The following is a 72,089-nucleotide window of genomic DNA, read 5'->3' on the forward strand; positions in this document are numbered from 1 at the left end:
TCACATTTTGAGAACTTCACATAAAGTCTCTCAGCTCGTAATATCTCTAAGACTTGTCTCAGATGTTGGCTATGCTCTTCTTTACTCTTTGAATAAATGAGTATGTCGTCTATGAATACTATCACATATTTATCCGAGAATGGACGACAAACCCGATTCATTAGATCCATGAATACGGCCGGGGCATTGGTTAGTCTGAACGGCATCACTACGAACTCGTAATGCCCGTATCTTGTTCGGAAGGTCGTCTTGGGAACATCACTCTCCAGGACTCACAGCTGGTGATATCCCGATCTCAGATCGATCTTGGAGAAGTAGTTGGCTCCTTGGAGTTGGTCGAATAAGTCGTCGATTCGGGGTAGCGGATATCGATTCTTGATGGTAAGTTTGTTTAGTTCTCGGTGGTCGATGCACATCCTGAATGATCCATCCTTCTTTTTCACGAATAACACGGGTGCTCCCCAAGGCGAGAAGCTCGGCCTGATGAATCCTTTGCCCAGTAGCTCATTCAGTTGGCTGGATAGCTCCTGCATCTCTGCTGGGGCTAATCGATAGGGCGCTTTGGCTACTAGAGTAGCTCCGGGAATCAGATCGATTCTGAACTCGACTTGTCTCGCGGGTGGTATTCCTGGAAGCTCCTCGGGAAAAACATCAGGAAAATCGCATACGTCAGGCACATTCTTAACGTCCTGGACTTCGAGTTTCACATCCACGACATGTGCCAAACACGCACGACATTCCTTGCGTAGGCACTTTTGAGCTTGGATACTTGAGATGAAACGAAGAGTGGTACTGGGTTTGTCGCCCAAGATAATGAAAGTTTCTTCGGTTAGCAGATTAAGGCGAACGGCCTTATCGTAACATAAAATGTCTGCATGATGAGAACTCAACCAATCGATGCCTATGATGACATCGAAACTCTTAATCGAGACTGGCATGAGGTTGATTGGAAAGGGATTATCGTTTAGAGTTAGGGTACAGCTTAAGTATATCTCCTTAGTGCCTTCTGTTTTACCGTTGGCCATTTCTACTATAAACGGTTCACTTAATGATTGTGATTGTTGGTTTTAGTAGGCCTTTAAAATCATGACTCACAAAACTTCTCTCCGCTCCACTATCAAACAAAATGCATGCATATGATTTATCGAGAAGAAACGTACCTGTAACAATAGTGGGGTCCGCAACGGCTTTGTCTTGTCCCATTGCGAACACTCGGCCCTTTCCGCCGGTATTCCTGTTGTTTACCTTTGGGCAGTCCCTGCGGTAGTGTCCCATGGCTCCACACTCAAAGCAGGCTCGGCTTACTCCGGTATTAGCAGTGGGGGCGGCTTGTTGGGTTGGCTCCTTGCAGAATCGGGCCGTACGCCCCTTCTTATTGCACCTAGTGCATTGGAGGTCATGGCAGAGACCGTGGTGGTGGAAGTTGCATTGGTTACATTTCGGAAGTTTCCCATTGTATGAACTTGTGGGAGCAGTGATGGTAGGTACAGTAATAGCGTGGGTCGCTACAACTTGTTGTTTCTTGGGGTTCTCCTGTATGGTTTGCCCCCTTCTCTTGTTCCAAGGTCTTCCCTGGCCCTATACCTCCTTAGATGGATTGGCGGTAGCTGCAATGGTACCCTGTTTTACCCCGTGGTCGATGAGTTGCTGAGCCAAGCGTTTGGCGCTGTTGAAAGTGATAGGGTTGGAAGCTAGGACATGGCCTTGAATCTGTAGTGACAGCCCCCAAATGGACCTTTCAACCTTTTTCGATTCTGGGTTGACCATGGTAGGGCACAATGCAGCGAGGTCGCTAAACCTAGCTGTGTAGGCGACTAGATCAGACCCTGTCATCTTCAGATTCCAAAGCTCTTGCTCAAGTTTTTGTATCTCGCCCCTTGGGCAGTATTCTTCCAGTAGTAGAGCCTTCAGGTCCTCCCAACTCATGGCGTTGGCGATAGTGAGAGTGACAGAATTGACATGGCTTTTCCACCAGGTAAGGGCTCGGTCAATGAAGGTGCAAGCAGCGAACTTGACTTTGCTTGCTTCTTGGCATGAGCAGATCTCAAAGACCGTTTCGGTCTTTTCGAACCATTGCATTAGTGCAATGACTCCCCCAATGCCATTAAAAGTTTTTGGCTTTGCGTTGGAGAACTCCTTGTAAGTACATTCTCTTACTTGACCACGACCAGTGCCATGATTGGAATGATTCGTGCTGCTTCCGACCCCTCCATTTCCGTTGGAGTTTATTTGCGAGAGGGCTGCAGTTAATTCTGATCTGATAGCAGCCTGGACCATGGCTGGATCATAAGTTGGTGGTGGAGGTGGTGGTGGTGCCGTGCCCGGTCTGGGTCTTAGGTTTGGACGAGGAGGCATCGCGCTACCAAAAGAAAATGAAAGATTTATAAGTTTTGGTAGTTCAGAGTTGAATGATAATGATTTAACTCTCGTTAATAGTTCAAGAATTTGGTTTGACCGACACATGGTTTTGAGTTCGATTTACAAATGGAGTTTGAATAGATAAACTCATGGATTGAATGAACTGCACATAATTAACACACGAAAGAGATATGCCCTATATATATTAAACATATGGTTGTGTTACATCCGAGTTTAGACAAAAAAATTTTGACCTTTCTAAAGGTCTCCGATTACAGAAAGTTTAAAGAAAATAATACTTTTAGCCGAAGTCCTAACTTATAACAAAATTTGAAAGTCGGGCAAGTACTACTTGCGGCGCAGGTTGCGTTTGGAGCTTGACTCCGTGTCTGACTGTTTTGACTCCATGAGGCTCCTATCAAACGCGGCTTGTTGTTCCCTCATTTCCGTTATTTCTGCGATCGTGGCATTCAGTTGTTCTTGGAGGGCATTAGTGCGGTCTAGGCCATACCCTTGCAACTTGTCCAAACGGCGGATGTCGGAAGTGTGCACTTGCGCTTCCACATTGACCTCGTGGATCCGGTTGGCTTGAACTCCGGATTAATAGCACTGGTTGGCTAATTTTCCAATCATGACTGGGAGTGCTCGGTCCACTGAACCCCCGCCTCTGACATCGTAGAAGTCTCGGAACATGCCGTAGGGAGGGCGTAAGCTTTCTTGTTGGCTCCAATGGTGAAGGTGACTCCCCCACACGGGAGTTGGTCCTTGGAAGTTCCTCACATAGACGGGAGGTTATGGGGCCGGTGGATTGATTACCTCTGGCTCCAAATCTATACCAGAGTCCTTTCCTTCGTCCAACTCTATAGGTTCCTCGTCTTCTTCGGGATCTTCTTCGAATCCTCCATTACCTTGGTTGGGGTAATAGGGGTCACCGGGGTGATGGAATCCAGCCATTGAGTCTATACGAGAATAGGGTTAAGAATTGACTATAAGCTAAAGCATATGAAATTTACCCTTAAGTTTAATGGTTGTAGATACTCAAATACTCCCTTAGTATTCTTTAACAATATGTTTTTGGTAAGTTTTAAATTTGTTGTCCACTGCAGACACTCCTTGGCATACGATAGTCGGCTCTCGAATAAATATAGTTGATTAGGCTAATTCTTCCCAGTTCCGATTACATGTCCCAAGGCGTACCTGTACTGCACAACTTATTTATAATACTTCTATAATGATCTATTTATGAAACTATTGTTAGTATGAAATGAATGTACGCCTACTTTATAGGAACAAAATAAATTTAATTTCAAAAGTATGACTCTTACTCAGAGTGTTTTTGCCCAGTTGTGTTTATAGTTGTATACCAAAAATGGTTTTGATATACTTAATTCCCTATAAACAATGCTCTGATACCAATTTGTCACACCCCCAAATCAGAACGGCGGAAACGTTCGGGGGCGGAGGACGTCAGATTCAGTATCATAACAGTTCATAGACAGGAAAGTACACACCACCATATATAAAGGTTTTACAAATGTCTACATAATTGTATTCGTTACATGTTCAAAAGATAAATACATAGACATCTTTCAAAAGAAGTAATTAACGTCAGCGCGTTAATCCCCAAAAGTTGATTTCCAAACCTGCTTAGTGGTTCCCTAAGAATATAAGTTATTTCAAAGAAAAAGTGTCAACAATTAAGTTGGTGAGTTCATAAACGGTTTTGAGAAATTGTATGCCATTCCAAAGTTCGTGCGTTTTCCAAGAAAATCCCTTATTTTCTTATAAAAGTATGAAATGCATGAGAATATTTGTGTTGTAAAATGTAGATAGTTAAATCAAGAAAATCCCTTATTTTCCTATTAGTTGATTGTTTTGTATACAGGAAAATCCCTTATTTTCCTAAAGTAACAAGCAGTCTAATGTCCAACACCGAAAACCGGAAGCAACTGACATGCTTTAAAAGATTGGGGCATAGTTTCATATAGTAAAACTATAAGAAGATCGTAGTTGTTAGATGAAGAATAGTTTTAATAGCTACTCATTCATAAATCAGAAGTACTATAATAATTGTATATCCGATGAGTTTTCTAACCATACTAAACATAATATGCCTGTAGCGACGTTCTTCAGGCGTCGTAGCGTTATGACAAACTGTCACCCCAAAGGACGGACTGTAGCTAACAATCAGGGCGTGGGATCATGAAATCCCGTATAGATCTATACTCATTTGACACGTTCTCCCTATGGGAGACTCTGGTTATAGACAGGACTTGAAGTGGTACCTTTTAGCAAAAAGGTAGTATTTGAATATGTAAACGTCTCATGGATTCTCAACTAAGTCTGTATTAAAGTAGTAGTTTTGTATGCAAAGTTTATTCTTTTTCACAATGTTTGACAAAGCATAAGTCATAAGTTCTTTGAATGCATAAAATGGTTTAACAATAATGGCTACTTCGGATACTATGTACTTTGTATAAATCTAGTGCGTGCAAAGTATAACAAGAGTTTTCATATAGTAGTTATGAATCACATATGATTCATTTGATAAAAATGAGTAAAGTGAAACATTATGTAACACACGATAATAGCCGTGTGTTTACTTGTATTCTCCCCCGAACTGTATTAAAAGTACATTATAAAGTATTTGAAAGTGTATGAAAGGGGGTATGAACTCACTTCGACAAGAAGAGTTGAAAACGGGGGAAAATCTCGGGATTCTCGGGAATCTCGGGAATCTCGGGAACACAAAACCTTCCTTCGGGACTTGAAGGTGAAAACCGGGGCTTCGAGAGGGCTTCGGGAGCTTAACCGCAGAGCTTCAGCACGAGAGATGGAAGAATGGAGCACATAAACCCGGCACTCAAGAGTTCTATTTATAGGGGCATTTCTGGTGTGCCACGTCATGGCTAAGGTTGGCCACGTTGTGGGGAGCAAGTCTTATCCTCTTCTGTTGATTGGACGCCCTCAGTCACTTGTCGGGTGGCGGCCAAGCTGTGCCACGTCGTGGGGGGCCTGACAGCCTCGGATTTTGGACTCTGAACTTGTAAAATCCGTAACTTTCGCATACGAGCTCAATTTTTGACGTTCTTTATATGCACGCGTAGCTGAAAATATTATCTACAACTCTCGTTTAGACTTCATCCGCAAATTTTGACTTTATTTTTAATTATTTATTTTTAACGGGCCGCGACAAGAAAAGTCCGTTAAAAATCCATAACTTCTTCATCCGATGTCCGTTTTCGTCAGACTTTTCGCCGTTGCGCTACTAATGTTGAGACCTTCGATTCTCATTTAGGTTGGTCTGGTCAAAAGTATCTCGAGCTCTATTTCGAGTTTTTAGCTGTCTACTACTATACCCGAATCTTGGAAAAATCATAACTTCCTCATACTAAGTCAGATTTGGACGTTCTTTTTATGTACGCACACGGTTTGATGTTATCAGTAACTTTCATATAGATCCTTAAGGCTAAAAAATATTGAATTGAAACTTCGCATTTTTCGTTTAATCGGTGTTGCCGGTTTTGTCGGAAATCTTAGAATGGTCATAACTTCTTCGTTATAACTCGGTTTTTAATGTTCTTGGTATTTCTATAAACCTTGACACATTATCTAGCATAACATACATCCCTATAGAGACTTTTAAACATTTCATTTTTGAAGTTAATTTCATTATTTCAAAAGTAGCTACAATACTTGACTTTTTAGGTCATTACATAGAGTTGAAATATCGGGTTGTCACAAAAAACATCGAAAAACTGCATTATGGAGCACCAACTCGTCGAGTGCGGGAGCTGACTTGGCGAGTTGGATGAGTTTGTGCTTGGACTCGGCGAGTCCCCCAGTGGACTCGGCGAGTTCACTGTCCAGAATAGCGTAAAATCGATTTTTCAAGCTTAAAAAACAGGTAGCATCAAGTATAATTGAAATCAAACCTTGGCTCTGATACCACTGATGGATTTTGAGCGTTCTAACACTCCTAAGGTATGCATGTGTAGAAGTGATTTAATCAAGTATAAAAGAAATCAGAGTAATCAAAGTATATGAACACAAGGAGTAAATAAGATCTTGTTTATAGCTCACTTATACTTCTGAATACACAGAGCATGTTTAGACAGAAAACCTGGAAAAGTTCTATCTATCCCTGAGTACAACTCCTATTTATAGGAGAATCAGAAAGTATACAAAAAATACTAAGGACTAAACATCAAAGTTCGAAACACAAAATGTCTTAGTAAATAGATAAATTACTATCGCAACTGCTAATACAGACTTCGACACATTACAATATATTTGACACTAACATTCTCCCCCCATTGTAATAAGTGTCGAAGTCAATTAATCAAAACTTGAGCACCTTTATGTAATGTTTTTCGAACTTTAGCATACCAATTCATAATCTTTCGCATCTCAGCTTTATCTCCTTTTGTGTTCTTCTTGCAGTTATTCATACTCACAATTAAGTTCGTATATTGGACTTTTGTGTATCTTTCGACATCATTTGCTTGAAACAAAAACTTTGACTGTTCTCCATTCTTACCCTTCCCAACAAAAACTATCCCATAGCGTTTTAAGCATATCTCAGCATCATCATATTCTATCAGATCAACTTTTCTTTTCACCATTGATTGAGGAATTACAATTTCTTTTCCCAATGACATAGCTAATTCTATATCATTTAATGCTAGAAAATCGTAATAATTGTCTATGAAAAGCTTAAGATGTCCTAACCGTAACCTCAACACTTCTTTGTTGCTTCCTTGAACCTTTGAAGCATCCGAATCCTTGAGAATGTATGCAACTTGAATAAGATCATTCAAGTTCATTAATGAAAAGTCAGCAATGGAGAAATTACATGCAACCTTGTTATCCCTTACAACATGATATATGAAATTTTGAAGCATATTCTCAAAACATTTCATCCTTCGTCACACTTATTACTTGGACAATCTTCACAAGTGACCAAACTTCCTCCTGCTCTTTCCATAAAACTACATGAAATCTCAACTTCACGTGTGTAAAATCATCTGGTTTCTTGAATATATCAACAATTTTTTATTGAGCAATAATGAACATCATCTCATTCATTGGGAAATCTAGTTGATCCGTTTCAGAATTTTTGATAGAATAACTCTTTCTGGGCTTCTTCTCGAAATCATGCATTTCATTATATGCCACCCTTGCTTCTATGTTTTCATAACTATGCAGCTTCCTTGGATCTCCTTTGTTTAGATTTGGACGATCATTCTGACGGAGTCTTAAAATACTTTGTATTTGTCTTTGCTTCTTCATATCTGCCTCAACCTCTTCCTTCCTTTCTTCTTTTGATTTTTCAATTATGATATTTTCCCCCTGTCTTGATTTGTTGGCATTTCTTTTGGTTTCGATGCACTTCCTTTGTCACTTGTTCCAATCACAATACCTTTGGTAATTAGCCTTGTAGTAGTAACTGTTGAAATCAAAGGATCAGCCTTCGACACTACTGGCTTTGTTGAAGGAATATTTGTTGAAACACAAAATGCCTTAGTAAATAGATAAAAGACTATCTAAGCTGCTAATATAGACTTCGACACATTACAATATATTCGACACTAATATCATGCAATCCTAAATACCTTGGATCTATGTTTTCTATATTATAAATGCAAACTTGAACTTTCCAAGGTGTTACCCTAGCTAGCATACAAAACTTTGATACTTGGGTACTAAAACAAGTTAGATTACATACATTTTGTTGTAGTTGCAAGCCTTGGACCTTTAAGAACATAATGCCCTAAATGTTGCATCTCAAATGGAATCAGACAACACCACCAACAATGGAGGAACTTACGAGGAGGTCACTTGTACTCATAAAATTGGCTAGCCCTCTTAAGTTTCCACTAGCCACTCCTTAGTGCCACTTAAGTGCCAATTTAATTAGCTAGAGGGTTTCTTACATAGTGTGGAAAACTAGGTTTACACCATGTAAACCCTAATGACTTTCCATATCCCTCATGTTCCAAGGGTTAAAACCTCCATGGAGTATCCATGGGTTACCACATGGGTTTAGCCCAACATGAAGAACTATGGATCATAAGCCCACTTTATAAGAATGAATGATTTACCAAATCAACCCCTTATATTTAATTAGTCTCTTTTGATCACAAAATTAATTCCAAATTAATTCTCAATCAATACTAATTAAATAATATGATTTCATATTAATATATTAGAACTTATAATATATTAATAAAACATAAATAACCTCTTCTCAATTATCTATCCTTTAGTTTGTTCCGGTGCCATGCAACCGAAATGGACCATGCTACTCTCGGGTCAAGTACATAGTAATAATAGTTATAGGCTTAGACACCTAATCCAACAGTATTATGATCTTCCAACTCAGGATGCGGATCAACTTGATCTACCAATCTCTCATCATGGTCAATTGTACATCAAGTATGCTCCTCTTCATCTAAATGATGATCCTCAAATAATCGTCAAGACAAAGCATGAGAGGTTTAGAACCTTCTACTCCGTTAACGTATGTCCTAAAAGAGAAGTGTTGTCTTGGAAGAAGATTACCAAGATCATTGGATATGGTAACACGGGTCCGATCAAGTTCGATCTCAATTGTATGTTGTATAGATATTATGTCTCTCGGAACAAAGTAGCAACTATCACCCTCACGGATGCTGACTTTCCCTCAATCAACCCCAATGGCATTCTCACCATCGGTGCTCACTTCCGAGATCTCTAAACAAGTCACTCAAGTATTCGCGCTTACAATGCTAAAATCAATTTCCTGAAAGACTATGTTGTGGACTATGCTGACTTTCCCTCAATCAACCCTAATGGCTATTGTTATATGAAAATTCAATTAGCGGTAAATGGGTATCCCTTGCTTTACCAAAATGGATTACACAAGCTCTTAGCATATCTTCCAGGGTTTGTATGGTCCTCTCACTTTGACCGCTGGTTTGTGGATGGTAAGTTGTACTCATGTCGAGCCTCGTTCCTAGGGATTTTTGTAACGATTGCCAAAATCGCGAGGTGAACCTACTATCTCTGTCAGAGATAATGGATATTGGTACACCGTGCAGTCATACAATCTCTCGGATGTAAGTTCGAGTTAGCTTCTCCATCTTATCGGTTTCCTTAATGTGTAGGAAGTGTGCGGATTTTGTTAACCTATCGACAATTACCCAGATGGTGTCAAGTCCACCTGTTGTCTTGGGTAATTTGGTTATGAAATCCATGGTTATCCGTTCCCACTTCCACTCGAGTATTTCGGGTTGTTGTAGTAATCCTGATGGTTTCTGGTATTCTACCTTGACTTTGGCGCAAGTCAGACACTTGCCCACATAGGTAGCTATCTCTGCTTTCATGTTCGGCCACCAATACAGTTTCTTGAGGTCCAGATACATCTTTTCCGAACCTGGATGCACATAGTATCGAGTCTTATGCGCCTCGTTCATGACCACGTCTCTGAATCCACCAAGCTTCGGTGTCCAGATTCGATCCATGAAGTAACGAACTCCGTCACGCTTGACTTCAAGATTCTTGTCCATTCCTCTTAGGGCTTCACCTGCCACATTCTTTATTTTCAAGGCTTCACCCTGAGCTTCCTTGATTTGTGTGGACAGATGTGAATGGATCGTCATGGTTAAGGATTTCACTCGGCGACCTGAGTATTCTTTTCGACTAAGGGCATCAGCTATTACATTCGCTTTTCTCGGGTGATAGCAAATCTCGCATTCATAGTCGCTAAGTAGTTCAACCCATCGCCTCTGCCTCATGTTGAGTTCTTTTTGGTTGAGTATGTGTTGAAGGCTCTTGTGGTCTGCAAAGATGGTGCACTTGGTACTGTATAGGTAGTGCCTCCAGATTTTCAGAGCGAAGACCACCGCTCCAAGTTGTAAGTCATGAGTGGTGTAGTTGACTTCATGTGTTTTCAGTTGTCGTGAGGCATACGCAATAGCCTTTCCTCTCTGCATTAGTACACATCCCAACCCTTGTTTCGAAGCATCGCAATACACCACAAAATCTTCGATCCCCTCTTGAAGAGAAAGAATGGGCGCACTGCAAAGGGCCTGTTTCAGAGTCTGAAAGGCAACATCTTGTTTTTCTTCCCGGCTGTAGGTCACACCTTTCTGAGTTAGGGAGGTAAAAGGCTTTGCGATGCTGAAGAAGTTCTGAATGAACCTTCGATAATAACCAGCAAGGCCTACAAATTGGCGAATCTCTGTTGGTGTAGTTGGTGCAGACCAATTTTTGATAGCCTTGATTTTAGATGGGTCCACGTGGATTCCTTCCTTGCTGACCATGTGACCGAGGAAGTCCACCTTTCTAATAAAAAACTCGCATTTTGAGAACTTCACATAAAGTCTCTCAGCTCGTAATGTCTCTAAGACTTGTCTCAGATGTTGGCTATGCTCTTCTTTACTCTTTGAATAAATGAGTATGTCGTCTATGAATACTATCACATATTTATCCAAGAATGGACGACATACCCGATTCATTAGATCCATGAATACGGCCGGGGCATTGGTTAGTCTGAACGGCATCACTACGAACTCGTAATGCCCGTATCTTGTTCGGAAGGTCGTCTTGGGAACATCACTCTCCAGGACTCACAGCTGGTGATATCCCGATCTCAGATCGATCTTGGAGAAGTAGTTGGCTCCTTGGAGTTGGTCGAATAAGTCGTCGATTCGGGGTAGCGGATATCGATTCTTGATGGTAAGTTTGTTAATTCTCAGTGGTCGATGCACATCCTAAATGATCCATCCTTCTTTTTCACGAATAACACGGGTGCTCCCCAAGGCGAGAAGCTCGGCCTGATGACTCCTTTGCCGAGTAGCTCATTCAGTTGGCTGGATAGCTCCTGCATCTCTGCTGGGGCTAATCGATAGGGCGCTTTGGCTACTAGAGTAGCTCCGGGAATCAGATCGATTCTGAACTCGACTTGTCTCGCGGGTGGTATTCCTGGAAGCTCCTCGGGAAAAACATCAGGAAAATCGCATACGTCAGGCACATTCTTAACGTCCTGGACTTCGAGTTTCACATCCACGACATGTGCCAAACACGCACGACATTCCTTGCGTAGGCACTTTTGAGCTTGGATACTTGAGATGATACGAAGAGTGGTACTGGGTTTGTCGCCCAAGATAATGAAAGTTTCTTCGGTTAGCAGATTAAGGCGAACGGCCTTATCGTAACATAAAATGTCTGCATGATGAGAACTCAACCAATCGATGCCTATGATGACATCGAAACTCTTAATCGAGACTGGCATGAGGTTGATTGGAAAGGGATTATCGTTTAGAGTTAGAGTACAACTTAAGTATATCTCCTTAGTTCCTTCTGTTTTACCGTTGGCCATTTCTACTATAAACGGTTCACTTAATGATTGTGATTGTTGGTTTTAGCAGGCCTTTAAAATCATGACTCACAAAACTTCTCTCCGCTCCACTATCAAACAAAATGCATGCATATGAGTTATCAAGAAGAAACGTACCTGTAACAATAGTGGGGTCCGCAACGGCTTTGTCTTGTCCCATTGCGAACACTCGGCCCTTTCCGCCGGTATTCCTGTTGTTTACCTTCGGGCAGTCCCTGCGGTAGTGTCCCATGGCTCCACACTCAAAGCAGGCTCGGCTTACTCCGGTAATAGCAGTGGGGGCGGCTTGTTGGGTTGGCTCCTTGCAGAATCGGGCCGTATGCCCCTTCTTATTGCACCTAGTGCATTGGAGGTCACGGCAGAGAGCGTGGTGGTGGAAGTTGCATTGGTTACATTTCGGAAGTTTGCCATTGTATGAACTTGTGGGAGCAGTGATGGTAGGTACAGTAATAGTGTGGGTCGCTAAAACTTGTTGTTTCTTGGGGTTCTCCTGTATGGTTTGCCCCCTTCTCTTGTTCCAAGGTCTTCCCTGGCCCTATACCTCCTTAGATGGATTGGCGGTAGCTGCAATGGTACCCTGTTTTACCCCGTGGTCGATGAGTCGCTGAGCCAGGCGTTTGGCGCTGTTGAAAGTGATAGGGTTGGAAGCTAGGACATGGCCTTGAATCTGTAGTGACAGCCCCCAAATGGACCTTTCAACCTTTTTTGATTCTGGGTTGACCATGGTAGGGCACAATGCAGCGAGGTCGCTAAACCTAGCTGTGTAGGCGACTAGATCAGACCCTGTCATCTTCAGATTCCAAAGCTCTTGCTCAAGTTTCTGTATCTCGCCCCTTGGGCAGTATTCTTCCAGTAGTAGAGCCTTCAGGTCCTCCCAACTCATGGCGTTGGCGATAGTGAGAGTCACAGAATTGTCATGGCTTTTCCACCAGGTTAGGGCTCGGTCAATGAAGGTGCAAGCAGCGAACTTGACTTTGCTTGCTTCTTGGCATGAGCAGATCTCAAAGATCATTTCGGTCTTTTCGAACCATTGCATTAGTGCAATGACTTCCCCAACGCCATTAAAAGTTTTTGTCTTTGCGTTGGAGAACTCCTTGTAAGTACATTCTCTTACTTGACCACGACCAGTGCCATGATTGGAATGATTCGTGCTGCTTCCGACCCCTCCATTTCCGTTGGAGTTTATTTGCGAGAGGGCTGCAGTTAATTCTGATGTGATAGCAGCCTTGACCATGGCTGGATCATAAGTTGGTCGTGGAGGTGGTAGTGGTGCCGTGCCCGGTCTGGGTCTTAGGTTTGGACAAGGAGGCATCGCGCTACCAAAAGAAAATGAAAGATTTATAAGTTTCGGTAGTTCAGAGTTGAATGATAATGATTTAACTCTCGTTAATAGTTCAAGAATTTGGTTTGACCTACACAGGGTTTTGAGTTCGATTTACAAATGGAGTTTGAATAGATAAACTCATGGATTGAATGAACTGCACATAATTAACACACGAAAGAGATATGCCCTATATATATTAAACATATGGTTGTGTTACATCCGAGTTTAGACAAAAAAATTTGACCTTTCTAAAGGTCTCCGATTACAGAAAGTTTAAAGAAAATAATACTTTTAGCCGAAGTCCTAACTTATAACAAAATTTGAAAGTCGGGCAAGTACTACTTGCGGCGTAGGTTGCGTTTGGAGCTTGACTCCGTGTCTGACTGTTTTGACTCCATGAGGCTCCTATCAAACGCGGCCTGTTGTTCCCTCATTTCCGTTATTTCTGCGATCGTGGCATTCAGTTGTTCTTGGAGGGCATTAGTGCGGTCTAGGCCATACCCTTGCAACTTGTCCAAACGGCAGATGTCGGAAGTGTGCACTTGCTCTTCCACATTGACCTCGTGGATCCGGTTGGCTTGAACTCCGGATTAATAGCACTGGTTGGCTAATTTTCCAATCATGACTGGGAGTGCTCGGTCCACTGAACCCCCGCCTCTGACATCGTAGAAGTCTCGGCACATGCCGTAGGGAGGGCGTAAGCTTTCTTGTTGGCTCCAATGGTGAAGGTGACTCCCCCACATGGGAGTTGGTCCTTGGAAGTTCCTCACATAGACGGGAGGTTGTGGGGCCGGTGGATTGATTACCTCTGGCTCCAAATCTATACCAGAGTCCTTTCCTTCGTCCAACTCTATAGGTTCCTCGTCTTCTTCGGGATCTTCTTCGAATCCTCCATTACCTTGGTTGGGGTAATAGGGGTCACCAGGGTGATGGAATCCAGCCATTGAGTCTATACGAGAATAGGGTTAAGAATTGACTATAAGCTAAAGCATATGAAATTTACCCTTAAGTTTAATGGTTGTAGATACTCAAATACTCCCTTAGTATTCTTTAACAATATGCTTTTGGTAAGTTTTAAATTTGTTGTCCACTGCAGACACTCCTTGGCATACGTTAGTCGGCTCTCGAATAAATATAGTTGATCAGGCTAATTCTTCCCAGTTCCGATTACATGTCCCAAGGCGTACCTGCACTGCACAACTTATTTATAATACTTCTATAATGATCTATTTATGAAACTATTATTAGTATGAAATGAATGTACGCCTACTTTATAGGAACAAAATAAATTTAATTTCAAAAGTATGACTCTTACTCAGAGTGTTTTTGCCCAGTTGTGTTTATAGTTGTATACCAAAAATGGTTTTGATATACTTAATTCCCTATAAACAGTGCTCTGATACCAATCTGTCACACCCCCAAATCAGAACGGCGGAAACGTTCAGGGGCGGAGGACGTCATATTCAGTATCATAACAGTTCATAGACAGGAAAGTACACACCACCATATATATAATGGTTTTACAAATGTCTACATAATTGTATTCGTTACATGTTCAAAAGATAAATACATAGACATCTTTCAAAAGAAGTAATTAACGTCAGCGCGTTAATCCCCAAAAGTTGATTTCCAAACCTGCTTAGTGGTTCCCTAAGAATACAAGTTATTTCAAAGAAAAAGTGTCAACAATTAAGTTGGTGAGTTCATAAGCGGTTTTGAGAAATTGTATGCCATTCCAAAGTTTGTGCGTTTTCCAAGAAAATCCCTTATTTTCTTATAAAAGTATGAAATGCATGAGAATATTTGTGTTGTAAAATGTAGATAGTTAAATCAAGAAAATCCCTTATTTTCCTATTAGTTGATTGTTTTGTATACAGGAAAATCCCTTATTTTCCTAAAGTAACAAGCAGTCTAATGTCCAACACCGAAAACCGGAAGCAACTTAAATGCTTTAAAAGATTGGGGCATAGTTTCATATAGTAAAACTATAAGAAGATCGTAGTTGTTAGATGAAGAATAGTTTTAATAGCTACTCATTCATAAATCAGAAGTACTATAATAATTGTATATCCGATGAGTTTTATAACCATACTAAACATAATATGCCTGTAGCGACGTTCTTTAGGCGTCGTAGCGTTATGACAAACTGTCACCCCAAAGGACGGACTGTAGCTAACAATCAGGGCGTGGGATCATGAAATCCCGTATAGATCTATACTCATTTGACACGTTCTCCCTATGGGAGACTCTGGTTATAGACAGGACTTGAAGTGGTACCTTTTAGCAAAAAGGTAGTATTTGAATATGTAAACGTCTCATGGATTCTCAACTAAGTCTGTATTAAAGTAGTAGTTTTGTATGCAAAGTTTATTCTTTTTCACAATGTTTGACAAAGCATAAGTCATAAGTTCTTTGAATGCATAAAATGGTTTAACAATAATGGCTACTTCGGATACTATGTACTTTGTATAAATCTAGTGCGTGCAAAGTATAACAAGAGTTTTCATATAGTAGTTATGAATCACATATGATTCATTTGATAAAAATGAGTAAAGTGAAACATTATGTAACACACGATAATAGCCGTGTGTTTACTTGTATTCTCCCCCGAACTGTATTAAAAGTACATTATAAAGTATTTGAAAGTGTATGAAAGGGGGTATGAACTCACTTCGACAAGAAGAGTTGAAAACGGGGGAAAATCTCGGGATTCTCGGGAATCTCGGGAATCTCGGGAACACAAAACCTTCCTTCGGGACTTGAAGGTGAAAACCGGGGCTTCGAGAGGGGTTCGGGAGCTTAACCGCAGAGTTTCAGAACGAGAGATGGAAGAATGGAGCATATAAACCCGGCACCCAAGAGTTCTATTTATAGGGGCATTTCTGGTGTGCCACGTCATGGCTAAGGTTGGCCACGTTGTGGGGAGCAAGTCTTATCCTCTTCCGTTGATTGGACGCCCTCAGTCACTTGCCGGGTCGCGGCCAAGCTTTGCCACGTCGTGGGGGGCCTGACAGCCTCGGATTTTGGACTCCGAACTTGTAAAATCCGTAACTTTCGCATACGAGCTCAATTTTTGACGTTCTTTATATGCACGCGTAGCTGAAAATATTATCTACAACTCTCGTTTAGACTTCATCCGCAAATTTTGACTTTATTTTTAATTATTTATTTTTAACGGGCCGGGACAAGAAAAGTCCGTTAAAAATCCATAACTTCTTCATCCGATGTCCGTTTTCGTCAGACTTTTCGCCGTTGCGCTACTAATGTTGAGACCTTCGATTCTCATTTAGGTTGGTCTGGTCAAAAGTATCTCGAGCTCTATTTCGAGTTTTTAGCTGTCTACTACTATACCCGAATCTTGGAAAAATCATAACTTCCTCATACTAAGTCAGATTTGGACGTTCTTTTTATGTACGCACACGGTTTGATGTTATCAGTAACTTTCATATAGATCCTTAAGGCTAAAAACTATTGAATTGAAACTTCGCATTTTTCGTTTAATCGGTGTTGCCGGTTTTGTCGGAAATCTTAGAATGGTCATAACTTCTTCGTTATAACTCGGTTTTTAGTGTTCTTAGTATTTCTATAAACCTTGACACATTATCTAGCATAACATACATCCCTATAGAGACTTTTAAACATTTCATTTTTGAAGTTAATTTCATTATTTCAAAAGTAGCTACAATACTTGACTTTTTAGGTCATTACATAGAGTTGAAATATCGGGTTGTCACAAAAAACATCGAAAAACTGCATTATGGAGCACCAACTCGTCGAGTGCGGGAGCTGACTTGGCGAGTTGGATGAGTTTGTGCTTGGACTCGGCGAGTCCCCCAGTGGACTCGGCGAGTTCACTGTCCAGAATAGCGTAAAATCGATTTTTCAAGCTTAAAAAACAGGTAGCATCAAGTATAATTGAAATCAAACCTTGGCTCTGATACCACTGATGGATTTTGAGCGTTCTAACACTCCTAAGGTATGCATGTGTAGAAGTGATTTAATCAAGTATAAAAGAAATCAGAGTAATCAAAGTATATGAACACAAGGAGTAAATAAGATCTTGTTTATAGCTCACTTATACTTCTGAATACACAGAGCATGTTTAGACAGAAAACCTGGAAAAGTTCTATCTATCCCTGAGTACAACTCCTATTTATAGGAGAATCAGAAAGTATACAAAAAATACTAAGGACTAAACATCAAAGTTCGAAACACAAAATGTCTTAGTAAATAGATAAATTACTATCGCAACTGCTAATACAGACTTCGACACATTACAATATATTTGACACTAACATTCTCCCCCCATTGTAATAAGTGTCGAAGTCAATTAATCAAAACTTGAGCACCTTTATGTAATGTTTTTCGAACTTTAGCATACCAATTCATAATCTTTCGCATCTCAGCTTTATCTCCTTTTGTGTTCTTCTTACAGTTATTCATACTCACAATTAAGTTCGTATATTGGACTTTTGTGTATCTTTCGACATCATTTGCTTGAAACAAAAACTTTGACTGTTCTCCATTCTTACTCTTCCCAACAAAAACTATCCCATAGTGTTTTAAGCATATCTCAGCATCATCATATTCTATCAGATCAACTTTTCTTTTCACCATTGATTGAGGAATTACAACTTCTTTTCCCAATGACATAGCTAATTCTATATCATTTAATGCTAGAAAATCGTAATAATTGTCTATGAAAAGCTTAAGATGTCCTAACCCTAACCTCAACACTTCTTTGTTGCTTCCTTGAACCTTTGAAGCATCCGAATCCTTGAGAATGTATGCAACTTGAATAAGATCATTCAAGTTCATTAATGAAAAGTCAGCAATGGAGAAATTACATGAAACCTTGTTATCCCTTACAACATGATATATGAAATTTTGAAGCATATTCTCAAAAAATTTCATCCTTTGTCACACTTATTACTTGGACAATCTTCACAAGTGACCAAACTTCCTCCTGCTCTTTCCATAAAACTACATGAAATCTCAACTTCACGTGTGTAAAATCATCTGGTTTCTTGAATATATCAACAATTTTTTATTGAGCAATAATGAACATCATCTCATTCATTGGGAAATCTAGTTGATCCATTTCAGAATTTTTGATAGAATAACTCTTTCTGGGATTCTTCTCGAAATCATGCATTTCATTATATGCCACCCTTGCTTCTATGTTTTCATAACTATGCAGCTTCCTTGGATCTCCTTTGTTTAGATTTGGACGATCATTCTGACGGAGTCTTAAAATACTTTGTATTTGTCTTTGCTTCTCCATCTCTGCCTCAACCTCTTCCTTCCTTTCTTCTTTCGATTTTTCAATTATGATATTTTCCCCCTGTCTTGATTTGTTGGCATTTCTTTTGGTTTCGATGCACTTCCTTTGTCACTTGTTCCAATCACAATACCTTTGGTAATTAGCCTTGTAGTAGTAACTGTTGAAATCAAAGGATCATCCTTCGACACTATTGGCTTTGTTGAAGGAATATTTGTTGAAACACAAAATGCCTTAGTAAATAGATAAAAGACTATCTAAACTGTTAATATAGACTTCGACACATTACAATATATTCGACACAAATATCATGCAATCCTAAATACCTTGGATCTATGTTTTCTATATTATAAATGCAACCTTGAACTTTCCAAGGTGTTACCCTAGCTAGCATACAAAACTTTGATACTTGGGTACTAAAACAAGTTAGATGACATACATTTTGTTGTAGTTGCAAGCCTTGGACCTTTAAGAACATAATGCCCTAAATGTTGCATCTCAAATGGAATCAGACAACACCACCAACAATGGAGGAACTTACGAGGAGGTCACTTGCACTCATAAAATTGGCTAGCCCTCTTAAGTTTCCACTAGCCACTCCTTAGTGCCACTTAAGTGCCAATTTCATTAGCTAGAGGGTTTCTTACATAGTGTGGAAAACTAGGTTTACACCATGTAAACCCTAATGACTTTCCATATCCCTCATGTTCCAAGGGTTAAAACCTCCATGGAGTGTCCATGGGTTACCACATGGGTTTAGCCCAACATGAAGAACTATGGATCATAAGCCCACTTTGTAAGAATGAATGATTTACCAAATCAACCCCTTATATTTAATTAGTCTCTTTTGATCACAAAATTAATTACAAATTAATTCTCAATCAATACTAATTAAATAATATGATTTCATATTAATATATTAGAACTTATAATATATTAATAAAACATAAATAACCTCTTCTCAATTATCTATCCTTTAGTTTGTTCCGGTGCCATGCAACCAAAATGGACCATGCTACTCTCGGGTCAAGTACATACTAATAATAGTTATAGGCTTAGACACCTAATCCAACAGTATTATGATCTTCCAACTCAGGATGCGGATCAACTTGATCTACCAATCTCTCATCATGGTCAATTGTACATCAAGTATGCTCCTCTTCATCTAAATGATGATCCTCAAATAATCGTCAAGACAAAGCATGAGAGGTTTAGAACCTTCTACTCCGTTAACGTATGTCCTAAAAGAGAAGTGTTGTCTTGGAAGAAGATTACCAAGATCATTGGATATGGTAACACGGGTCCGATCAAGTTCGATCTCAATTGTATGTTGTATAGATATTATGTCTCTCAGAACAAAGTAGCAACTATCACCCTCACGGATGCTGACTTTCCCTCAATCAACCCCAATGGCATTCTCACCATCGGTGCTCACTTCCGAGATCTCTAAACAAGTCACTCAAGTATTCGCGATTACAATGCTGCAATCAATTTCCTGAAGGACTGTGTTGTGGAATTCTACAGGTCCAAGAACCTTTTGGCAAATATCACTTACGAACTGTCTGAAGCTCAGATCTTGCAGCAGGTCCCATTGAAGAACCGAGACTCGGCTGTGTCTATCCCAAAAAGAAGACTAACCAAAAAGAATTCTTTAGATTTTTGAAAAAAATCTAGTTCTGACAAAGATCCTTTACAAGTTCATCTCCAACACTACGAAAAGTGATTCTCCTAAGCATGTCAAGAAGAAGTTTATCAAACACCTCAAATGGTATTTGGAAGTCTGAACCTGGATACATAATGCCTATCTCTTTCTTTTTGATGAAGCCAAATGATTTTATTTATTGTTAAGTTCACTTAGGGGGAGATTGTTGATACATAAAAGTGAACCTCTAGCAATCCGAAGCCAAACCAGAATCGAAGACATGTGCAATCAGAGATGTATAGAGTTCCAAAGCCATTCTTCTTTCGAGATGAAGACTTATCTGATACATTCCTAGTTTTTGATTTAATAGAGTTCGTACAATAATTAAATGCTCCTTTTCGTTTTTATTGATTGAGCAGTCCATAGGACAAAATCGATTAAATCGCGTGTGTCAGCTTTTTTGATTTATCATATTTACATTCTCTATGTAAGTCTTGTATTTCATCTTATTGTCTCTCCTTTCCTATTTAAGAAGACGATTTTTCATACATTAAAACCTTGAAGTAGCAATATTCTCTTCATATCAAATACAAAATATCTTGCAAGTCAAATCTCTTTCTCTATCATTCTTCTTGTTCTTAAGTTATCTTTACTTTACTCATATATACTTCGTTGATCTTCATACTTCAAGACAAGACTGGTTTACCAGACTTGACTGGACCAAAATATTAGCAACTACATTGACCTAAAGTTAATTCAAGGTTTGATTTTTCAAAAATTGTTTGCACACTAATTCTTGTACTTTCACTCAGTACTCCCCATAACTCGGTGCCCGAACTCACTCCAGCAAATTAAGGTCCGACACTTCCTCATGTAAAGCATCTCGAAAAGAGATCGGTTGATACTAGCATCATAACTATTGTTGTAGGAGAACACGGCCAATGGAAGGTAAGTATCCTAGCTCTTGAGAAAATCTAACACACACGCCCTGAGCACATCCTTGAGTGTCTAGATAGTATGCTCATAGTATTTGTCCATCTGAGGGTTATATGTGGCACTGAAGAGTAGATGAGTATCCAACTCTTCATGAAACTTCTACAAGAATCTGGAAGTGAAATGAACATCGTAGTTAGAAATCACCAAAACCAGAACTCGTGTTGAATATATATAGCCTTCAAAGTTCTTTTCATTTCCATACTAACTCAACTATTCTCTCTTCAAATTCAATCAATATTATCCACATTTTCCCTTAGTTTTAGTCTTCAGCGAAGCCCTAAGGTCCCTAGGAGCTCGACAAGTTATAGGTATCAGGCTGGGGTATTGCCAGTACAATTTCTGGACTTCCATCAAGGAGGTATATGTAAGTTAAAGTACACTCAACTTTATTTTGTGTGATTTATATTTATATTCATACTCATTGTTATGAATTTATAAATAAGATTTTTCAGTGATTCCAAGTCATTATACTGATTGATCTACTTATAGGGGTGTTGTCTAGGCAAGATTTAGTGAGGTGTTTAAAATGAGATTTTTAAACAGTATACTATGTATACCAAACGGACCCCACATCCGATATAATCGTATATGGTTGCTCCTTACTTGATAGATCTTGATGTAGACATTGGGCTTATTGAGGAATCTAGACTATCATTAGTCATCAAAAATAATAAACCGGTACTCAGTGATAACTGAACCTAGGTCACATCAAAGGAAATGCTAAGTGCTTAAGCAAAGCGCTGCCCGACTTTCCAATCATCCACTTTAACAAGTGAGTGCATAATTACTTTCAGCTTACACATAGATATAAATTATCTGGATGATTAAATGTTATGTGTGCCTATTATATGAATTACTCAATATCTGTGTTAAATGAATTATATGATTCTTACTTTATTTAATTGAATACATATTTTCATATATAAAATATATTGGGTAGTGATGGGTGAAGAAAAAGATGAGATGATGAAGAGGACTTGCCTATTAATGAACCAGTCGTCTACCAGAGTATAGATGATGACCACAGACTATTCTAGACAGTCCAATGGCCCTGTTTGCCACATGCATAACATCCCGATCCTGCAATACGGCAAGCTCCATCATGTACCCGGCTACACTTGGCACATCGCCCTTGACCCTGCTGGCCCTTGCTAGAAACGTCTGACGTCTTAGCCTTCTTAGCCTGCCCTACTGCTTCCTGAGTCTACTCGGGCTTCCGCTTCGTGCGGGCTTCCAGCTCCATTTCCCGTTCCCGGGACTTCTACACCATTTCATTCAGGGTCTTACACCCCGTAAAGCTCACAAACTCCTGAATATCGTCCCTCAGCATGGAATGATATCGGGTCTGCCTCATTTCCTCGTTAGTAGCATATTGTAAGATCAACAATGCTCGCTCCCAAAACTTGGTGGTGATCTCCGCCATAGTCTCGGTGGTTTGCTAGAGTTCCTGGAACTCCCTCACCATCCTCTGCACCTCGATGGCTGGTGCAAACTCTAAATAAAAACGTTGAATGAATTCGGCCCATGACATCTCAGCCACACCGGCTGCTCCCACCTGGCTAGTAACTTCACCCCACCAATCTCGGGCTCTATCTATCAACAGATAGGAAGCAAATCCCACCTTTGACACCTCCAGAAAAGAACTTGTGCATTGGGCGTTCTCGATGTCCGCGATCCAGCGTCGGCTAACAATGGGGCCGCTGACCCCGAAAAACTCTGGTGCTCCGCACATCTTGAACTCTCCAACCTCTCCTCCATAATCTCCATCATGCCTTCCTTGATTGTCCCAAAGATGACCGGGGTAGCGTCAAGGATGCCTTTTGTAACCTCAGTTGCAATGAGCTCATGCATCCTCTCATCAATGACATTAGCAGTGTCGCCTGATCCTGCCCCGGATCCAGATGCCGATCCTAATCCCCCACTCCAAATCATGTAACCACCATGTTGAACTGAAAATTCATAAATCATAAAGATCAAGATTTCCACACAAGGGATCTTCCCATGTCACACCCCCGAACCAGACGGCGGAAACGTCCGAGGGCTATTGTGACTCAATTGAATACCATCACAATGAATATACATGAAACATAACATCATTCATCACCATGCATTGAAATACTACAACCGGTATTCTTTACATTTACTACATTGTTTCAAAACATTACATTTCCAAAACGTAAATTGTTCGATACTAATTAAACAAACAACAAGACATCACTGGGTACATTTTTCCTTCGATTTACCTGTTACCTGAGAATACAAGTATTTTGGAAAAACATCAACATATGAAATGTTGGTGAGTTCATAAGTAATGTTTGAAAAGTAATGATTTGTATTATTTTGAAAACCGCCAGAAAATCCGATATTTTCTGAAAAGATTATTGTAAGTAAGAAAAAGTGTGAAGATCCGTAAGTATGCTTGTTGATTTCTGTAAATGTGAATAATTGTTAGACTTTGTATGCATCACATAGGTGTAAGTGTTGAAATCCCTAGGAAAACCCGATGTTTTCCTAATACTTTAAATCACGTATTTTATATATTGTTATGCCGTTGCGACGTTTGTATTCGATAATTCCAGGTCACATTGGATTAATTATGGATTGTGAGTTGTTATAATCAGGGATTAATGAAAATGACTAGCTTACAACTGTACAAACGATCCCTTAGGCGTCGTCCGTACTACTCACTTAATCCAACCACCCTGACTTCTCATAGCCCCACAACCTAGGAGAAAAGAGGGTGCGAAGCCCCCGTTATTTCCATAAGTCGTTCAAGGCTATCGTGAATGCGAAAGGCCCTTGGCCCGACTCGCATTTGACTTCTCGACTTTACTAGCAGTACCAAAGGACCCTTGGGGCCCAACAGCACAAAAGCTATTGAAAGTCCTTTTACACAGAATTAGGTCGTATAAGACCCAACAACATGTAAGCGCGTTTCCTTCGGGCCTAAAGATCATGTCATTGGGCTAGCTAGGCCCAACAAGCACGATTTGAAACTTTCGGGCCCAAAGATGGTGTGTTGACTTCTTGTGAATTTCCGCGTGTGTATTGACTTCCCATAAATTTCTGCGTGTGTATTGAAGTGTCATTGTTTATTGATTTTTGATTCGTTAGTGATTCGAGACCGAATCAATTCGTTTGGTAACGATTTTGGTGTTGAGGGTGTATTACGTTTCGCCGGTAGTCGTGGTACTTGTATTTTATCTTAAAGGATTTATTATTTTAAACATTAGAAAATTTTTTTGATGCCCCTTCTTGGATAAAATTTATACTTTTAACCCTTTATATAAAAGAATTTCCATTTTAGTCCTTAAACCATTTTTATTGACACTTTCATATCAAAACTTGTTGAAAAGACATTTTTCAGCCCAAATTTGCTTGATTAAACAGTTTAAGTCCCTCAAAATGAAATTTTCTCAGTTGAAACCTCTATTTTCGCAATTTTTACAATTTTTACCCAAAATGGAAATTTTTTGCATCTTTGGTCCCTTTTAAATTTGAAAAGCACTTTTGACCCTTGAAATAGATTTGGTACACTAGTAATCCTCTATTTTGCATAAATGTGCAGTTTCAGCCCCTCCAAATCAAAATTTTCGCAATTTGGGGCTTTATTGGGCCGAAAAGTCCATTTTTGGCCCATTATGTTTAAAAATTCACATTTTAACCCTTCAAAAGTGTAAATTTTCAGAAAATACATATTAGAAACTGTTTTGACTCATCTCAACCTTCATAATTTATATTTTGTCGTTTTGGGCCCTTTAGTTTTGTATTTTTAGCATTTTGAGCCCAAAAATGGGTTTTAAGCCCAAAGATGTTCATATTAACCAACTTGGTTATTTTTCTAGACTTGATTTGGGTGAAATAATATAAGTTATACTTATTTCATTCAACATATTGTAGATCTCGGTTTCTAAGTTCTTTTTGACTAGTACCAACACCACAATCACATATAATCATATATATATAAGCATAGAAATCACACAAAGCATACATATACTCTTAGATCTACACATTTGCTTGTATTCTCCCCCACAAAAACTTATAAAAACAGAGAAATAGGGGGTATGAAGCTCACCTTGAGTTGTGGTTTTGATTTGAAGAAGAAAAAAGAAGAGTTTGTTGCTATTTTCGGCCCTAGCAACCCTTTTCTTGGAAGATCTCGAATTTAGGGGCTCTAATGTAACAGCCCGGAATTCCAGATATTGCTATAATTATGATTTTGGATGTTTTAAGAGGGGACTCGGCGAGTGGGAGCTCAGACTCGCCGAGTAGGATCGCAGATCTGGTCGCGGGTTCGCGACTGGACTCGACGAGTCCGGATATGGACTCGGCGAGTCCACGCTGTTTAGCGAAACCCTAACCGTCCAGGTTGGGGACATATATAAGGGGCCTTATGGCCATCAATGTTCACCCTAGTCCTGTGAGTGAAGCCCTAATTCGATTGTGAGCATCTGGAGCAAGGTAGAAGACCATTGTTGATTTTGGAAGTGTTGTTTTGCAAGGAAGAGGAGGCTTGGTTAAGGGAACAACAAGAGAAGCCACATTCTGAGGATTGGGGACAAAGAGAGCACGTTATTCAGGTAATATTTCGAGTTGCATTCTTCTATGTTGATGTGTTTATGGATTTAGGGTTTATTGAACCCTTTTGTGGCTAGATTGAGTGTTACCTTAGTCCCCCAAGCGGTTGGAACCCTGTATTGGGACCTTTGGAAGTCCAGAATGTCCCATGCCTGAGCATTTCAGGAATCAATGGAGGTTTTGGATTGGAATCCTTATGCCTTAGGTCAAAATGTAAATTATGAGTCATGGGGTGTATTATGAGCACCGAAATGAGGATCTTACGTGATGAATCAGTCTAGGAAGGCCAGACCTATGAATGGTCGGAGCAGTTCTGACCTTAGAAAGCAGTTTGAGCAGTTGCATGGCATGGACTCGCCGAGTCCGATGAACAGACTCGGCGAGTAGCTTGAAGATTAACTGGGACTCGTCGAGTTGTTCTTCAGACTCAGCGAGTTGAGTCGGGGTGGCCCCGCGATTCGTCCAGGAGGAACTCGTCGATTCAAGGGGGGATACTCGACGTGTAGAAAGGGAATCTTAGAGAATCGGTGAGTCAAGGGCGAGTGGACTCAGAGTTGTTGAACTCGGCGAGTCTTGGGGTGACTCGGCGAGTTAGATCGCGGATTGAGTGAAGTCCTGAGTATGGGGACTCGGCGAGTCATAGGGTTGACTCGGCGAGTAGGGTCAGTTAGGGGTTGACTTTGACCTTGTCTTTGACCAAGGATTGACTAGTGGTTCCAGGGGTATTTTGGTAATTGTTGTTTATTGTTTGAGTTCAGTGCATTGGTGGCTGTCCAGAGGTGGAGATCGTATCAGTGATCGGAGCAGCTTGAGCTATCTGTTCAGTCGGCAGTTTCGAGGTGAGTTATCCTCACTATATCGCTAGGGTTTATGGAACCAAGGCCGACCCTTTTATCGGATGGAAATTCGGGTAGTTGTCATTACATGTTGTGGGCCGGAAGGCATTGCTATGTGGACCGGAAGGTCATGGCCTGGAAAGGCGTATGTATGCATTTAGTATGTTGACTGATTCGTAGGGTAATGTTATGCTAGTGACCGGCTAGACCGGTATCTTGTTTAGAGTAATGCTATGATATGTGAGCTGTTGACCGATTGTTGTCTGTGAATTGCTATATGATTATGTGTTATGATTGCTAGATCTGGGGTGTGACCCGATATGTAGGGTCGTTCTATGATTTGTTATGTTATGTATGCATTTTATGCTATGGGCCGGTAGGCAATATGTTATGGGCCGGAAGGCAATATGTTATGGGCCGGAAGGCAATATGTTGTGTTGTGGACCGGAAGGTCGGTGTGGGTAGGACCGGAAGGTTTACCCAGTAGGGACGGAAGTCCCCTGAGACACATGGACCGGAAGGTCGTGGCCTGGAAGGGCGTATATGTGGTTGGTATTTTGGGGGTATCTCACTAAGCTTTCGGGCTTACAGTTGTGGTTTTATGTTTCAGGTTCTCAAGAGTCTGTGGCAAGGCAAAGGCGTGATCGTACCGTTCCTCGCATTGATGTTTATGATATGAACCTGGGAAAATACTCTGTTAAATAATGTATTGAAAACCTTTTGTAACAACGTTATTAAAATGAGTGGTTTTTGAAAAGTTTTAATTGTTTTGAAATTTTGGACGTTACAAGTTGGTATCAGAGCCTTGGTTTGAGTGAATTGGGGGAACATTCGTGTGACTCCAGTCTCAAATCGAGGAGGATTTTAAAAAGAGAAATTAAAATGGTTTTCAAAATTAGTAAGAGGAGGACGCGGAGGTACGATCAGCCGGAGCCAGCAAGTAACCCCAAGATACCATACATGATATTTGTTTTATTGAGCTTGATAGAACAGCATGCTAGAGTTAGGCTAGGGATCTTCAGGAATTCATGATAATGTTGCCTGATTTGTGATGCCTGTAGCCTAGGGTCCCTTATGGGATATTCTCAGTGTTCCTCTATTGGTGAGGGTTGATAGTTGTTATGCATGTTCTCTAGTGTATTGTGGTAGTACTTCATACAAATATGGGTAGGTGTGGAAGGTAGTATGGGCCCATACTACTGAAAGCACAGGACCCATACGCGTATCAGGGAAACCATGATCTCTAGGGTAGGGTTGCGAGAGTTGGATCCCAGGATTGTGGGAAGTGTCTGAGATTGGTATGGTGTCTTCGGTATGGAGATTTCGAGGCATGATGATAGTGGATCCGGATCAGGTTAGGAGCTGGAGAGCGAGTTCCAGGTGGATCGGTGCCGTTTGAGGTTATCGATCAGGCGAGCACGAGCGAGTTGGATGCGAGGATTCGCAAGATCCTGCGTGATGGGGTTGCTGCATTGTTCCGGGCTGAGTTGCCGGAATTGTTTGGGTCGATCAAGACCGCCATGATTGAGTATTTTGATGAGCGATATGCGGCTCTCGCAGAGACGGCGGCCGCGGTGGCTACAGCGGCTGTAGCAGCGGCAAGGGGAGGAGCTAGTCGGAGTTTTCAGTATCGGACTTCTATTATACAAAGCCTCCCACATTCGATGGAGTTCAGGACACGATTGTTGCCATGAGATGGTTATCAGACGTGGAAGGGTGTTTCTTCACGAGTTTATGCCCTGCTGATCAGAGGGTGAGGTGTGCTCTGGACCTATTGGGGCTCGGGGCGAAGGATTGGTGGAGATTGACCACGGAGTCATATTCCGATGCGCAGAGGGTTGCGGTTTCACAGGATCAGTTCAGAGAGATGTTCAGTACTCGTTATGTTCCGCGAGATGAGAGGGAGAGATTGGCTCGGGAGTTCCTTGAGCTGAAGCAGGATTCGGAGTCGGTGACTGAGATCACCAGGATGTTTATTGAGAGGGTGATGTTTTGCCCTGAGTTCGCTTCGGAGCAGGCTCAGATGTCCCGATATCTGAGTATGCTCGAGGGGGATATCAGACAGTTCGTGTCTGCGCAGAGGTGCGAGACCTTGTTGGTGTTGCAGGAGGCCGCCATGCGGCGTGAGTTAGAGGTTGAGTTGCAGTTGCGTGAGCTGAGGCAGGCTCCGATGCAGTCACAGCCAGCACCGAAATGGTCCAGTACCGTTGATGTTAGAGTGGGGGATCGGGGCGGCCACACTTGTGGGAAGTGTGGGAGGGATCACACCGGAGTTTGCTGGTCCGGTGGTGCATGCTGCAAGTGCGGAAAGGAGGGGCACTATGCGCGGGATTGTCGGCAGTCAGTGCCGATTCGGGATTTGAGGATTTGTTATCATTGTCGGCAGGTTGGACATTTGAGGGTCAACTGTCCACAGCTTTCTGCAGGACCGGTGCAGGCTCTAGCACCGGCCGCCTTGAGGCGTTCAGGAGGGGGACAGGATGGAGCGGAGCCCCAAGGGCTCAGGGTCGTGCTTATCAGCTTGCGGCAGAGGGAGTCGGAGCAGTGTCGGAGGCAGCTGCGGGTATGATGCTTTCTCGATGTCTTGATTATATTGCGTTGATTGTGGCGTATTGTTTGTGCTGGTATCTTGTGTGGATTTCGATGCGGTATTCGTTGTTTCGCGGGATTGGCATGGTTATGGATTGGTGCTTTAGGTTTTCGCGTTGGCATTCGTTGTTCCCTGATGGTTTGGTATGGTTATAGTTTGGTGTTTTGGTGCCGGTATCTTTGTGCGGTTTTCGATGCAGTATTCATCCTTTTGCAGGTTGTGGGTTTGGTTATGAGTTATTGTTTGGGAATTCCGTTGGTTATCATTCGTGAGGGTTGATAGTGGAGATGCGGCACTGGGTTGAATGTCGGGTAGCATCTGCAGTCGTGGAGTGGATAATTGAAAGACCGGATTCTTTTGAGCGGATTGATCAGGGAGGAGATGCGTTTTGCTGAGGGTTGCTTATGCTTGTGGGAAGCAGTCAGTGTGTAAGTGTTCTCTTTCTGCGGGGTTGTTCTGGAAGGTCGTTAATGGCGATCGGTGGCTGTTAGTCAGTGCTTTAAGTGGGGGAGAATTGGAGAATTCTCCGGGAGATCGATGAGTATGTGAGGGTGCTTAGCTGTTGGGATTCAGCGGTGTTCTGTCAGCTCAGAGTATAGACTGACAAGAGCAAGTGTCGGGTATGCGGGGCGGGATACAGACCTAGGGCAATTGATTGTGGAGGCCTGGGAGCAGGCCGGGATCAAGTTTGAGTAAGTAACCGGGGTTATGTGATCAGAGTATTTGTATGCTTGATGTACGTGATGGGTTGTACTGCATTAATCCCACGGGATTTATGTTGTGCATGTTTCTAGAGTTGGAACCGGAAGGTTCCCAGAGTTAGAACTTGAGGGTTCACAGAGTTTGGGTGTACGGACCCACCGAGATATAGCCTCGAGTGGCTGGTGTGTGTTATGAGTGTCGGTCCATTCATGCTGGGGACTCTGATAGTATTGTTGGATCAGTTTGAGATTTCGGATTTTGTATGTAGCAGTGTGATTACATTGGAAGGTCTGGCCCCGGGTTAGCGATTTTGTTTAGTTGAGGTAGTGATTTTGTGGAATGGAGAGAGTGCATGGGCTTGAGAGCCCCTGCAATGAGAACCAGAGTATGTGAATAGCGGTTACGCAAAAAGGGCAGTGTCGCTTGGGGCGAGCACCGTGGCGCTGGTTGGAGTGGCATTATGGTCAAGAGGGTTCCTTGGAAAAGGAAAAGAGAAAGGTGTGTAACTCCGAAGGGGAGTGCAAGTTCACGAAAGTGAAAGCTGCAGAGCAGAGTTATGGTTGGAGTACTTCGAGTATGGTGTTGAGCATCGTGTCCGCGGCAGTGAAGTAGGAACTCATCCGGTTTGGGATGTCTGTTGAGGCTCAGAAGGGATGCAGGGAGAGAGAGAATCTTGAATTCTCAGTGTAATTCTGATCAGGGTATAGGGTGGACATTAGTGGTCCATCCTGGGAGATGTTCGAGGATATCATCAGTGTATCGGGTCTTCCAACCTGTGGGTGTTGGGGGGGCTAGTTCAGCAGGTGAATGTGATTGCAAGAGGAGAACTCGTGAGAGTTGCTCTGAGAGTGAGAATGGGTCCCTCAGTCGGTCCGGAATGGACAAAATGGGCTTTGGATCGGGGATCCGGTGGTTCATGGTTTCCTAGCCCTTATGGGTCGAGTGATTGTTGAGATTTAGAGCAGAGTTGCATCTTGGGTAATTCTCGGTTACAGAGAGTGATGGGCAGTACAGAGATCGTGCTTCAGTCGACAGAGCAGATTCAGCAGATTAGACAGAGGTTATTGACCGCCCAGAGCCGACGGGAAAGTTATGCAGACAGACGCCGGTCCGAGCTTGAGTTTCAGGTCGGCGACTTCGTACTCCTGAAGGTCTCTCCTTGGAAAGGAGTGATTCGATTCAGGAAGAGGGGCAAGTTGGGGCCCCGGTATATTGGGCCTTTTCATGTAGCTGCGAGGGTAGGCTGGGTGGCCTACCGTTTGGAGTTGCCAACGGATTTGAGACAAATCCATGACATTTTTCATACGTCGCAATTGAGAAAGTATATAGACGATGAGTCGGCAGTGGTCCCATTAGAAGACATTCAGGTGGATGCGAGCCTGAATTATGCCGAGAGACTAGTGGTCATCAGAGATCGGAAGATCGAGGTTCTGAGGAATAAGGAGATACCTCTGGTGTTAGTTCAGTGGCAGCACCGGAAGGGATCGGAAATGACCTGGGAGCCGGAGCGTGAGATGTGGGAGCAGCATCCGGAGCTATTTTCAGAGTGAGACTTCGAGGGCGAAGTCTAGTCCTAGTGGGGGAGAGTTGTAACAGCCCGGAATTCCACATATTGCTATAATTATGATTTTGGGTGTTTTAAGAGGGGACTCAGCGAGTGGGAGCTCAGACTCGCCGAGTAGGATCGCAGATCTGGTCGCGGGTTCGCGACTGGACTCGACGAGTCCGGATATGGACTCGGCGAGTCCACGCTGTTTAGCGAAACCCTAACCGTCCAGGTTGGGGACATATATAAGGGGCCTTATGGCCATCAATGTTCACCCTAGTCCTGTGAGTGAAGCCCTAATTCGATTGTGAGCATCTGGAGCAAGGTAGAAGACCATTGTTGATTTTGGAAGTGTTGTTTTGCAAGGAAGAGGAGGCTTGGTTAAGGGAACAACAAGAGAAGCCACATTCTGAGGATTGGGGACAAAGAGAGCACGTTATTCAGGTAATATTTCGAGTTGCATTCTTCTATGTTGATGTGTTTATGGATTTAGGGTTTATTGAACCCTTTTGTGGCTAGATTGAGTGTTACCTTAGTCCCCCAAGCGGTTGGAACCCTGTATTGGGACCTTTGGAAGTCCAGAATGTCCCATGCCTGAGCATTTCAGGAATCAATGGAGGTTTTGGATTGGAATCCTTATGCCTTAGGTCAAAATGTAAATTATGAGTCATGGGGTGTATTATGAGCACCGAAATGAGGATCTTACGTGATGAATCAGTCTAGGAAGGCCAGACCTATGAATGGTCGGAGCAGTTCTGACCTTAGAAAGCAGTTTGAGCAGTTGCATGGCATGGACTCGCCGAGTCCGATGAACAGACTCGGCGAGTAGCTTGAAGATTAACTGGGACTCGTCGAGTTGTTCTTCAGACTCAGCGAGTTGAGTCGGGGTGGCCCCGCGATTCGTCCAGGAGGAACTCGTCGATTCAAGGGGGGATACTCGACGTGTAGAAAGGGAATCTTAGAGAATCGGTGAGTCAAGGGCGAGTGGACTCAGAGTTGTTGAACTCGGCGAGTCTTGGGGTGACTCGGCGAGTTAGATCGCGGATTGAGTGAAGTCCTGAGTATGGGGACTCGGCGAGTCATAGGGTTGACTCGGCGAGTAGGGTCAGTTAGGGGTTGACTTTGACCTTGTCTTTGACCAAGGATTGACTAGTGGTTCCAGGGGTATTTTGGTAATTGCTGTTTATTGTTTGAGTTCAGTGCATTGGTGGCTGTCCAGAGGTGGAGATCGTATCAGTGATCGGAGCAGCTTGAGCTATCTGTTCAGTCGGCAGTTTCGAGGTGAGTTATCCTCACTATATCGCTAGGGTTTATGGCACCAAGGCCGACCCTTTTATCGGATGGAAATCCGGGTAGTTGTCATTACATGTTGTGGGCCGGAAGGCATTGCTATGTGGACCGGAAGGTCATGGCCTGGAAAGGCGTATGTATGCATTTAGTATGTTGACTGATTCGTAGGGTAATGTTATGCTAGTGACCGGCTAGACCGGTATCTTGTTTAGAGTAATGCTATGATATGTGAGCTGTTGACCGATTGTTGTCTGTGAATTGTTATATGATTATGTGTTATGATTGCTAGATCTGGGGTGTGACCCGATATGTAGGGTCGTTCTATGATTTGTTATGTTATGTATGCATTTTATGCTATGGGCAGGAAGGCAATATGTTATGGGCCGGAAGGCAATATGTTATCGGCCGGAAGGCAATATGTTGTGTTGTGGACCGGAAGGTCGGCGTGGGTAGGACCGGAAGGTTTACCCAGCAGGGACGGAAGTCCCCTGAGACACATGGACCGGAAGGTCGTGGCCTGGAAGGGCGTATATGTGGTTGGTATTTTGGGGGTATCTCACTAAGCATTCGGGCTTACAGTTGTGGTTTTATGTTTCAGGTTCTCAAGAGTCTGTGGCAAGGCAAAGGCGTGATCGTACCGTTACTCGCATTGATGTTTATGATATGAACCTGGGAAAATACTCTGTTAAATAATATATTGAAAACCTTTTGTAACAACGTTATTAAAATGAGTGGTTTTTGAAAAGTTTTAATTGTTTTGAAATTTTGGATGTTACATCTAACATACAAGATCATGATTTCATATGAGTTTAGAAGAGATTTTGATAGAACAAGGAGTCTAGAGGGTGGATCCAAGCATCAACTTACCTAAGATGATGATTTTTGTGAAGAATCCTCCTTGCAAAGCCCTTGAATCTCGAAATTTTTGAAGGAAGAGTGAAGGGATTTGTGGTGTGTTCTTGAGAGTGTTTAAGTGAATGTTTATGTGTGGCTGTGTGATACTCTCGGCCGAGAGTAATAGAAGAATAAGAGAGAGAGAAAAGTGAGAGGACATGCATGGAAACATGTGAGATATGCTTGGATATCCCATAGGTATTAAGGAGGTGGCTAATCCTCCTTAATCCTCAATTTCTTCTTTTCTTTCCCTTTTTTTCTACTTAGGCCGAGAGATAGAGAGGAGAGATGGAGACTTGGGCCTTTGGTGCTTAAATCCAAATCATGGGCCCATATTGATTGTTTTTCGGCCCATTGGACTCCTAGGATGCCTCATGGCCCAATTTGGTTAGTTAGATTTGTTATGGCCCAATAAGGGTATTTTATTTAATTCTAGGCCCATTATGGCCCAAAATGATAAAACAAATGAAAGTGGGTCCAATTAGAGCCCATTTAAGAGTTCTAAGCCCAAGATAGTCAAATTGGAAGCTTATTGGTCCATTGGGCCCAATAAGAAAGTCCTAGTCCAAAATGGACCTAAACAAGAACTTCTAGGGTTTCCAATTGCTTGTTGACTATTTGTAGTGCTTGTATGGTGTATTTGATTGAAATTTTGTTGTCATAGAGTAAGCATCATACATGCCCTTATGTTTTTGGATTCATAATTTGACTTAAGTGTTGTAGTTACAAGGCACAAAAATTCCTGATTATGACATCATCCCCCCGTTAGAGGGAATTTCGTCCCGAAATTCTTTTGAAAGCTAGATTTGAAAATGCTAGAATAGGTGAGGGTACTTTTGTTTCATTTGATCTCCGCGTTCCCATGTGAATTCTGGCCCACGCTTCGCGTTCCACCGTACTTTCACGATCGGGATGCGACTTTGCTTAGTACGCTTCACCTCCCTGTCCATAATTTCGACCGGTTCTTCAACGAACAGGAGATTCTCGTTGATTTCTATCTCGTCAAGGGGAACGACGAGTGTTTCATCCGATAGACACTTCTTTAGATTAGAGACATGGAACACGGGATGTACACTGTTTAGCTCCACGGGTAGCTGCAGTTTGTACGCCACTGGACCTATTCGGGAAACGATCTCAAAAGGTCCAATGTAACGTGGGTTTAGTTTTCCCCGTTTTCCGAAACGAATGACTCCTTTCCAAGGTGAAACTTTTAACAGCACTCGATCCCCGACCTAAAACTCTAAGGGCTTTCTCCGTTTATCGGCGTAGCTCTTTTGTCGGTCGCGCAATTCTTGTAATCGAGCTCTGATTTGAACTATCTTTTCCGTGGTTTCACGAATGATCTCCGGTCCCGTTAGCGCATTGTCCGATGTGAGTGTTCTTGCTAGCTAAGTGTCACCCACCTCAGCCGAACATAACGGTGATCTACACTTACGCCCGTATAGTGCTTCGAAAGGAGCGACCTCGATGCTCGAATGGTAACTATTGTTATATGAGAATTCGACTAAGGGTAAGTGGGTATCCCAAGACTTCCCAAAGTCTATCACACATGCTCGAAGCACGTCTTCAAGCGTCTGGATGGTTCGTTCGCTTTGACCGTCTGTTTGTGGGTGATAAACGTTCAGGGGTGGAGGACGTCATGTACAGTATCACAGCAGTGTAATATAATAAACAAGCAACAACATCATCCATTGCATTATAAGTAGAGTTTTAATACATGTGTGTTATTTCATAATGTACAACAATAATATGAATAATCAAAATAAGGCGAGTCTTGTCTGTGCTCCATCTTCTCAAAAATCTGGCCATCGCACCTGTCTAACTAATGACCTGAGAATACAAGTTATTTTGAAAGAGTTTATCAGCTTTAAAGCTGGTGAATTCATAAGTAATTAGGTGTCGTTGTCTTGCTTATGAAAATCTAGTATGAAGGCCATGTAAACCTTTAATGAAAGTGTTGAGGTAAGTATGAAAAACCCTAGAAAATCCCTTATTTTCTATTAGTTTGAGATGTAGTCTTCTACCAAGACCCGAATGTTTTTTAACCAAAATGATAGTTTTTCCTTCAATTGATTAGTACTAAAGTACTTAGTCTAACTCATCGTTTATGTGAAAGTATCACAAAATAAAGTAAACAGGAAAAATGTACTACTGTAAGTGTTGTCACTGGGTACTAGAACTAACAAAACATCGCAATAAGCGAAAGATATAACCTAATGAACATCCGAAGATTGTCCACTTGTCCTATGTAGTAGCAGCAGGTGGGTGGAGGGGTTAGCCCCCGGTTATCAATCTACCTAGTATAAGTAGTAACCATAGACCTCCGTAGATGGTCATCGACCACTGGTGTTAATCAGATGGGATTCAGAATGGTTAGTCCCGCCTAGATATCGATCTACCTAATATAACTAGTAACCATAGACCTCCGTAGATGGTCATCGACCACTGGTGCTAATCAGCGGGGTTTGGAATGGTAAGTCCCGCCGAGCTATCCCATTGAACTGGGATAGGAAAGATAATTTACACAGAAAGTACTAATAAATCATCCTCGTAGTTCTAAGTACAAGTATCCAAATAAGTGAATACAGGATAATGCACCTATGTAGAAGTGTTCCTGTATCGTATTCATGTAATAGGTAACTATATGTAAACATATTCATGTATCATGTAATCCTAAGTATGTGTACTCATGTATCATGTAAGGTATTGGTATAGACTCATGAATGAACTGACTCTTGTGTGATTCCTTGTAGTAGTAATAATGTTTGATATCTTCTAACTATCCCTATGATAATTAACTGGAAAGTAAGTGGTTTTCCAAGTAGATTTATGCACCCTCGATACACCAGGGTGTGGGAAAACTGAACGAAGGATGAAAACTATAATCTCTAACATATAAATGAACATATGTGCATAAGTATAGTTTGATTCAAGAAGGTAAAAATAATGGTTTTGCAAGATATCTAGGAGTTTTGAACAATAATTAAGAATGACTTGATGTCATTTTATTAGACATTTCAAAACTAATACTTTTGTTATCAAGGTATTTTAAGATAGAAAACCATTTCATGTGACACCTTTTGAAATATGTGAAATCTACTGAGTGAAAACACAGTTATAAAATACATGAGATTTATTTAATAACATATTGTTTTCTACTTGTATTCCCCCCCCCCCCCATTAAAAAATTTAAAATCATTTAAAACATTGATTAAGGGGTATGAACTCACCTGTAGTTGGTGATTGGGATGAACTGAACGGTGTAGGATTGCTAGGTGTCAAGCGAGGACTTATACACGCACTACGATCCTAATGGACATATAATCACACATATATGCACTAAATTAGTCTCAAATCACCATTTGATAATGTTAAGACATCCTAGACATAATAAACACTTTATATAAGTGTTTTAAGCCCTAAGGATTGCATCTAAGCTAATGTCGCACAAGGCACTTGTGTTTAGGGTTCCAAAGGACCCCATATATGAGTTTACTCCTCCTATACTAACACATATGGAGTTTACGGTTGTAAACTCTTTAGTTTACGGCCGTAAACTCCCAACCATGGGGTATTTGTGTGTTTTGAAGTCCCAAATGAATTCTAGAATTATTCTAACTTGGTGGTTCCATCCTTGAAGGGGTTTAAGGCATAGAAACACTCCATTTAGGAGTTTACGGCCCCAAGGCCATTTCCCTTGGATTTTACGGCCGTAAACACCCTTGGGATGTTGTTTTTGTTGTTTTCAAGCCTCATGCATTTGAAGGATAGGTTCTAGACATTTGTTTAAAGCAATTGGGGACCCTAGGCACACTTTGGTGCCCTTGTTGGGTGTTTACAGCCTAGGAGCATTACCAAGGTCGTAAACTCAGTTCAAGAGGTGATTTTGATGCTTTCAAGTCTCTTGCACATGTGGTATATGTTCTAGGATTTTATTCCAAGCATATGAAGGCATTAGGCACACTTTGGTGCCATTCTTTCATGTTTACGGCCCAAGAACAAAGTCTTGGCTGTAAACTCACTTTGATAAGTGATTTTGATGTGCTTTGGTCCTTCAATTAAGTGGGAAACAATTTCATGTAAAGGTCTAGGGCTTTAGGTGTCTTAATAACACCCTATGGTCCATTTCTATGGAGTTTACGGCCTAAGATACACTTGGGCCGTAAACTCTCATTTGTTTTTTTTCTTTGAATGTTTTCTTGTCCTTAATACACCTACAATTGAGTCGAGGGCAGTAGCATAACACAAGGAACAAGCTAGGCTCGGTTTCCGGAGTTTACCGCCCAAGAACACCTTGGGGAGTAAACTCCTAGATCTAATGATTTAGCCATCTAAATCATGTTATAAGCACATAATAAGCTTTCTAACACAACTAGAAAGAGTTACTCACGTTTTGGTATAAAAACCCGAAGATCCGTGAGAGAGAAAATGGCTTTTCTCTAGTTGGAAATGTGAATAATGAATGAATTTGGTTCAGAATTCTATTTATAGTCCTGAGATATTATGGCCGAAAATATTTTTATTCCTGAAATGATCTCTAATATAATAGTGTTGGAATAACAGTGTTGCACAAAACCCTAGTGCAACCACTTTCCTGATATCTCCTTAAGTGTAAATCCTGAAAAACTGCCAAACTTATACCTGAAGTCTGGAATTTCACTGAAACTATTCTAAGCTCTATTGTCTTGATATGGTTTGTTCAGAATGGAAATTTCGGGTTGTCACATCATCCCCCTGTTAAAGGGAATTTCATCCCGAAATTAGAATTTAGATAAGGAAGTAGGTATAAATGATCGAGTCGTTAGGTGAAAACTTCCTAATCGATTGGTTCTCACACTCCTAATTGAAATCGGGTTCTCGGTTGGTATTCCAACGAACCTTCACTAATGGGCGACGGCGTTGCTTCGTCCGCTTGACCACTCCATCGAGGGTCACTACGGTTCTAATACGATGGCAAGGATCTTGTAAGTCTCGATCTCGTCGAGAGGGATTACGAAAGTCCTAATGGAAGGATACTGTTTCAGGTTCGAGACGCGAAGAGGAAAATGTACGTTACTGAGTTCGCAGAGTAGGTTTAGTTTGTGAAATGCAGGACCGATTCTAGTAAGAATCTCGGAGGTCCTAACTATATTGGATTTTAGCTTTCCACGCTTTACGAAGCATATTAAGTCGTTCCCAGAGTGAGGTTTCCTAAAGAATTTGGCCTCTCACTTGGAATTCTAAAGGTTCTTTCTCTCGCTTACTTCCCAGTCAAGGGCCATCCCTTGTTGGGTCAAAGTCGAAAGGGTTTCTGAAATTTGTGGGGAGTTCCGAATGGACTATGATAGTAGGTCTGTAAGACCTAGAATTTGGCGGATTTTCCGTCGGTGACTACGGTGCCGACAAATTCCCAAAGGTTTTGGATATTTTGACAGAGTACTCAAGAATTTCCACAACACTAATAGTGTGTCTCAAGAAATTTGGCTCTAAATTCCAAAACTCTAGATTCGACAACTTTGCGAAAAGTATCTCCAAGGGTAATGTTTCTATGGGTTCTTTCTTACTACGAGGGTAGATAAGTAAGTCATTACTTGGAGAAATGACGAACTGATCCCAGTAAGAAAGGTGTACTCCACTCATTTAGCTCCTGAATACTATGGACGTATTGATCCTATCCGAGGGGTATCACTACGGACTCGAAGTATCCGCATCGAGTTCGGAGGGTAGTCTTTAGGACATCCTTCCCTAACACTCGAACTGGTGATATTCGGATCTCAGGTCCATTTATGAAGTAATTCTTTCCCTGTGGTTGTTCAATCAGTTCGTTTATGCGAGGTAGAGACAACGATTTCTAAAGGAAATCTTAATGAAGTCTCCGGTCGTTGAGGTACATAAAATGCACTCCATCGACTTCTGGTAAGAATAAGACCGGAGCTCTCAAGGGTGAGAAGCCTGGTCTTCTAATTCTATTGTTGAGTAGTTCGCTGTGTTGTTTGGGCTGTTCTTGTATCTTCCGTAGGTGTTTAGACTGAGGGCGATCTGGTTATAAGAGTCGTACTGGTTCTAAGTTTGTTCACATGCCAAATGCAATTACTCGTAGTCTCGGGCAGTCTCCGTCCTGAAGTTCATACTAGAATTCATACCTGGTTCAATGATCACAATTTCGTGTATACGAGTCGTATATAATTAAGACTGAAAAGGTAGTCGAATAACTGATTCTTCCTTAACCTCACATCCCATCGAGGGAAAAGAAGTTAAAGTGGAATCATCAATTCTAAACCTGTAGAACATTGATTATATATCACTCCCATGTATATGTTCTTCAGTGATAGATCAACCGTATGAAGCCTGGAATTGAACTTGACGTACTGCACGAGCAATACTGTGGGGATTCCTTCGGAAAGGAAAAGAACTAATAGGTACTTCATGCACGAGTACTTCGGAGTTCTGATATGACGGCTTCGCTAAAAGACGTTTACTGAGAAAGAGATGCACGTATGGAGCTGGTATTGCGAGGATCAGATTTACTCACGTCGTATGTTAAAGTCGGAAACATATGAAAACTAAAGACATTAGATTTGAACATAAGGCGTTACAGACAAAACACAACAGTGCAACTATTAACAGAGTTACTAAACATAGGATTTACTACAAGACTATTGCTGCGAACAAGGTATACTATAAAAGACAAGTATACGCAGCACGAGCATCCTTAAACGGACGGGATCTCGCAAAAGATAAGACTCTGGTTGCACTAGTTTTGGGATGGTTCATAAGTCTGTTACAATGAAACGCCTAAATTACATTAACATGGGTCCGGAGTAGACTCTCCTGCGGCGGTGGTTGGTAGTAGACTTTCGTCTGTGCCAGCAATTTCTGCCCCTGGGTAGTTCCTTTTGTAGTGACCTATTTTGCCACAACCGTAGCAAACCTGGTTCACACTGGTGTTTGGCACTTGAGCGTCCTGAGCTGTTGGCGTCCTGCAGACACGGGCTGTATGTCCCTTCCTGTTGCAGTGTGAGCACTGCATCTCCCTACAAAGTCCATGGTGGTGAAAACTGCATTTAATGCATTTTGTGAGATTTCCAACATAAAGCTTGGCTGGTTTAGGGACAATTGGGATGTTCGAAGGGATGGTAGTTGGAGGTGCTGATGTCGTGGCTGTGAAGGTTCTTACTGGTGGTTGTTTCCTGTTCGCCCTTTGAAGCGACTTGTTCACAGGTTTATTCCAAGACTTCCGTTTGTTATTTGGATTGGAATGATTGTTAACAATCCCGCTAACACTTGCGTTGTTAGCATTCAGATGGTTCAGAAAGGCTAACACGGTAGCCGAGACTGCAGCTTGAAAGGTAGTTGCATCAATCTGAAGAGTTGGTGGTTGGTTGATAGGCTGATCGTTTTTCTTGGGATTCATGATTTTGTTACATCGAAAGAAAAATGCATTTGTGAGGGAAAATGGTTGAATCTAAACGTAGTTCGATCGCTCATGTAAAGTATAGAAGTATGTTCTCTAAGGTTCGACCTACATCCCTATGATGCAGTCCTAGTATGGAATGGAAGTATGTTCAAAAAGGTTTGACCTACATCCCTATGATGCAGTCCTAGTATGGAATGGAAGTAAGTTCATGCAATGGTCTCAAGATGTTTGTCGTTCTAGCCGAGGTATCGTTGGTTGGCGAATAACATGATCCAACCATTTCCAGAGACTTGGACATGTCTCCGGAGTTAAATGGCTATAGTCCAATGACTTGACTAGAGCATGTTTCAAATAGACTCTAATGAAAGTATGATAAGAGTATTCGAATAAAGAACGACACGGAAGTTAGCCGACTGTCAATATCTTTGATATTCATGACGTATGAGTTAGGGAAAATGACCTTGCAAAAAGGTCTTACATCAAAATCAGAGAAGATAGTTCCTGATAGTAAAAAGACCTAACTAAAGTACTTATAGTACAAGATAGTTTCATAGAAAATGCCACATCGGGCATAGACAGGAACACGATTCCTTTCTAACAAGGAAAAACAAAGTAAAGTATCTACTACTAGCGACGTTCATCCCCCTGGTGAACTCTCAGTTCAGCCAGTTGGCGTTCCACATCAAGTAGGTGTCTTTCGTACACTCTCTGGCGTACCCGAAGTTCCATGACTTCGGCTCTTGATTCAGCCAGTGCTTGCAGCAGGGTTTCATGGTCCCTCTCAGATCTCGAGCATGTTCAAGGCGACTGGTGTGAAGCATGTGCATTCCTCCATTTGTATCAACTTCTGCGATACGTTGTAGAGTTGTCCCGCCCTGAATTTCGTTTCGGGCAACTCTTCGGATCAGAATTGGCATGATCCTGTCTGCTGAGCCCCCATTGCTCAGGTCATAGAAGCTTCGGTCACAATTAAATGGCATGGGCTGGTCTTGTCCTTAAATCCATGTTTCCAAACATTCCACCCATTCAGGCGTCGGTCCATGAAAAGCCGGACGAGGGTTAGGAATCGGAAAGGGAGCTGCCTGGGGTAGGTTCTCAACCTTGGGTTCGGAGATGGCATTGTCTGGAAGGTCGTCAGCATGGTGATCATTCAGAGGGATTGGATGATCATCATCTGGTTCTTATCCAAACCATCCAGCAATCACTTCGTTCGGAAGGAACATGTTGTCGTGGGGATGGAATCCAACCATGTTATCTACGCGAGAAAAGGGATGTAAGAAATAGCTAAAATAGACGAACTAACTAAGATAATTTCAGTAAGACCAAATACCCCTATGGTATTTCTTTATGGTTGTGTTGGTAAGTTTTTAGACTTGTTGCCATATCACAACCATTCTTGGGCATATTCTAAACACTCCTCGAACCAGCATAGTTGATCAGGCTATGCCATTCCCAAGACTGACCATATATCCCCAAGCTTACTTGTGATATTCAACAATCGTAATACTTTTGTTCTTGTCCTTGTGACACTGATTTTAGTATGAATGCAGGCACGTATACTTTTTTAAATATTTTATTATTTAAAGGTATGAACTCTTAGACAGAGTGTTTTAATCCCAATGTATTTATAGTTAGTATATCTTTTATGGGTTGATATACTTAATTCACTATAAACAATGCTCTGATACCAATATGTCACACCCCAAAACTACGAACGGCGGAAACGTTCAGGGGTGGAGGACGTCATGTACAATATCACACCAGTGTAATATAATAAACAAGCAACAACATCATCCATTGCATTATAAATAGAGTTTTAATACATGTGTGTTATTTCATAATGTACAACAATAATATGAATAATCAAAATAAGGCGAGTCTTGTCTGTGCTCCATCTTCTCAAAAATCTGGCCGTCGCACCTGTCTAACTGATGACCTGAGAATACAAGTTATTTTGAAAGAGTTTATCAGCTTTAAAGCTGGTGAATTCATAAGTAATTAAGTGTCGTTGTCTTGCTTATGAAAATATAGTATGAAGGCCATGTAAACCTTTAATGAAAGTGTTGAGGTAAGTATGAAAAACCCTAGAAAATCCCTTATTTTCTATTAGTTTGAGATGTAGTCTTCTACCAAGACCCGAATGTTTTGGAACTAAAATGATAGTCTTTCCTTCAATTGATTAGTACTAAAGTACTTAGTCTAACTCATCGTTTATGTGAAAGTATCACAAAATAAAGTAAACAAGAAAAATGTACTACTGTAAGTGTTGTCACTGGGTACTAGAACTAACACAACATCGCAATAAGTGAAAGATATAACCTAATGAACATCCGAAGATTGTCCACTTGTCCTCTGTAGCAGCAGCAGGTCGGTGGAGGGGTTAGCCCTCGGTTATCGATCTACCTAGTATAAGTAGTAACCATAGACCTCCGTAGATGGTCATCGACCACTGGTGTTAATCAGATGGGATTCAGAATGGTTAGTCCCGCCTAGATATCGATCTACCTAATATAACTAGTAACCATAGACCTCCGTAGATGGTCATCAACCACTGGTGCTAATCAGCGAGGTTCGGAATGGTAAGTCCCGCCGAGCTATCCCATTGAACCAGGATAGGAAAGATAATTTACACAGAAAGTACTAATAAATCATCCTCATAGTTCTAAGTACAAGTATCCAGGTAAGTGAATACAGGATAATGCACCTATGTAGAAGTGTTCCTGTATGGTATTCATGTAAGTGTATTCATGTAACAGGTAAGTATATGTAAACATATTCATGTATCATGTAATCCTAAGTACGTGTACTCATATATCATGTAAGGTATTGGTATAGACTCATGAATGAACTGACTCTTGTGTGATTCCTTGTAGTAGTAATAATGTTTGATATCTTCTAACTATCCCTATGATAATTAACTGGAAAGTAAGTGGTTGTCCAAGTAGATTTATGCACCCTCGATACATCAGGGTGTGGGAAAACTGAACGAAGGATGAAAACTATAATCTCTAACATATAAATGAACATATGTGCATAAGTATAGTTTGATTCAAGAAGGTAAAAATAATGGTTTTGCAAGATATCTAGGAGTTTTGAACAATAATTAAGAATGACTTGATGTCATTTTATTAGACATTTCAAAACTAATACTTTTGTTATCAAGGTATTTTAAGATAGAAAACCATTTCATGTGACACCTTTTGAAATATGTGAAATCTACTGAGTGAAAACACAGTTATAAAATACATGAGATTTATTAAATAACATATTGTTTTAAACTTGTATTCCCCCCCCCCCCCATTAAAGCATTTAAAATCATTTAAAACATTGAGTAAGGGGTATGAACTCACCTGTAGTTGGTGATTGGGATGAACTGAACGGTATAGGATTGCTAGGTGTCAAGCGAGGACTTGTACACACACTACGATCCTAATGGACATATAATCACACATATATGCACTAAATTAGTCTCAAATCACCATTTGATAATGTTAAGACATCCTAGACATAATAAACACTTTATATAAGTGTTTTAAGCCCTAAGGATTGCATCTAAGCTAATGTGGGACAAGGCACTTGTGTTTAGGGTTCCAAAGGACCCCATATATGAGTTTACTCCTCCTATACTAACACATATGGAGTTTACGGTTGTAAACTCTTGAGTTTACGGCCGTAAACTCCCAACCATGGGGTATTTGTGTGTTTTGAAGTCCCAAATGAATTCTAGAATTATTCCAACTTGGTGGTTCCATCCTTGAAGGGGTTTAAGGCATAGAAACACTCCATTTAGGAGTTTATGGCCCCAAGGCCATTTCCCTTGGAGTTTACGGCCGTAAACTCCCTTGGGATGTTGTTTTTGTTGTTTTCAAGCCTCATGCATTTGAAGGATAGGTTCTAGACATTTGTTTAAAGCAATTGGGGATCCTAGGCACACTTTGGTGCCCTTGTTGGGTGTTTACAGCCTAGGAGCATTACCAAGGCCGTAAACTCAGTTCAAGAGGTGATTTTGATGCTTTCAAGTCTCTTGCACATGTGGTATATGTTCTAGGATTTTATTCCAAGCATATGAAGGCATTAGGCACACTTTGGTGCCATTCTTTCATGTTTACGGCCCAAGAACAAAGTCTTGGCCGTAAACTCACTTTGATAAGTGATTTTGATGTCCTTTGGTCCTTCAATTAAGTAGGAAACAATTTCATGTAAAGGTCTAGGGCTTTAGGTGTCTTAATAACACCCTATGGTCCATTTCTATGGAGTTTACGGCCTAAGATACACTTGGGCCGTAAACTCTCATTTGTTTGTGTTCTTTGAATGTTTTCTTGTCCTTAATACACCTACAATTGAGTCTAAGGCATTAGCATAACACAAGGAACAAGCTAGGCTCGGTTTCCGGAGTTTACCGCCCACGAACACCTTGGGGAGTAAACTCCTAGATCTAATGATTTAGCCATCTAAATCATGTTATAAGCACATAATAAGCTTTCTAACACTACTAGAAAGAGTTACTCACGTTTTGGTATAAAAACCCGAAGATCCGTGAGAGAGAAAATGGCTTTTCTCTAGTTGGAAATGTGAATAATGAATGAATTTGGTTCAGAATTCTATTTATAGTCCTGAGATATTTTGGCCGAAAATATTTTTATTCCTGCAATGATCTCTAATATAATAGAGTGTTGGAATAACAGTGTTGCACAAAACCCTAGTGCAACCACTCTCCTGATATCTCCTTAAGTGTAAATCCTGAAAAACTGACAAACTTATACCTGAAGTCTGGAATTTCACTGAAACTATTCTAAGCTCTATTGTCTTGATATGGTTTGTTCAGAATGGAAATTTCAGGTTGTCACAGGACCGTAGATCTATCTTAGAAAAGTAACTAGCTCCTTGGAGCTGGTCAAATAGATCATCGATTCGTGGGAGTGGATAGCGATTTTTGATGGTGAGTTTGTTTAATTATCTGTAATCGATGCACATCCTAAAATATCCGTCCTTCTCTTTGAAAAATAGGACCGGAGCTCCCCATTGGCGAGGAGCTGGGTCGGATGAATCCCTTGCCCAAGAGTTCGCTGAGTTGGCTTGACAATTCCTGCATTTCAGCAGGAGCTAGCCGGTAGGGTGATTTAGCAAGAGGGGTTGCTCCTGGTACGAGGTCAATTCGGAACTCAACTTGTCTCTCTGGGGGTACTCCAGGAAGATCTTCAGGAAATACGTCTGGGAATTCACGTGCTACGGGAATGTCTTGAATGTTATCATCTTCCTTGGTTTTATCCACTATGTCAGCCAGAAACGTCAATTTGTTCTTTCGTAGATGCTTTTGGTGCCTGGATGCACAAGATGAGGCGAAGGTTCGTGCTAGATTTGTCTCTGTAAATAACTAGGGTTTCGTGATTGGGGAGGTGAAGGCGAACGGCCTTCTCGTGACACATAATTTCAGCATGGTGGGGGCTTAACCAGTCCATGCCAATAATCACATCGAAACTCCTAATGGAAACAGGCATTAAGTCTATTCGAAAGACGTGTTGATTTAAGGTTAGGGTACATCCGGTGTAGATTTCCCCCAGTGGATTCGGTTTTCCCATTGGCCATTTCCACCATAAAGGTTTCATTGAGCTTCTGGGGTCGTTGTTTTAATAAATTTTTAAACTTATTGCTCACAAAACTTCGCTCGGCTCCGGTGTCAAATAAGATGCATGCATAAGTGTGGTTTAGGGGAAACGTACCGGTAACAACAGCGGGATCCTGAATTGGCTCCCCCTGACCCATAGTCAGCACCCTTCCTGCTCCTCCATTTGCGGGATTGTTGTTGTTAGGGAAATCGCGACGAAAATGCCCAGTCCTTCCACACCCATAGCAGGTGTGGCTAGGTCCAGCATTGTTGCCACCAGCATTGATGTTGTTGTTGTTGCGGTTGTTGTTTTTGTTGCTTCCCTGTTGTTGATTCTGAGGAGGGTAAGTCCTGCAATACCTTGCCGTGTGCCCCTTCCGATTGCAATTTGTGCACTGCAACTCCTTGCACTCTCCATTATGATGGAAACCGCACTTGTTGCATTTGGGAACATTACCAGAATAAGGTCTAGGAGCATTTGAAGTAGCTGAGGCTCGAGCATGTGGTGTAGCTGGAACTTGTGCGGTGGCAGCATTAATTGCCACGATCTACTGCTTCTTAGAAGTCTCGGGGCCTTGACGCCCCTTCCTCTTGTTGTTCTTCCCCTTCTTGCCATCACCTTCCTTCTTGGCCTCAGTCTCTGCTGGTTTTTCACCCTTCTTGTTGTTGTGGTCATACAGCTTCTTCGCCAACCTCTTAGCACTGTCGAAAGTTTTGGGATTTGCAGTTATCACGTTTCCTTGGATCAGAGAGGTTTGTCCCCAGATGAATCGCTCAATCTTCTCTCCTTCCGAGGTGATCATGCCCGGATATAACAGAGATAGTTCACTAAATCTTGATATGTAGGCATCGTTATCAGCATTTCGTACAGTGAGGTTCCACAATTCTTGCTCCATTTTCTGAATCTCACCACGAGGGCAGTATTCAGCCATCAGCATTTCTTTCATTTCTGTTCACGGCATGGAGTTTGCCACATGGAGTGTCATGGCTTCCACGTGTCCGTTCCACCAAGTGAGCGCTTGGTCAACAAAAGTGCATGTTGCAAACTTCACCTTCATCTCCTCAGGACAATCGCATATCTCAAATACCGATTCCACCTTCTCGATCCATCGTTTCAGAGTGATCACCCCTCCAGTGCCGTTAAAGGTTCGTGGTTTGGCGTTTGTGAAGTCCTTGTAGGTACAGGTTTTGGTGGGTCCTTGATTCATTCCATTGTTCGAACTCCCGGCCCCTTGCCCGTTGCCTCCTCCGTTGTTCCCTTGGTGAATTTGTGCCATAGCTGCAGTGACCGCAGCAGATACGGCTGCCTGGAATGCAGTGGAGTCAAATTCGGGTGGGGTTGGTCCAGGGTTTCCGCGAGTAGGTCGCTGAGGCATCTTTCTGTCATGAAACGGAAAGATGTTGAGTGTTTGTGGGTTCTATGAGGTTGTGATCCTACTGACTAGGTGCATGGTACGAACTTAAGTACTTCTACAAATTAGCAACACATAGCAATTTGTAATGTCATAAAAAGTTCACTAATATTATCCGCATTTGATACATGAAAATTTCGCTCGTAAGAGCATACATGAGTGATACTAGTTTGACAGCATAACGGCTCTATGAGTAGTGTAGTCACTTAAACATAGAGTCGGGGTACATAGCATAGATCCTAATGACCTAGTCAGATAAGCCTATCCCTAACACTCCGTGGTGTGTCCTATATAGTGGCGGGGTCATATGCCGAAGTGTTGAGCCAGCAACTGAGCCATCTCAGTCATGTCTCCAATAACCTCATCCCTCTCATGCTCAGCTTGCACTGCACGTGCTTCCATGGCGTACAGTTGTTGCCACAGGGCGGCGATCTCAGCTTCGGGAGTGCGGTTCTCCCTTGGGGGGTTCACTGGTGGGGCGGGGTGGTCCAGTTGTGCCTCATCTTCAGGTGGTGTGGTGTTATCCCTGTCCGAGTTTTGCCCTTCTTCCATGTCATCATCACTCTCCTCAAACTCTTAGTCGGTGTCTGTGTATTCGTCAGGTCCGACGTCGTGTGCTCCCTCTTGATTCCCTTTTGGTTCCTCTTCAAGCATTTTGTGAGCCACTAGGACATGATGAAACTGGATACCCTGCTGCTCCCCCTCCATGAAGACTGGGGGAAGGTATAAACTATCGTTACTCCTATGACTCTACAACTATGATATAGACAAAACAGACGTTCTCTTTTTGGTGATAAAGGGGTTTATTTTTAGGTTCCCTAGCTATCGCAATCTCATCAGAACATGTGTTAGTTATACCTTGGAAGGAATGTAGTTGATCAGGCTACATCCACTCCTTGATACCACTAAGAACAATCCTGAATTAACCGGGATACTAGCATTATCTTGTTTGATTCGGTGTTAGGTTCTCGCTCCTAATACAAGCAAGGGTGTTTTATTGTTGTGTTTTACTTGTTTTGTTCAGAGTTGTGTTAGTCCCTCTTTTGGTTTATAGTTGCATATCAATGTGTGGCTAGATATGCTAGTTCACTATAAACAGAGCTTTGATACCAACCTGTCACACCTCCGAACCAGACGGCGGAAATGTACGAGGGCTATTGTGACTCAATTGAATACCATCACAATGAATATACATGAAACATAACATCATTCATCACCATGCATTGAAATATTACAACCGGTATTGTTTACATTTAGTACATTGTTTCAAAACATTACATTTCCAAAACGTAAATTGTTCGATACTAATTAAACAAACAACAAGACATCACTTGTCACACCCCAAAACCGGAACGGCGGAAACGTTTTGGGGTGGATGACGTCATGTCAAGTATCACAACACATGCATTATAGTAATCAAAGTACAACAAAACATTGCACTAATATTAATAATTTTACATGGTTTACATTACAACAATTCAAGTATACAAACAAATATAATAAGTACAGCAAGGTACTAAGCCGTCTTCATCAACAACTCCGAGGGTGTACCTGTCTAATGCTAACCTTAGAATACAAGTTATTCGAAAAGCAAGTATCAGCATTTTTTACAAATTCTTGTGAGTTCATAAGTATTTAGTGACATTTATTCAAATAGCTATATGAAGTAGTAGTTTAAGTGTTTACTGTGTATTAGAGTTCTTTCCAGAAAATCCTATATTTTCTTTAATAAAGAAGCCTTCTACCAAGGCTGGTCAGTGTTATGTGATAAAAAGTAGTTTTTCCTAAATTGCTATCATTATCAAAAATACTGAATTTGATAATTGAGGAAAGCAAACGACATCAGGGAATAACATATGCCTCAGCAGTGAGGACTGCTGACTAAGGCAAGGAATCATAGACTCCAGGAAAGTATCGAACGAACAACACGCCTGGTTCAGTCTAACAAATGGAGGCACAGACCCCAGAAGGTACCAAATGAAAGGTACAGCTGGTAGGGTCCCAAACAGTGAATACAAACCCCAAACAGTATCAAATGAAAGATACATCTTGTAAGGTCAAAACAGAGAAGACAGACCCCATACAATATCAAATGAAAGATACGTCTTGTAAGGTCAAAACAGAGAAGACAGACCCCAGACAGTATCAAATGAAAGATACGTCTTGTAAGGTCAAAACAGAGAAGACAGACCCCATACAGTATCAAATGAAAGATACGTCTTGTAAGGTCAAAACAGTGTGACTCTGAAAAAGAATTACCAGCATACAGTGTACATTGCTGGCGAAATACCGTTACCTTAAGGCCAAAGAATTATAAGGTAACCCGGGATACTCGTAACCATACTGACTAGAGTACCAGACGCCCTACAAGCGTCTAAGATATGACATTTGTCACCCGTTGGCTTTGTAGGCCGGGACTGTAGCTAGCAGTCTGGGTGCGGAGTTGTCAATCTCGTATAGATCTATACACACAATGTCCGCTCTCCCTACAGGAGATTCTGGTTACCAACTAGACGACGGAGAAGGCCGTGTCCTGAAGATGCATCCCAAATAGTGGGTAGAGACTTCCAAATAGTGGGTAGTGTGTTTCTAATGTAAGTGTAGACTAGAGGTAGAGACTCTTAACTGAACTGACTAGAGAATTCCTGTATGTCCGTACTCGTATACATAATATACAACTAATGAATCAAACGGCCTTCGGATGGCCATCCGATCCCACCAGACCACATCTCAACGAAGAAAAGGAAATAGGGCAGACGAGCCTTCCTAAGTCTTTCAATCATTACTTATACGTACCTATATAAGCACAGACATACATCTAACTACGACTGAGTGTGTATCAAGTAGAAGTGATTCTTGTGAAGTAAGAGTGTCTAACAAGTGAAGTAGGAGCGGTCGTAAGTGAAGTAGGAGTGTCTAACAAGTGAAGTAGGAGCGGTCACAAGTGAAGTAGGAGTGTCGAACAAGTATAAGTGTATCACGAAGTAGAGACAACAATAAGTGAAGTAAGAGCGTCTATCAGGTATAAGCGACTACAAGTATAAGCGATATAGAGACAATAATCGGTATAAGCGTATCACAAAGGAAATGCATTATCAAGTAGGAGTTTTAAATAAGTAAAAGCGAAGCGGCGGTATCTAACAAGTAAAGGTATACGTCGTGAAAGGGAAACTTTGATGAAAAACCTTTATACTCGGAGAAAATCACAATTTGTATTCTTTTGTAAAATATGTTTGAAAACCTTTGAAAATCTTTCATAAACCAGTTTAGAATGAATTTAGGTAAAACATTATAAGTAAGAGTTTTGAAACAATTGAAAACCATTATAGTGTCCTACTCGGTAAAATAGTGTACAGTGGTAAAATCTTATGCATGCAGGTTATCAATCACATGTGATTGATATGATAACTGGCATGTTTAACTTGTATCCCCCCCCCCTATAAAACATGTAAAAACATTAAAAGGTTCATTCAGGGGTATGAACTCACCTGGTGTAAGTAGGTCCGACGGAGGTGCCGGTTAGGCGTTCGGTGTCATGTAAGGACTCGAACACATTCAATGACCTATTTAACATATGATAACATATGTTCACATACAATTAGTATATTTAGTACTAATTTAACACGTATATGCACTCAAAGGAGCGGAAAACACTTTGGTTAAGTGTTTGGGTGTCCCGGGTAGCATCTAAAGGTGTGTATGGCTTAGGAATGGAGTTTACTCTCCGAGAGTACCCTCTTATTACTTAGTTTATGGCCCAGGGACTACTCACCATGAGTTTACATCCATAAACTCATGGTGAGGGTATCTAGTGGGTTTTAAGGCTCTATCTTGTTAGTGGAATTTTTCTAAGTCCAAATCCAAAAGGCATGAGTGAGTTTAAGGTCTTTAAGGGCTTTATTAGGGAGTTTACGGCCCAGGGACAACTCCTAAGGGAGTTTATGGCCGTAAACTCTCATCCCTTGAGTTTTGTGAAGCATTAAGCCCTTATATCACTTCTAACATTTTATAGTAATAGTCTAAGGCCATTTGGGGGACAAAAACCAACATTTTGGCTTGGTTTGGGGAGTTTATGGCCTTGACACATGTCTGGGCCGTAAACTCCTTTTAATCCTCCAAATCCTTATGTTTAATTGATCTAAGCCCAAAAGGATAAGCCCTTAATTTATGTATTAAGTCCTAGGGTGGTTTGGGAGTGTTTTGGAGGCATTTTGACATAGTTTAGAGGTGTTTACGGCCTAAGCATGTGCTTGGGCCGTAAACTCTCTTTTACCCCCTAAATTGATTGCTTTAATTGATCAAACACTCCTAGTCTAGATCCCTAATTTATTTCCAAGCCTTTAGGGACATTTTGGGGTCATTTTGGCCTCATTTTGGGTGTTTACGGCCTAAGGAGGAGCTAAGGCCGTGAACTCCTTTTCAACAGCTTAAATGGTCCAATTTTAAGCTATAAACACGAATCATAATGTTTAGAATAAGCTAGGGTAAGCGGACTTACGATTTGGAAGCGTTTGGTTGCGGATTCGGGGCGAAAACGAGTCTAGAGAGAGTATAGAGAGAGAGAGAGAGAGTGGAAAAGCTCCAAATGGAGTTTACTCCCCTTTATATATGGGTGGGAGTTATAGCTCAGTGAAATTCTACCCAATACTGCCGTTAGACGGGGCTTTTGGTCGCACCCGATTTAGTGGTCGTAATAATAAAACTTAACATTTTCCAAATAAATGGAAATGTGTGTTATGTGTTTTTATTTCTTTTTATCACGACTTAACGGCATATTAAATGTAAACAATTGGAATGTTTATTAAATTGACGACCTCTAATTAACAGAACTTTTATAAACTGGAATATTCCGTTAACGGTAACGGGGAAATGTAACGGAACAACTTGGGTTGTCACATCATCCCCCCGTTAGAGGGAATTTCGTTCCGAAATTCAGGTCTAGGCAAGGAAGTAGGTATGAATGGCCAAGTAGAGGTGAGAGAGTACTTCCTATATGGTTTGTCCTTGCATTCCCTAGTGAACTTTAGTCTATGTTTGTCATTCCAACAGACCTTCACGTACGAGATGCGGATTTCGTCTCGTGTAACTAGTGGGTTCCAACTGGTGTATCTACAAGGTTAGGGTTCTCAATGGATTCTATCGATATGAGTGGGGTACGAAGAGTGATGTCGGGCAATCGCATATCTACTCTAAGAAGTGGATCGATCAGGTGTGAGTCTTGTGGTATATCCGAAGGTACTAGTGGTCTGAAGAGGGTAGGACCAAGTCTCCATGAGAATTCTCATATGGTCCTAAGCTCTCGGAATGGTAGAGCTTTTCAGTACTCAGAACATAGTGTACTTCTATGGCAAGATCATCACTGGCGTGATCGCCATTCCAAAGTTCCTAACGTTCTCACTTGTATTGTGTGTGTAGTTCTTCAGGTTGGTTCTTAGGAATCTCGAGTGGTCTTTGGTTTCGCTTTTCCTGTCAACTGGCTGATAGAGACTTTCTAGATCGCCGAGTGGGTTGCGTGACTATGGTTATCGGTTTGCTGAAGAGTGTCTATCTCAAGCTTGTGCAAAGCGAATCTGCACTAAAGGCTCTTGAGATGTGGAAAGTCTGAGGGTCGGGGAGATAGAGTTTCATCATACGAGTGTTGGACTATCTCAGGAGGTGGTTCTACTATCTTAGCGTGAGATGGTATTCATGTAACACCTAATAGTCCAAGGATTTTCCAGGACTTTGGTTTATTTTAGTGCGGAAAGCGCATGCTCCTGCATAACCCTTCGACTAACACCAGGGCTGGTGTCAAGTCTACAACCTCTTCGGGATCTGGGTCATGAGGCTTAACGCAACTACTCTCGCACTTTGACTAAGGATTCTTAGCTGCGGAGGTTATCCTGTGGTTCTCGGTATTCTAGTGTTCTCTTCGGAGAATGAAGTCTATCGTCTATAGGGCGACGACGGTTTCCTCCATGCGAGAGGGTGGAGGACGATAGGCACTGTTCGTCTATAATAGGGTGGACGAAGTACCTGAGTAGTGCGAGCATCTACTGCAACTACTCCTCTGAAGGTTCTGAGTTTTCTTGGTCTAGGTCAAACCTAGTGAGCATAGGTTCCCATTATTCGGAACTTTAATCTTTTCATCCACTCTTCTTAGAGTTTACTTTATTCGCAGCTCTTGGGTTTCCGGGATATTCGCCGCGATGCTTAATTCGGGGGATTAAGCGTGAATGGATGGTCGTAGTCAATGTCCTTGACTTTTACGACTCAGATTTCTTTACCAACTGAGGGTGTTAGCTACTATGTTGGCTCAAGCGGAATGACAACAACTTCGGATTTATGGTCATTATAGTAACTCAATACGTAGGGGTTCACTTGACTTTAGCTCCCATTCCATGGGATAGGATGAAGGGTCTTTCTAGGGAATCTACTAGGTATGCTTCGGGAGGTTATCGTCTTCTGGAGTATCTGCAGTGTCGTTCACTTTGGTGTCCATATGACTACGAGGGGTCGGCCAACAGCATACGGTACCCTCTCTTGGGTACTTCGGAAGGTTTGAGATAAGAGGGACGATTGACGGATCACATTAGGTTTGATTATTTGTGTTAGGTTTAGGTTCGGGAGAACATTTTTTTGCCGACATGGCTACGGAGAAAGTTCTTTTTACACAGCACTAAGAATGTACACATGGTTGCACGTAGTCAAACCATGATCAATAGATTCATCAAAGTTGGCACACTCCAACATGATATAAAACGAAGATCAGTAGAGTCAAGCGCCGAACGGGCACACAAGTTCTAGGCGTCTCGGGTTTTGGCCTATGTATCACTACCGTGGATACTTGGACCAATAGAGTCGATGCGGAACTATAGAGGGTCCTAAGTGTTTCCGAATAGAGTACCTTTTCATGAGTGGATTCTCACAAGGCATTTCTATAATCGCTTCACATATACTAGTCATGTATATTTAAGGTGGGGAGGACTGTTGACTGAGCGACTCCGCCCTAAATCCACAACCAAATGAGGAACAGGAAATGAGGCGGCCTTCACTCACTCTAGGTCTTTCCATCTTAACTATACATGGTCGTAATGTATATGTTTAGCCATTATAGTTTTACCTGATGAATTTTAAATTTTATAACAGTGCTACGACTTTCGCCTTACCGGAAAGAATTTACATTTGAATTAGCCTTTTATTGTTTTCAATTTAGTTATCCAAGATCGAGAGACATACCAAAATCTACTAAGTTCTTGATGCTTCTCCCTAAGCATTAGACTTAGGCTCCTCCTGTGTCTTTGTCTTTCCTTCGGTTGGGCAGTCCTTCTTGAAGTGTCCCATTTCACCACATAGGTGGCAAACTGTACGGGTCGCCACATTGGTGGTTGATGTAATGAACTCAACCGGGGTTCTGCAGACGCGAGCAGTATGCCCCAACTTGTGGCACCTAGCATAATAGAGCTCCCGGCAGACACCATGATGATGGTAGCTACACTTGTTGCAATGGGGAAGGTCTCCTAGGTATGTTCTTCTTGAGGTCGGTAGGGAAGGATTGACAGGGGTATAGACTGCCTCAGCTCATCGCCTTTCAGAAGGTCCTTGAGCCGAGGTACTTCCCTCCTCAATCTTGAGTTTTCTCTTTAGTGGGTTCGGTGAAGGTTCTTGGGTGATTGGGTATGAAAGTGTTGGCTGCTGCTGTCCATCGCCAGGATTGGAAATCCCGACAGGGCCCTTGCTAACATTGGTAGTGTTAGCATTCAGGTGAGCCATGACAGCTGCTACAGCTACGGAGACTGCAGCTAGAAACGTAGCTTCATCGAATAAGAGAGTGGGTTTCTTGTTTGTGTACTGGTTGCGTTTCTTTGGAGGCATGGTTTTTCCTACACGGAAAGGAATACAAGATAATGAGAGATGATGGCTAACCCTGAACATATCTGTCCTGACTGTATTAGGCATAAATTTTCCCGTGCCTAGGGTACTGATTATCTGAGTGCCGACCAACATCCCTATGATGTAGTCCTAGTAATCGAGGTAGGTGTATGGGTGTCGGAAAAAGGCTATAAGATGTGAGTCGTTCCTACTAAGTTACCTTTATACTGGGGAAAGGTTTCACTCTCCGGCCTGGAGACATTTGAGAACAGTTCGGAACGAAACTGCGGAAAGAAAGGCTCATGAAAGCTCATGGCTAAACACTCTCAATAAAGGTGTGGGGATCCGCCCTAATCGTGTATCTGGCAACGGGAAACGACGATTTACCTAACACATAGCGTGAGTAGTGTAACCACTAACTCACTAAATTGTATTATTTTATGGGTATATTAGCGTGACGAATACGAGGAAAAGACACTTCCCGGGTTCCATGTACTGGCTCCCTCGGTCTGCCTCGTATCTTTGACTGAAATCAGCGTTGGTTTCCTTCGGGTAGTTTCCTAGGGTTCTCTTCTCGTATGGACACATTGAATTTCTACTCCGCCTTCCTTCTGATTCCGACTTTGGGTGTCATTACTTCATGACGGATGACTGGAATCTCGGAAACTTAGGCGAATCTCTCACCACTGTCCCTAAAAGATATAGGCACTTGGTGAATTCAATAGTCCCAACCTAGTTCATTTATTTCCGAACTGGAAATCTTCCCAATGAACCTCTTATGGGTTTGAATCAACTCAACTACCGAGCACTGAAGTGGTTAGGGTTTTCTACAGGGTTCGTGCGAGAATGGAAATGTCTAAAGAATCCTAAGAGATTTTTAACATTTCACTTGATGATCCATATCGAGTCCTGCTACGATTACACAGGGTATACAAATCATATATAACTTGGATCCGATAGGCCTTCGAATATGTGATACTACTCTATATCCACATCCCAACGAGGAAAAGGAAGTAGAGCGAAACCACACATTCTTAGCCTATGGGATCCTTATTATATATAACCTTGGGAGTACACACTCTGTAGTTGTAGGTATATCAATAAGGACCTTTTTAGTTCTTCACACAAAGTTGTTTATGCATCCTAAAATACCCCTATGGTATTTTAATTCTTGTTTGTTTCTTATCTTCTGAGTATCATTCTGGGATTAGTGTGAATCTTTTAGCGTTCTAAAATACTCCTATAGTATTTTAACTTTATGTTTGGCTCTAGCAATCCTAGTTGGTAAGTTTCAGACCTGTTGTACACCACTATCACTCCCAAGCACATGTTCATCGCATCTCGGATAAATGTAGTTGATCAGGTTACATTTATCCCAGCTTACGATTACATAACTGCCCAGGTTTGACGGTAATGCTCAACATCCGAAGACTTTTATTCTTGTTGTTCTTGTGATACTTTTGTTCAAGTGTTTAGATTCTGGATGTTATTATACTTTGGTAAAATATCGTTATATTTTAAAGTATAATTCTTGGTCAGAGTGTTTTATCCCTTTGTGTTTATAGGTTGTATATCTTTTATGAATTGATATACTTCGCTCACTATAAACAATGCTCTGATACCAATCTGTCACACCCCAAAACCGGAACGGCGGAAACGTTCTGGGGTGGATGACGTCTGTAACACCGAAAATTTCAAAACAATTTTTCATTTAAAAATAATCGTTTAATTCTTAGAAACACTTTGCTTAAAATCTCATTCATAATCGAATTACAAAACATAACTCCATTTTCACTTGCATAATAAACCAGGACCCTCAAAACATGACTCTTTCTCTAGTGTGTACAATCGAGCCAGTGCCGTCCCATGATCCTGAGAGAAACCTGAAACACATAACACAAAACACTATAAGCACGAAGCTTAGTGAGTTCTCCAAAATACCACACATAACACGTATTAGCCACTCGAGGCTATAACTCTGTGGGTCCGTAGACCCTACTCTGTGAACCCTCTGGTTCTAACTCTGGGAACCTTCCGGTTCCAACTCTATAAACATGCACAGCATAAATCACATAGAAATAATGCAGTACAACACATAGCATACATATAGCATACAAATACTCTGTCACATAACTCTGATTACCTACTCAAGGTAAAGTATAGTGAGAAGACTCACCTCGCGTATCTCGATAACTCACAAATCCCGGAAATCACTCGCGCTCGATCCTCCGAGCTATAATCCTCCTATAACACAATATATTTCTAATCAACACTTTCACAACTAAGGTTGACTACCCCTATCAAGTCAACACTGGTCAAGGGTCAACGGTCAACTTTGACCGGACTCGGCGAGTGCACCAGAGCGACTCGGCGAGTCTATACGTGTTCACTGACTCCCTAGGATCCTCTCTTGACAAGTCGAGTACTTCCCTGACTCGATGAGTTCCACTTGGCATGAATCGCGGGGCCACCACGACTCAACTCGTCGAGTCTCAAGAACAACTCGGCGAGTTCCAGCTTGACTCAGTCCACCTCCCAACCCTCTCTGACTCTCCCTGACTCACTGAGTCAACCCCTTAACTCGGCAAGACCACTCGCTGAGTGGTTATGGACAATCTTCATGCTACTCGCCGAGTCTGTTCTTTGGACTTGGCGAGTCTAAGCCATGCATGAACTCAAACTCACTCTTGAGGTCAGATCCGCTCTAGTAACTCATAGATCCAGTCCTTCCAAGCACATTCATCACGTAAAGTTACAATCTTGGTGCTCATGCAAAGGTCCAAAGGCCTTATTTGATGATATGGTCTCTAGAATGCTATTCTAAGCTCATGGCCTCCATTAACACTCATAAAGCTTGAGGGAAAAGAGTCTCTGGACCTCTTTGGGTCCAGATCCAAAGCATCAACACAAGAAAAGGCCAATTACTCCATGAATCATTCCACAAAGAAGCCCTAACTCTAAGATTTACACCAAGGGTTGAGAAAGGAACGAATGGTTACCTCAAATGAAGTCTCTGGACTCAGGAATCACTGGATTAGCACCTCCTTTGGTCTGCTCTTGCCTTGATCCTCTTCTATATGCAAAATCACCCACAAATAATCAAGGATCTTCCTCTTTTCTCTCACAAGACGCTCAAGGACTCTTTTAGGGTTCTCTCTGGGGTTGGCGGCCGCAAATGACGGCCATAAGCCCCTTTAAATAGGTCTCATACCCTAAAATTTAGGGTTTCATTAAACAGCGTGGACTCGCCGAGTCCGGACGCGAACCCTTTCCCAAACCGCGATCATACTCGGTGAGTTTGAGCTCCAACTCGCCAAGTCTCCTCACAAAACACCAAAATTAAGAAGAATAAATAATACCTGGGAATCCGGGCTGTTACAATTCTCCCTCACTAGAACTAGACTTCACCCTCGAAGTCTCGCTCTGCAAATAACTCCGGATGCTGCTCACGCATCTCATGTTCCGGCTCCCACGTCATCTCGGACCCCTTCCGATGCTGCCACTGAACCAAAACCAGGGGTACCTCCTTGTTCCTCAGAGCCTTGATTTTCCGATCTCTGATTGCCACTGGTCTCTCAACATAATTCAGGCTCGCATCCACCTGAATATCCTCTAATGGAACCATTTCCGACTCATCGGCTATACACTTCCTCAGTTGCGACACATGGAAAGTGTCGTGAATCTGCCCCAACTCTGTTGGCAAATCCAAACGATAGGCTACCCGGCCTACCCTCGCGATCACTCGGAATGGACCAATAAATCGGGGCCCCAACTTGCCCCTCTTCCTGAATCGAATCACTCCTTTCCAAGGAGAGACCTTCAGGAGTACAAGGTCGCCGACCTGAAACTCAAGCTCGGACCGGTGTTTGTCTGCATAGCTCTTCTGATGACTCTGAGCGGTCAACAACCTCTGTCTGACCTGTTGGATCTGCTCTGTCGTCTGAAGCACGATCTCTGAACTGCCCATCACACGCTGTCCAACCTCTCCCCAACAAATGGGAGTCTGACACCTCCTCCCATACAACAGCTCAAAGGGCGGCATACCAATGCTCGAATGATGGCTGTTGTTGTAGAAAAACTCTGCCAAGGGCAAATACGGGCCATAATTTCCCCCCGAAATCTAATACACATGCCTGAAACATAACCTCAAGCGTCTGAATCATTCGCTCGCTCTGAAGTGTCCACAGACATCACCATGGTAAACTCTAGCTCATTTCTCATATTCATCTTTGATACTGAGCACCAGGCCAGCTTTTGGCCCCACAGCTCAACCCCAAAGGTCACACATTACATGATCCAAAATATCTCACTAACTTCCTCCCCTTGGCCACTAACACGGCCCAGTGACACGCAAGTTACGAAATTCCCTTTTCCTCATAAAAAAATACAATCCAATCGAAGATCGACTCAGCTCTAACCTCTGGCGTCTGCTGTGCATATTCTCCCACGCGCCTCGCTGACCCTCCCAACAGAGACAGAGACCCCAGTCTCGCCCCGGTTTAACCACTAGCCTCCAAAACTCAACACTAGGGCTACTCAAGCCTGAAACTCTTCTGCATCATGCACTTATCGGAGAACACCCCATAGACTGGACCATGAAATCATCATACTCCCCCACCTCGACTCATCAACTGACGTTCCAACACATGGATCATCCCAAGAACAGGGACCCACTCCCATTTTCAATACCCAATATAGATAGAAAAAGCACTGCACTGATTAACTCGACTGGACTCCCCACTGATACCTCTACAATACGCCCTACTATACTTAAATAGGGGTAACGTGGTCCTCGACTATCTCAATCCCAACTGACTATCCGCTCATGGCAAATCACTGCCTCGCGGCACACACGCTATCTGATACTATGATGGAAAATCATCATCAATGACAACCTGCAGGGTTTATCCCCCAACCCAAAACTTAAACATCATGCCTCTCATGTTCTGCACACGAACATAAATAGCACCACCCAGGTCATAGAAGGTGACATCTCCTCTATCGACTGATTGCTCAACTCAAACCGAAATTCTCCCCTCCCTCTGACTCCTTACCATAATACTCTGAAAGGCTCTCGACCTCCCTCTCAACGAACGCCTCTTCGAACTCAATCACGGCCCACAGGCCTAAAACCCATAGCGTCCAATCTCTACCTCATCAATCGTGACCGGATAACCGGAGAACCACAAGCATCATTCATTACAAACCATGGTACTCATCCCATGACATCTCTTCTCAATATGCTCTGGTCTATGGTACTCGAACCATAACATCACTCCTCAATCCGCTCCGATGTATGGTACTCGAACCATAACATCACTCCTCAATACGCTCCGATGTATGGTACTCGAACCATAACATCACTCCTCAATCCGCTCCGATGTATGGTACTCGAGCCACAACATCACTCCTCAATCCGCTCCGATATATGGTACTCGAACCATAACATCACTCCTTAATCTGCTCCGATGTATGGTACTCGAACCACAACATCACTCCTCAATCCGCTCCTTAGAACCTTCAGAATACTCCCTGTATCAAGTATGGGTCCTCTGCTTTCAGTAGTACGGGCCCATACTACCTGCCACATCTACCCATACTTTCCACACGGACTATCCCGAAGCTCCTAAGTAGCTGCTCGACCTTTTCGTTCACCAATTCCGTCACGCGCTTGCTCCCCAGCGAAATTCTCTACTCTGCCAGCGCACTCATCTGGCTAAGGTTACTCCCTAGGCTCTTCCTAGATTCCCACACTTCTCTGCCATCAGCTGCTGAAGAGCTCCTAATGATGCCCGATCGTCATATTCGCTTGGTAGCTGAATCCCATCATCGAGAGTTCCACAAAGCACGAAGCAAGCAGCATTCGAGCATCGAAGAATATATATAACTCACTCTGGGTGATAACTCTGCTTGCTCTGCTCATCCTCGAAAGTACCACCGAACTCTGCAACTCTTCCCCTCGCGAGGTCTAACTATTCCTTCGCTAAGTACCATGGTACTTATCTAGGTATCTCCCCTAGATTACTCCTCTACTCAAATTCCCTAAAGGATTCCAACTAAATATTCTCACTCATCACATACTCAAAAGCACATCGCATATAACAGCAATTCCTAGGCTAAGGCATCACAATTCAGGCCACTCTAGTCCTAAGATATGGATAATTAGCCTATCTCTAGCATGCAATAATATCTCATAAAGTGCATCATAAATATCCCATAACACAAAAGTAAGGGTATTTTGGGAAATCACTGTTCGGGATCTGGCTGATTGTACACACTGCTCTTTCTCGCTTTCTCTTTGAACTCTTATTTGCTTTATAAAATTATTTCTTTGAAAACTTTTCTTACTTCCTCAGTTTGAGTCTAGATTTACTCGAAGGCGCATCCGAATCCCTCAAACCAAGGCTCTGATACCAACTTGTAACACCGAAAATTTCAAAACAATTTTTCATTTAAAAATAATCGTTTAATTCTTAGAAACACTTTGCTTAAAATCTCATTCATAATCGAATTACAAAACATAACTCCATTTTCATTTGCATAATAAACGAGGACCCTCAAAACATGACTCTTTCTCTAGTGTGTACAATCGAGCTGGTGCTGTCCCGTGATCCTGAGAGAAACCTGAAACACATAACACAAAACACTATAAGCACGAAGCTTAGTGAGTTCTCCAAAATACCACACATAACACGTATTAGCTACTCGAGGCTATAACTCTGTGGGTCCGTAGACCCTACTCTGTGAACCCTCTGGTTCTAACTATGGGAACCTTCCAGTTTCAACTCTATAAACATGCATAGCATAAATCACATAGAAATAATGCAGTACAACATATAGCATACAAATACTCTGTCACATAACTCACAAATCCCGGAAATCAATCGCACTCGATCCTCCGAGCTATAATCCTCCTATAACACAATATATCTCTAATCAACACTTTCACAACTAAGGTTGACTACCCCTATCAAGTCAGCACTGGTCAACTCTGGTCAACGGTCAACGGTCAACTTTGACCGGACTCAGCGAGTGCACCAGAGCGACTCGGCGAGTCTATACGTGTTCACTGACTCCCTAGGATCCTCTCTTGACACGTCGAGTACTTCCCTGACTTGACGAGTTCCACCTGGCAGGAATCGCGGGGCCACCACGACTCAACTCGCCGAGTCTCAAGAACAACTCGGCGAGTTCCAGCTTGACTCAGTCCACCTCTCAACCCTCTCTGACTCTCCCTGACTCACTGAGTCAACCCCTTAACTCGGCAAGACCACTCGCTGAGTGGTTATGGACAATCTTCATGCTACTCGCCGAGTCTGTTCTTCGGACTCGGCGAGTCTAAGCCATGCATGAACTCAAACTCACTCCTGAGGTCAGATCCGCTCTAGTACCTCATAGATCCAGTCCTTCCAATCACATTCATCGCGTAAAGTTACAATCTTGGTGCTCATGCAAAGGTCCAAAGGCCTTATTTGATGATATGGTCTCTAGAATGCTATTCTAAGCTCATGGCCTCCATTAACACTCATAAAGCTTGAGGGAAAAGAGTCTCTGGACCTCTTTGGGTCCAGATCCAAAGCATCAACACAAGAAAAGGCCAATTACTCCATGAATCATTCCACAAAGAAGCCCTAACTCTAAGATTGACACCAATGGCTGAGAAAGGAACGAATGGTTACCTCAAATGAAGTCTCTGGACTCAGGAATCACTGGATTAGCACCTCCTTTGGTCTCCTCTTGCCTTGATCCTCTTCTATATGCAAAATCACCCACAAATAATCAAGGATCTTCCTCTTTTCTCTCACAAGACGCTCAAGGACTCTTTCAGGGTTCTCTCTGGGGTTGGCGGCCGCAAATGACGGCCATAAGCCCCTTTAAATAGGTCTCATACCCTAAAATTTAGGGTTTCATTAAACAGCGTGGACTTACCGAGTCCACCTTTTGGACTCGCCGAGTCCGGACGCGAACCCTTTCCCAAACCGCGATCATACTCGGCGAGTTTGAGCTCCAACTCGCCGAGTCTCCTCACAAAACACCAAAATTAAGAAGAATAAATAATACCTGGGAATCCGGGCTGTTACAACGTCATGTCAAGTATCACAACACATGCATTATAGTAATGAAAGTACAATAAAACATTGCACTAATATTAATAATTTTACATGGTTTACATTACAACAATTCAAGTATACAAACAAATATAATAAGTACAGCAAGGTACTAAGCCGTCTTCATCAACAGCTCCGGGGGTGTACCTGTCTAATGCTAACCTGAGAATACAAGTTATTTGAAAAGCGAGTATCAACATTTTTTACAAATGCTGGTGAGTTCATAAGTATTTAGTGACATTTATTCAAATAGCTTTATGAAGTAGTAGTTTAAGTGTTTACTATGTATTAGAGTTCTTTCCAGAAAATCCTATATTTTCTTTAATAAAGCAGCCTTCTACCAAGGCTGGTCAGTGTTATGTGATAAAAAGTAGTTTTCCCTAAATTGCTATCATTATCAAAAATACTGAATTTGATTATTGAGGAAAGCAAACGACATCAGGGAATAACATATGCCTCAGCAGTGAGGACTGCTGACTAAGGCAAGGAATCATAGACTCCAGGAAAGTATCGAACGAACGACACGCCTGGTTCAGTCTAACAAATGGAGGCACAGACCCCAGAAGGTACCAAATGAAAGGTACAGCTGGTAGGGTCCCAAACAGTGAATACAAACCCCAGACAGTATCAAATGAAAGATACGTCTTGTAAGGTCAAAACAGAGAAGACAGACCCCAGACAGTATCAAATGAAAGATACGTCTTGTAAGGTCAAAACAGAGAAGACAGACCCCAGACAGTATCAAATGAAAGATACGTCTTGTAAGGTCAAAACAGAGAAGACAGACCCCAGAAAGTATCAAATGAAAGATACGTCTTGTAAGGTCAAAACAGTGTGACTCTGAAAAAGAATTACCAGCATACAGTGTAAATTGCTGGCGAAATACCGTTACCTTAAGGCCAAAGAATTATAAGGTAACCCGGGATACTCGTAACCATACTGACTAGAGTACCAGACGCCCTACAAGCATCTAAGATATGACATTTGTCACCCGTTGGCTTTGTAGGCCGGGACTGTAGCTAGCAGTCTGGGTGCGGAGTTGTCAATCCCGTATAGATCTATACACACAATGTCCGCTCTCCCTACAGGAGATTCTGGTTACCAACTAGACGACGGAGAAGGCCGTGTCCTGAAGATGCATCCCAAATAGTGGGTAGAGACTTCCAAATAGTGGGTAGTGTGTTTCTAATGTAAGTGTAGACTAGAGGTAGAGACTCTTAACTGAACTGACTAGAGAATTCCTGTATGTCCGTACTCGTATACATAATATACAACTAATGAATCAAACGGCCTTCGGATGGCCATCCGATCCCACCAGACCACATCTCAACGAAGAAAAGGAAATAGGGCAGACGAGCCTTCCTAAGTCTTTCAATCATTACTTATACGTACCTATATAAGCACAGACATACATCTAACTACGACTGAGTGTGTATCAAGTAGAAGTGATTCTTGTGAAGTAAGAGTGTCTAACAAGTGAAGTAGGAGCGGTCGTAAGTGAAGTAGGAGTGTCTAACAAGTGAAGTAGGAGCGGTCACAAGTGAAGTAGGAGTGTCGAACAAGTATAAGTGTATCACGAAGTAGAGACAACAATAAGTGAAGTAAGAGCGTCTATCAGGTATAAGCGACTACAAGTATAAGCGATATAGAGACAATAATCGATATAAGCGTATCACAAAGGAAATGCATTATCAAGTAGGAGTTTTAAATAAGTAAAAGCGAAGCGGCGGTATCTAACAAGTAAAGGTATACGTCGTGAAAGGGAAACTTTGATGAAAAACCTTTATACTCGGAGAAAATCACAATTTGTATTCTTTTGTAAAATATGTTTGAAAACCTTTGAAAATCTTTCATAAACCAGTTTAGAATGAATTTAGGTAAAACATTATAAGTAAGAGTTTTGAAACAATTGAAAACCATTATAGTGTCCTACTCGGTAAAATAGTGTACAGTGGTAAAATCTTATGCATGCGGGTTATCAATCACATGTGATTGATATGATAACTGGCATGTTTAACTTGTATCCCCCCCCCCCTATAAAACATGTAAAAACATTAAAAGGTTCATTCAGGGGTATGAACTCACCTGGTGTAAGTAGGTCTGACGGAGGTGCTGGTTGGGCGTTCGGTGTCACGTAAGGACTCGAACACATTCAATGACCTATTTAACATATGTTCACATACAATTAGTATATTTAATACTAATTTAACACGTATATGCACTCAAAGGAGTGGAAAACACTTTGGTTAAGTGTTTGGGTGTCCCGGGTAGCGTCTAAAGGTGTGTATGGCTTAGGAATGGAGTTTACTCTCCGAGAGTAAACTCTTATTACTTAGTTTACGGCCCAGGGACTACTCACCATGAGTTTACGGCTATTAACTCATGGTGAGGGTATCTAGTGTGTTTTAAGGCTCTATCTTGTTAGTGGAATTTTTCTAAGTCCAAATCCAAAAGGCATGAGTGAGTTTAAGGTCTTTAACGGCTTTATTAGGGAGTTTACAGCCCAGGGACAACTCCTAAGGGAGTTTACGGCCGTAAACTCTCATCCCTTGAGTTTTGTGAAGTATTAATCCCTTATATCACTTCTAGCATTTTATGGTAATAGTCTAAGGCCATTTGGGAGACAAAAACCAACATTTTGGCTTGGTTTGGGGAGTTTACAGCCTTGAGACATGTCTGGGCCATAAACTCCTTTTAATCCTCCAAATCCTTATGTTTAATTGATCTAAGACCAAAAGGATAAGCCCCTAATTTATGTATTAAGTCCTAGGGTGGTTTGGGAGTGTTTTGGAGGCATTTTGACATAGTTTAGAGGTGTTTACAGCCTAAGCATGTTCTTGGGCCGTAAACTCTCTTTTAACCCCTAAATTGATTGCTTTAATTGATCAAACACTCCTAGGCTAGATCCCTAATTTATTTCCAAGCCTTTAGGGGCATTTTGGGGTCATTTTGGCCTCATTTTGGGTGTTTATGGCCTAAGGAGGAGCTTAGGCCGTGAACTCCTTTTCAACAGCTTAAATGGTCCAATTTTGAAGCTATAAACACGAATCATAATATTTAGAATAAGCTAGGGTAAGCGGACTTACGATTTGGAAACGTTTGGTTGCGGATTCGAGGCAAAAACGAGTCTAGAGAGAGAGTATAGAGAGAGAGGGTGGAAAAGCTCCAAATGGAGTTTACTCCCCTTTATATATGGGTGGGAGTTGGAGCTCAGTGAAATTCTACCCAACACTGCCGTTAGACGGGGCTTTTGGTCGCACCCGATTTAGTGGTCGTAATAATAAAACTTAACATTTTCCAAATAAATGGAAATGTGTGTTATGTGTTTTTATTTCTTTTTATCACGACTTCACGGCATATTAAATGTAAACAATTGGAATGTTTATTAAATTGACGACCTCTAATTAACGGAACTTTTATAAACTGGAATATTCCGTTAACGGTAACGGGGAAATGTAACGGAACAACTTGGGTTGTCACATCACTGGGTACATTTTTCCTTAGATTTACCTGTTACCTGAGAATACAAGTATTTTGGAAAAACATCAACATATGAAATTTTGGTGAGTTCATAAGTAATGTTTGAAAAGTAATGATTTGTATTATTTTGAAAACCGCCAGAAAATCCGATATTTTCTGAAAAGATTATTGTAAGTAAGAAAAAGTGTGAAGATCGGTAAGTATGCTTGTTGATTTCTGTAAATGTGAATAATTGTTAGACTTTGTATGCATCACATAGGTGTAAGTGTTGAAATCCCTAGGAAAACCCGATGTTTTCCTAATACTTTAAATCACGTATTTTATATATTGTTATGCCGTTGCGACGTTTGTATTCGATAATTCCAGGTCACATTGGATTAATTATAGGTTGTGAGTTGTTATAATCACGCATTAATGAAAATGACTAGCTTACAACTATACAAACGATCCCTTAGGCATCGTCCGTACTACTCACTTAATCCAACCACCCTGACTTCTCATAGCCCCACAACCTAGGAGAAAAGAGGGCTCGAAGCCCCCGTTATTTCCATAAGTCTTTCAAGGCTATCATGAATGCGAAAGGCCCTTGGCCCGACTCGCATTTGTCTTCACGACTTTACTAGCAGTACCAAAGGACCCTTGGGGCCCAACAGCACAAAAGCTATTGAAAGTCCTTTTACACATAATTAGGTCGTATAAGACCCAACAACATGTAAGCGCGTTTCCTTCGGGCCTAAAGATCATGTCATTGGGCTAGCTAGGCCCAACAAGCACGATTTGAAACTTTCGGGCCCAAAGATGGTGTATTGACTTCTTGTGAATTTTCGTGTGTGTATTGACTTCCCGTAAATTTCCGCGTGTGTATTGAAGTATCATTATTTATTGATTTTTGATTTGTTATTGATTCGAGACCGAATCAATTCGTTTGGTAACGATTTTAGTGTTGAGGGTGTATTACGTTTCGCCGGTAGTTGTGGTACTCATATTTTATCTTAAAGGATTTATTGTTTTAAACATTAGAATTTTTCTTTTTGATGCCCTTTCTTGGATAAAATTTATACTTTTAACCCTTTATATAAAAGAATTTCCATTTTAGTCCTTAAACCATTTTTATTGACACTTTAATATCAAAACTTGTTGAAAAGAAATTTTTCAGCCCAAATTTGCTTGATTAAACAGTTTAAGTCCCTCAAAATGAAATTTTCTCGGTTGAAACCTCCATTTTCGCAATTTTTACAATTTTGACCCAAATTGGAAAATTTTTGCATCTTTGGTCCCTTTTAAATTTGAAAAGCACTTTTGACCCTTGAAATAGATTTGGTACACTAGTAATCCTCTGTTTTGCATAAATGTGCAGTTTCAGCCCCTCCAAATCACAAATTTTGCAATTTGGGGATTTATTGGGCCGAAAAGTCCATTTTTGGCCCATTATGTTTAAAAATTCACATTTTAACCCTTCAAAAGTGTAAATTTTCAGAAAATACATATTAAAAACTGTTTTGACTCATCTCAACCTTTAGAATTTATATTTTGTCGTTTTGGGCCCTTTAGTTTTGTATTTTTAGCATTTTGAGCCCAAAAATGGGTTTTAAGCCCAAAGATGTTCATATTAACCAACTTGGTTAATTTTCTAGACTTGATTTGTGTGAAATAATATAAGTTATACTTATTTCATTCAACATATTGTAGATCTCTGTTTCTAAGTTCTTTTTGACTAGTACCAACACCACAATCACATATGATCATATATATAAGCATAGAAATCACACAAAGCATACATATACTCTTAGATCTACACATTTGCTTGTATTCTCCCCCCAAAAAAGTTATAAAAACAGAGAAATAAGGGGTATGAAACTCACCTTGAGTTGTGGTTTTGATTTGAAGAAGAAAAGAGAAGAGTTTGTTGCTATTTTCGGCCCTAGCAACCCTTTTCTTGGAAGATCTCGAATTTAGGGGCTCTAAGATACAAGATCATGATTTCATATGAGTTAAGAAGAGATTTTGATAGAACAAGGAGTCTAGAGGGTGGATCCAAGCATTAATTTACCTAAGAAGATGATTTTTGTGAAGAATCCTCCTTGCAAAGCCCTTGAATCTCGAAATTTTTGAAGGAAGAGTGAAGGGATTTGTGGTGTGTTCTTGAGAGTGTTTAAGTGAATGTTTATGTGTGGGTGTGTGATACTCTCGGCCAAGAGTAATAGAAGAATAAGATAGAGAGAAAAGTGAGAGGACATGCATGGAAACATGTGAGATATGCTTGGATATCCCATAGGTATCAAGGAGGTGGCTAATCCTCCTTAATCCTCAATTTCTTCTTTTCTTTTCCTTTTTTTTTCTACTTGGGCCGAGAGATAGAGAGGAGAGATGGAGACTTGGGCCTTTGGTGCTTAAATCCAAATCATGGGCCCATATTGATTGTTTTTTAGCCCATTGGACTCCTAGGATGCCTCATGGCCCAATTTGGTTAGTTAGATTTGTTATGGCCCAATAAGGGTATTTTATTTAATTCTAGGCCCATTATGGCCCAAAATGATAAAATAAATGAAAGTGGGTCCAATTAGAGCCCATTTAAGAGTTCTAAGCCCAAGATAGTCAAATTGGAAGCTTATTGGTCCATTGGGCCCAATAAGAAAGTCCTAGTCCAAAATGGACCTAAACAAGAACTTCTAGGGTTTCCAATTGCTTGTTGACTATTTGTAGTGCTTGTATGGTGTATTTGATTGAAATTTTGTTGTCATAGAGTAAGCATCATACATGCCCTTATGTTTTTGGATTCATAATTTGACTTAAGTGTTGTAGTTACAAGGCACAAAAATTCCTGATTGTGACATCCCACACCATTCCTCCTTGAAGTTGTCAAATCTAACATTGGTTCGGATACAGGTCTTGTGCTTCTGGTAGTACGAGCCCAATACTACCTTCCACACCTACATGTACCTTTCCTTAAGGCTCGACCTGATAATTCCAATTCATCCCAAATAAGCCATGTACTGCAAACCACCGCATAATCCAAATCCTACGCAGGTCTAATATTTTCTCTACTCATATCAAACAGAACAATCATAACAGGTTGCCTTTATGCATGCAAATTATACACGGAAGAGGATCAAATAGGCTTTCGAATAAAAGATTCTACCCTATGACCACAACCAGACAAGGAACAGGAAGTAATGCAAAATCAATCATTCTAAGGCTATAAGCTCCTAATCGTATATAATTTTAAAAGCATACACATAGCAAATTCCATACGATCATCCAAGTTCAAATATCAGAATAGCATGACTAGCATGTTGGGGATATACTTACTTTACTCGGCTGATCACGTGTGTTGCAGTCTCATCTTTTCCTTCTTTCAAAAGCTTCTTATGTTATTTTTTGAAAACAAATTTACCTTTTCCTTAGTTTGAGTCCTGACACACCCGAGAGTATGCCCAAATCCCTCAAACCAAGGCTCTAATACCAACTTTAAACAACCCAAATTTTACAAAGAAAATTTTCATTTTTAACTAGTCAACCATTTTTCATAAAACATAAAGATTCCAATAATCGTTTTTAAAACCATCAACATTACAACATTATTATTTTCAAAACATCATAGTGTCCCCCAAACTAGATCGGAAAAGAGAGATAGAGTGCACTCCGCATCATCACGCCTTGCCTTTCCCCTTGGGCTCCGATGTACCTGAAACAAATCCACAAACGGTAAGCTGAAAGCTTAGTGAGGCCCCCAAAGCATACCCCACACAAACCAAATATCACATTAGCTATAAAGCTACCTCTAACACATATCACATGTCAATTTAGCTATAAAAGCTATCTCTACCATTGGAACATATCAATTAGCTATACAAGCTATCTCTACCGTTAGCCACAAAGGCTATCTCTACCATTGCCCACAAGGCTATCTCTACCATCAGCCATAAAGGCTGTCTCTACCATTAGCCACAAAGCTATCTCTACCATCAGCCATAAAGGTTGTCTCTACCATTAGCCACAAAGGCTATCTCTACCACATATCATGCATACATACATATCACACACCTCCACATAAAAAGTATTCCAATTATCATAAAATGGGCCAACCTTGGTGCCTTAGACCCATTGGTATGGTGAGAAGACTCACCTTTCCAAGGCTGAACTCGAAACTGGATTTAGGTATATCCTGTGTTGCTCTTCCCAAACTGTTTATAACCAATGAGTAAATATCTCAGCATAGTCCCATAAATACCCCCAGGGTCAACCTTGGTCAAAGTCAAAGTTTATAGCCAAGGTCAACAGTCCATATTGACCTTGACTTGCCGAGTACAATCATTCACTCGCCGGGTTCCCTGCTTAACTCGTCGACTCGCCGAGTCACCCGAGGGACTCGTCGATTTCCTTGGTGTTTACGGCCATAAACCACCAACCGTACACCTTTGACCGTAAACCCTTGGTCATACACCCTTGGCCGTAAACGAGAAAACCCTCTCGACTTGCCGAGTCACTTTCACGACTCGTCGAGTCCCCCAAAGTTCATCATGGTTACGGTCCTTTCTAGTGGGACTTAAGGTCCCAAAGTTTAGATCCATCATCTCCTATTGTATATTTCATGTAAAGTTACAAACTTTATGTGCATGCAGGGCCTTTTATAACCGTAAACACCAAAAATAATCCTCCAACAAGGTTTTCATTCATGAGGAGGGAATAAGCTTATAAAACATGCAACTTTATGATATTTGGGACCTAGTGAGGTTCAGGTCTGGAGCCATACCCTTGTGATAGGTCCAGATCTAGGCTTGCTTCCATTTCCTCAAAGTTTAGTCATGAACTCTCAAT

This window comes from Lactuca serriola, chromosome 8, assembly GCF_051521515.1.
Source record: "Lactuca serriola cultivar US96UC23 chromosome 8, Lser_US96UC23_V15, whole genome shotgun sequence".
In the NCBI taxonomy this organism is placed as follows: domain Eukaryota; kingdom Viridiplantae; phylum Streptophyta; class Magnoliopsida; order Asterales; family Asteraceae; genus Lactuca; species Lactuca serriola.